The sequence below is a fragment of the Stomoxys calcitrans genome, chromosome 2 (assembly GCF_963082655.1).
Source record: "Stomoxys calcitrans chromosome 2, idStoCalc2.1, whole genome shotgun sequence".
In the NCBI taxonomy this organism is placed as follows: domain Eukaryota; kingdom Metazoa; phylum Arthropoda; class Insecta; order Diptera; family Muscidae; genus Stomoxys; species Stomoxys calcitrans.
In genome coordinates, this window is record NC_081553.1 from 132,012,295 (window position 1) to 132,084,383 (window position 72,089).

At 37.7% G+C, this 72,089-nt stretch overlaps 1 protein-coding gene and 2 non-coding genes across 3 annotated transcripts; 1 reads left to right on the top strand and 2 right to left on the bottom strand.

Annotated features, from left to right (window-relative positions):
* Window positions 1–1,681: 1,681 nt before the first annotated feature.
* Window positions 1,682–54,925, bottom strand: LOC106087921 (carbonic anhydrase 2). The gene is made up of 7 exons (XM_013253140.2): window positions 54,654–54,925; window positions 18,924–19,036; window positions 18,775–18,865; window positions 18,321–18,592; window positions 7,110–7,260; window positions 2,166–2,245; window positions 1,682–2,097 (listed from the first exon to the last, which is right to left on the bottom strand). Exons 1-7 carry the CDS (start codon window positions 54,703–54,705, stop codon window positions 1,921–1,923), a joined length of 936 nt encoding a protein of 311 aa, XP_013108594.2. The 5' UTR covers window positions 54,706–54,925; the 3' UTR covers window positions 1,682–1,920.
* Trnac-gca (transfer RNA cysteine (anticodon GCA)) lies at window positions 26,447–26,518 on the top strand. Its single transcript has one exon. It is a non-coding gene; the product is annotated as a tRNA-Cys (tRNA).
* Trnac-gca (transfer RNA cysteine (anticodon GCA)) lies at window positions 27,095–27,166 on the bottom strand. Its single transcript has one exon. It is a non-coding gene; the product is annotated as a tRNA-Cys (tRNA).
* Window positions 54,926–72,089: the final 17,164 nt, after the last annotated feature.

Below are 72,089 nucleotides of genomic sequence, written 5' to 3' on the forward strand. Positions count from 1 at the left end.
AAACTACCAAAAAAAAAGGTACGAAATAGGTGAACTTTGCATAGGGCGAACGGATGGAGCTAGAACTACGAAATTTGGCTTAACTGATTGTTGTTGCGAAATAAAGGGGGTAGATAGAAAAAATGTGAAAAACGTACAAAGTGGTACTTTATTTGAAGACTGAGCTACATCTGCGAAATTAGGGATACAGGTACATCTTGGAAGTATGTAACGGATTACTACAAGATTGTTTTGAAATTTGTACATCTAGGTACTAAAACGTAAAAAATGGTTCTTTATTTACGGATTGAGCTAAAGATCTCAAAGATACCATATAAAGGGTGATTTTTTTGAGGTTAGGATTTTCATGCATTAGTATTTGACAGATCACGTGGGATTTCAGACATGGTGTCAAAGAGAAAGATGCTCAGTATGCTTTGACATTTCATCATGAATAGACTTACTAACGAGCAACGCTTGCAAATCATTGAATTTTATTACCAAAATCAGTGTTCGGTTCGAAATGTGTTCAAATTTTGACAAATTTTGTTCAGCGATGAGGCTCATTTCTGGTTGAATGGCTACGTAAATAAGCAAAATTGCCGCATTTGGAGTGAAGAGCAACCAGAAGCCGTTCAAGAACTGCCCATGCATCCCGAAAAATGCACTGTTTGGTGTGGTTTGTACGCTGGTGAAATCATTGGACCGTATTTTTTCAAAGATGCTGTTGGACGCAACGTTACGGTGAATGAACACATTTCGAACCGAACACTGATTTTGGTAATGAAATTCAATGATTTGCAAGCGTTGCTCGTTAGTAAGTCTATTCATGATGAAATGTCAAAGCATACTGAGCATCTTTCTCTTTGACACCATGTCTGAAATCCCACGTGATCTGTCAAATACTAATGCATGAAAATCCTAACCTCAAAAAAATCACCCTTTAGTTACACCTTGAGAGTATTTATCGGCCTACAAGAGATTTGTTTTTTAAATTCGGTACCTTTAGGCTCTAAAACCTTCAAAATTTTCTTTCTTTACGGATAGGCTAAAGCTTTTAAAATTTCAATACAGTTACACCTTGACATTGGGTGTACCAGCGAGGGCAGTAAAGTGACCGGGCATATGCTAGTATATTCATAATTTAGAGAACTTATATTGACGAAGCAAATTTTTTTGAAAAAAGCCCCCGGCTGTATCTCCTAATATAGCCCGATCTTGATCATATTCAGGACAAATTTCGGAAGCCTTAATACAACTCAATGTCATAAATTTCAGTGAAATCGGGTAATAAATGCGCTTGTTATGGACGTAAGACCTTAAATAGAAATATCGCTCTATAAGGCAGCAATATGTAAATATGGCCTGATATGGACGATCAATGGGCCTAATAAAGCTTAATGTTACGAAATAGGATAATAAATGCGCCTGTTGCGGGCTTAAGACCATAAATCGGCATATCGGTCTATATGGCAGCTATTTGTAAATTTGGTCCGATATACACAATTCTTTGCAAATCAGCTGGTTCATTCAAAAAAATAGCAAAATAGATAAACACTTTTCTTACTCTCCTGCAAAATTTTACTGAAAAAGTACGCGAACAAACCTAGCATCTATAATAACGCTCTGTTACCTATTATTAAAAGACAGCAACTTCTTCGGCATCCATGGACAGTACAATTTTAATAAGCAGGAGATGGTATATTGTATAGTAGAAACAGGAATGATTTTATTTATTTCAAAAAAATTGAAATTTCGTTTCAGAGTAAACACAAGTGCATCCACAGTATACATGTCAATTATAAATGTTATAAATAAATGCATTACATACTAAAGATTGCTATATTAATATTCTAATGAACCATAAAGGCAACAGAATTTAGGGCCAATTATTCGTTGCATTATCCGAATTTTTAAGAATTTTGCAGCGCATGCAAAGACTCAGTTGAACCAATCCCATTTATTATAATCAACCTCTGATGTCAATGCACTTATCGGCGTATGATGACTGTTGCCCACACGCCAGAAAATACGACGATTTCCCAGCGGCTGCAGCTGACGATAATTGTCCACTAAAGCACCATCCTGAACATCAGCCAATTGACGGAAGCGTGAAATCTGAAATTTGCAAAACGAAAAAAAAATTAAACAAAGTTCAATAATCTTTAATTGACAGTCAAGCTGACCTGTTTTGGTGAGATGGGTATAGGATCGGGATATAAAACCCATGTTATGGCCTCGGAACATGGTGGCGTTGTTAGAGAACCTTAAAATAAATTACATCAATTTATAAGTTCGCATTATGTGTATCATTTAAAGATATAATGATTTATTAAAACAAAAAATTTTAAGATCTAATTATGATAAGGTAAAAAAACAATGCATGTTCTTTTTTAAAGGAAAGAGTATACACAACATTAGTATATGCTTTTATCGGTATTACTCGATTTCAAGGCCTAAAACGGAACAGTTATCAATCATAACATGAAAAAACCCCATCGAACGTCACTCAATAAATTAAGTCATTGTAAATGCCGTAGCATTTGCTCTAAATATATTACTCGATAACTAAAAAACATTGCTTGACCAGAACGAAACTGGTATACCAACCACTATGGATTATGCTACAAATGTTCACAAACTAACTCAGTCGGCTATTTTGAAGATATCATATTGAACAAGTAAAAAGGCGTTAAATTCGGCCGGGCCGAACTTTGGATACCCACCACCTAGGGTATATACGTAAACCACCTATCATCAAAATCCGGTGAATATTGCATACCTTATGTCCCATATATGACACGAATGTCGAAAATCCTAATATATGTCACTGTGCCGAATTTCAGTGAAATCGGATTATAAATGTGCCTTTTATGGGGTCACGACTTTAAATCGAGATATCGGTCTATCCAAATCTGGACCAATTTGGGCCAAGTTGCAGAAAAATGTCGAAGGGCTAACACAACTAACTGTCTAAAAGTTCGGCGAAATCGGACAATAAATGCGCCTTTTATGGAGCCAAAACCTTAAATCGAGAGATCGGTCAATATGGCAGCTATATTCAAATTTGGACCGATCTTGGCCAAATTGAAGAAGGGCGTCAAAGACCCTAACACAACTCACTGTCTCAAATTTTAGCGACATCGGACAATAAATGCGCCTTTTATGGGCCCAAAACCTACATCCGATCGGTCTATATGGCAGCCATATCCAAATTTGCACTGATATGTGCCATATTACAGAAGTATGTCAAGGGGCTTAACTGAACACACTGTCCCAAATTTCGGCGACATCGGACAATAAATGCGCCTTATCTTTACGAATTGAACTCTGAATATAGATCGCTACCTATTTATGGATCTAGGTTAGGTTTTAGTGGCAGTCTGCAATCAGGCTCACTTTGACATTTTCGTCCATTGTAATACCACAGGAACAGAGCATATTTGGCATCAGTGTCGCAGGCCGAAAGAGTGTATAATTCTACCAAATCGGATAAAACCAAACACGTATACGACCTACAGACTGAAGGGCGGGATTTGTATGCCCCCATTCTTTGGTGGTGGTAATAAAAACACAAACCAGTCAAGAATGTTGTTGTTGGTGTAGCAGTGTATTGTACACTAAGGCGGCAGCCCTTGCCGATGAAGTACTTCATCGGGTCAAACCGCTACGTACAACCGCTTGCAACCGCTTGTAAAAATACTTTACGTTCACCCGTGCTTTATTTTATGTACCCTTCACCAAAAATAGACAAATCAAAGCCTGCATGCTTCCATAACCAAATAAGAGCCCCAATAAGCCGACTCAAGCATTTATGGATTTGATTTCTTTAAAATATTTTGCAAATAATTCTTATATAAAGTAGTACACAAGAGTCAATGCACACCACTCAAAAACCCGTTTTATAAATTGAATTTTGTGAACGAAAATATTTTTCTGCCAAATATCTATTTTTGCTAAAATTATTAGCATGGTTCCCAGCATTATAATTAGATTACATTTTTGGGATAAGATCTTATCTGCACTACGTTACTGCCAGTTTACGTAATTGCTATTTTTGAAAAGGTATGTAGACATATCGGAGCCACTGTAGGATAGTGATGATTGTAAATGAATCAAATAGGGCAATGTTCAGATAAAGCTCCCATTTCAACCAACCTTTCAATTTGACTTCTGGGACCTCTAGAATACGCAATTCTTCCCTAATTTGGTTGAAATTTTACACGATAAGTATTTTTATGACATACAAACCAATCTCTTATCCGAATTGATTAAAATTTTGCATGAGGTATTTCATTTTGATTTCCAACAACTGTGTCAAGTATGGTCTTAATTGGTTGAGCACCTATAGGGCGCAATTCTTATCCGCACAACGGCATCTATTATGGTCTCCAACATCAAAATATGTATGGTCCGGATCAGTCCAAAACCGGATATAGCTCATGGTGGAGGGTATATAAGATTTGACCCAGCCGAACTTAGCACGCTTTTACTTGTTACTTCTATTTAACCACACTTTTTAGTTTAATTTGAAATATTAGAAACTTCTCCTCTAACTAGATTCTCCTCAATGACAATGTTTATAGTAGGGCAATGACTTGCGATGAAAGTACGATTTGACACTGCACGGAAGCTAGACATTGCAACTGCAAACACAACAGATGGCAACGGCATACTCCACTCGAACTATCCAACTGCTTGATGAAAGCACTCCTTGTTCCGATAATATAATGGCGAACTATTGCCCACTCCATGGAAAATGCCGCGTAATTCGTACTTAGGTACCGGAAGCCTCCTCCAAGAAACCCATGATTCGACCAAGAGTGTCGAGATGCTACAGAAGGCAAGAATGCGGCATATAGAGCAACCCTGCAATCAGTAGCAACGCGCCAGATGAAGGAGATGTATCGGGAGAAAAGGAGTGAGAACGTCTATTCCACAAAAAGGGAAAGGAAATGGAAAGACATGAGTTTGAGCGAATTGAGGTAAACTGGAGTCAGAATGAAGTCCGGAAATTGTACAAAAGAATTAAACATCAAAACGATGGCTTTGGTGCAGGTACATCCTCCTGCAGAGGCAAAGAAGGAAATCTGGTATATGACACAGATAGCATGCTGAGGATATGGAAAGAACATTTCACCCAACTGCTAGAGTCCGACGTTGGCGCGAAGAGGACACCGCTGAACCAATCCCTGATGATGGTATAGATAGTTTACCTCCTAGTCAGAATGAGGTCCAAGTGGTAGTGACCCGACTAAAGAACATTTAGGCAGCAGGAGACGACGGGTTACCCGCTGAACTAATTAAGACCGGAGGCGACAGGCTGATAAGGCGTATGTATCAGCTTATATGCGCAATCTGGCTAGAAGAACGCATACCCAAAGATTGAAATCTCAGCATACTATGTCCCGTACACAAGAAAGGAGACAAGACGGAATGTGCCAACTATAGAGGAATAAGTCTCGCATACAAGGTACTCTCGAGCTTACTGTGTGAAAGATTAAAATCACAAGTCAATGAGATAATTGGGCCCTATCAATGTGCCTTTAGACCTGGTAAATCCACCCTGGACCAGATATTCACACTGCGCCAAATCCTGGTAAAGACCCGAGAAGGACAAATCAACACCTACCATCTCTTTGTTGACTACAAAGCCGCCATCGATACTCCTTACGTTCAAAGGTATTTCAAGCAATGTCTGAGTTTGGTATCCCTGCAAAATTAATAATACTCTGCAAAATGACACTTGTACGTGTACACTAATATGTGTTCCACAATAGGAAAGAATCTCTCCGAACCATTTAATACCAAACGAGGTTTCAGACAAGGAGACAGCCTATCCTGTGATCTCTTTAATATCCTACTGGTGAAGATTATACGAGAAGCAGATGTGAATAGATATGACACACTACTCACAAGAAAACACATGCTACTCGCCTATGCCGTCGACATCGACATCATAGGTCGGTCATCGGAAGTAGTAACTGAAGCCTTTGAAAGAATCGAAAGAGAGTCAGTGAAAATCAGTAAATGGAGATAAGACGAAATGGATGGTTTCATCTCCCAAAACGCCTTGTACAACCGAGCAGATAAAGAAAATGGAGGAAGTTAAGACCACAACTTTTTCTACCTCGGCACCGCAGTAACCGAAACGAATGACACCAGTTTTGAGATTAAGCGAAGAATAATACTGACAAACAGATGCTACTTTGGACTAAGTAAGCAGTTTAAGATTTACACTATACAAGACACTGATACTACCCGTGTCGTTATATGGTTCTGAGGCATCGGTACTTGTGAAAGCAGATGAGGCAGTGCTTGGAGTATTTGAGAGAAAGATACTTCGTAAAATATATGGACCAGTTTGCGTTAATGGAGAATATAGGCGATGTATGAACCACGAGCTGTATGACGACGATAGCATAGTTACACGTATCAAAATACAACTGCTGCGTTGGCTAGGTCATAGTGTCAGAATGGATGAAGAAGCTCCAGCAAAGAAGTCTTTTAAAGGCAAACACGGTAGTACACGAAAACCGAGAAGACCAAAACCCCGATGGAAAGATCAAGTGGTGGTGTCAGAGATTTAAGAATGAGCGCAGAAGACCGAGGCGTTTGGAACGCTTTTCTACGTTCCTCTAGTGCAACAAATGTTATGTCATAGCCAATTAAAGTAAAGTAAGTCTTTAGAAGGCAAAAGTTCATTCATTTGTGCAATAGGAAATAATTTTTGAGAATAAAACTGAAAAAGTCATTACCCTACTGTAAACATTGTCCTTGCTTACACTTCCCTTACTACACGGAAAGTCAATTTGGGACCTTGTTCATTAGAGCGATGATTTTTTGTTTTTCTCAAAAATTATTTCTTTGTCTATTAAACACTAACATAACACTTATTCCATTAAAAATATTAAAAAAGGTCACGCACAAACCACTTTCAAATAACATTTTTGGACATATTTTAAATCATTTTGGGCGCGATGCTTCTTTTGCAAATCACCTTATATGTAAAATTTAATCTGATCTTAAATAAAAGCTCATCAAAATATGGTACAGAGATATGAGGTTGTCTTAACTCTACCGTGAAATGTCCTCCCTGGAATAGGCATTTAGTTAGGATATTCACTTACCTTTGTATGTGTAGAATTTATCAATATCGACACTATGGATAAGTGAGCCTAGTGAAAATGTCACATTCAAGGCAATCTCATTATTAGCATCCGGAATCAAATGCAAATGACGGGCTATTGTTAACAAGCCATTGTCATCATCTTCGTCCAACTGTTGATGAGGTCATGGAAAAAAAAATTAAATCTATTACAAAAAGGAACAGCAGTATTTTTTTTTTTTGTTGGTATATATGTATGTAACAACTGAATTTGTAGAATTTATCCAAAAATACATTGGACCTTGTGGCATATATTCACAAAACTTACTGCAGCTTTAAAGTAGGTTTATTTGACAGATTTCCTGTATAGAACTGTCAAATAAACCTGCTTTAAAGCTGGATTCAATTTTGTGAATCCCGCTATGAGTCTTTAAATTGTTTGCTTTTTAATAGGGAATGCCCCATTTAAAAAGGAATGCCCCATATATGGACCAGATTGCTATCAGAATATTTCGTCAATTGATCAGATCAGTACAAACTGTGCTGGATATATGTATAGGAGCAAAAAGGATTTCAGCAAAAAGTTGTTATTAGCCCGTATCTCTTATACAGGGTGTCAAAGTTGGCTATCATTCACCTGTTTACGTTACGTCCACAAAAGGACGTAATTAATTTTAAACTTCCGAACAGATTCACATAATTTTTATTTATTTTTTTAATAGAAAGTGCTTAGCGTTATCTAATGAAAATATGATCACTTGTGCTATTTGCCAAGCAAAAAGCTATGAAGGGTCACAAGTGAAAAAATCAAATGTATAATTTGGCAAAATCGGACAATAACTGAGCCTTTTATGGCGCAAGACCTTAAATCGAGAGATCGGTCTATATGGCAGCTATATCCAAATCCGGACCGATCTGAGCCCAATTAAAGAAGAATGTCGAAGGGCCCAACACAACTCACTGTCCCAAATTTCGGCTACATCGGACAATAAATTCGCTTTTTATGGGCCCACTCCCTTAAATCAAGAGATCGGTTTATATGGCAGCTATATCCAAATCTGGACCTATCTGGGCAAAATTGAAGAAGTGTTTCGAAGGGTCTAACACAACTCACTGTCCCAAAGTTTGGCAAAATCGGACAATAACTGCGCCTTTTATGGGCGCAAGACCTTAAATCGGTATGGGGGCTATATCTTTGAATCTAACCTGATTAAGGACAAAAAAAAAAAGAATCTGTGCAAAGTTTGAGCTCAATATCTCTATTTTTAAAGACTGTAGCGTGATTGCAACAGACAGATGGACAGACAGACGGACATGTCTAGATCGTCTTAGATTTTTACGCGGATCAAGAATATACATGCTTTATAAGGTTGGAAATGGACATTTCGATGTGTTGCAAACGAAATGACAAGATAAATATACCCCCATCCTTCAGTGGTGGGTATAAAAACTTAACACAACAGTTTGTGCTTAAAAGAATTTTTGAATTTTCCCATAAAAGACCCATCCTTTTCGAATAGTGGCGAGGACTTCCGAAAAATTTTTCAGCAGTTATCCACTCCTAAATCAAAAATCCAAAACCTGTCCGTTTACACTGCGGTTTTTGGGATTTAAGTGACATACACAAGCGTACAAAAATAAATATTAATCATCGAAAATCGGTTTATTGTTTTCCAAAATATTCCCCATTAAGATCTATACACTTTTGCATGCGTGTGAACCAATTGTCGAAGCACTTTTGCCACTCTGATTGCGGTATCTCCAAAACATGCATTCTGCTTCTTCAGTTGTCGAAATACGTCGACCTCTAATTTTATTTTTTACGTACGGGAATAAAAATAAGTCATTCGGTGCCAAGTCAGGACTATACAACGGATGACTTAACAAATGTTTTTAGTGCTCAAAATGCAGTTGTTTGAGCCGATGTGTGAGAGCTCGCATTGGCATGGTGAAGAGTGATCTGTTTTCGGCGGTTGGTTTTTCTGATTTCTTGGAAGCCAACTGGCAAACAAATTGTTGTGCACCACTCGGAATTGACTGTTCTACGTTGTTCTAGTGGTACAATTGGAAAATGTACAGTGTTTCCGAAAAAACAGGCGATAATTTGCTTGGAAGTGTTTCGTTCGCGAGCAACGTTTGTGGAATTTGGCTCATCTTGAAACACCCATACAGTCGACTGCTATTTACTTTCGGGTTCGTCGCGATGTCATAGACGTATTTTTTGAGCATATTTTCGACCAATTGACACGAGCCTTTTTTGAGCGATTGACAAATTGTGTGGGAACCAACGCGAACAAATTTTTCTGACGGTCTAATGGTCATTCAATATTGAATGTATGCTGGTTCCACTAATGCCTACGGCTGTCTCAATCTCATGATAGGACACATGACGATCTTGCAATATCAGTTGGCGCACAGCATCAATGATTTTTGGATCGACAACGGATTTTGGACAACCTTCACAAAATTCGTCTTGGGGTGAACTACGACCTCGATTGAATTCACCATGCCATCGATAAACACTGATCCCTGATGGAGCTTAATCGCCAAAAATTAAATTAAGTTCATCGATGCACTTAAACCGTACGTGCTTTCATAAGTATTTAGTATGCTTATCGTCAATAATTTATTATACCCTCCCCCATAGGATGAGGGTATACTAATTTCGTCATTCTGTTTGTAACCCTTCGAAATACGCGTCTGAGACCCCATAAAATATATATATTCTTGATCGTCATGTTATTTTAAATCGATCTAGCCATGTCCGTCCGTCCCTCTGTCTGTCGAAAGCACGCTTACTTTCGAAGAAGTAAAGCTAGCCGCTTGAAACTTTGCACAAATACTTTTTATCAATGTAGGTCGGTTGGGATTTTAAATGGATCAAATCGGCCCATATTTTGATATAGCCGCAATATAAACCGATCTTGGGTTTTGATTTCATGAGCCTCTAGAGGGCGCAATTCTCCTCCGATTTAACACAAATTTTGTACAACGGCCTGAATCGATCTATAACTTGATACAGCTCCCATATAAACCGATCTCCCCATTTTGCTTCTTGAGGGGCCCGATTCTTATCCGAATGGACTGAAATATTACACAATTACTACAATGTTCAGCATTCAATTCATTTATGATCTGAATCGGACTATAACTTGATATAGCTCCAATAGCATAACAGTCCTTATTCATTATTCTTTGTTTGCCTTAAAAGAGACACTGCGTCCGGCCGAACTTAACACTCTCTTACTTGTTTAATTTTGGTTTTTTTATACCCTCCACCATAAGATGGGGGGTATACTAATTTCGTCATTCTGTTTGTAACTACTCGAAATATTCGTCTGAGACCCTATAAAGTATATATATTCTTGATCGTCGTGAAATTTTATGTCGATCTAGCCATGTCCGTCCGTCTGTCCGTCCGTCCGTCCGTCCGTCCGTCCGTCCGTCCGTCCGTCCGTCCGTCTGTCTGTCGAAAGCACGCTAACTTCCGAAGGAGTAAAGCCAGCCGCTTGAAATTTTGCACAAATACTTCTTATTGGTGTAGGTCGGTTGGTATTGTAAATGGGCCATATCGGTCCATGTTTTGATATAGCTGCCATATAAACCGATCTTGGGTTTTGACTTCTTGAGCCTCTAGAGGGCGCTATTCTTATCCGATTGGAATGAAATTTTGCACGACGTGTTTTGTTATGACATTCAACAACTGTGCCGAGTATGGTTCAAATCGGTCCATAACCTGATATAGCTGCCATATAAACCGATCTTGGGTCTTGACTTCTTGAGCCTCTAGAGTGCGCAATTCTTATCCGATTGGAATGAAATTTTGCACGACGTGTTTTGTTATGATATCCAACAACTGTGCCAAGTATAGTTCAAATCGGTACATAACCTGATATACCTGCCATATAAACCGATCTTGGGTCTTGACTTCCTGAGCCTCTAGAGTGCGCAATTCTTATCCGATTGGAATGAAATTTTGCACGACGTGTTTCGTTACTATATCCAACAACTGTGCCAAGTATGGTTCAAATCGGTCCATAACCTGATATAGCTGTCATATAAACCGATCTTGGGTCTTGACTTCTTGAGCCTCTAGCGTGCGCAATTCTTATCCGATTTGAATGAAATTTTGCACGACGTGTTATGCTTCGTTATCCAATAACTGTGCCAAGTATGGTTCACATCGGTTCATAACCTGATATAGCTGCAATATAAACCGATCTTGGGTCTTGACTTCTTGAGCCTCTAGAGTGCGCAATTCTTATCCGATTGGAATGAAATTTTGCATTACGTGTTTTGTTATGATATCCAATAACTGTGCCAAGTGTGGTTCAAATCGGTCTATAACCTGATATAGCTGTCATATAAACCGATATTGGGTCTTGACTTCTTGAGCCTCTAGAGGGCGCAATTCTCATCCGACTAGACTCAAATTTTGCAAATAGTGTTTTAGTATCACTTCTAACAACTGTGCTAAGTATGGTTCAATTCGGGCCATTACCTGGTATAGCTGTCATATAAACCGATCTTGGGTCTTGACTTCTTAAGGCTCTAGAGTGCGCAATTCTTATCCGATTAGAATGAAATTTTGCACCACGTGTTTTGTCCATAACCTGATGTAGCTGCCATATAAACCTATATTGGGTCTTGACTTCTTGGGCCTCTAGAGAGCGAAATTCTGATGATTTGCCTGAAATTTTGTACGACGGATCCTCTCATGACCATCAACATACGTGTTTATTATGGTCTGAATCGGTCTATAGCCCGATACAGCTCCCATATAAATCGATCTCTCTATTTTACTTTTTGAGCCCCCAAAGGGCGCAATTCTTATTCGAATTGGCTGACATTTTACACAGGTCTCCAACATATAATTTAATTGTGGTCTAAACCGGATCATATCTTGATATCGCTCTAATAGCAGGTTTTTTCTTTCTTTCTTTTCTTATATCATTTTTTGCCTAAGAAGAGATGCCGGGAAAAGAACTGACAAATGCGCTCCATGGTGGAGGGTATATAAGATTCGGCCCGGCCGAACTTAGCACGCTTTTACTTGTTCAATTTAAGCTTGGGATCTTTCTATTTCTATACCCTCCACCTAGTTTCATCATTCCGTTTGTAACACCTCGAAATATTCGTCCAAGACCATAAATAAAGTATATAGGTTGCCCAAAAAGTAATTGCGGATTTTTCGGTCGGCCAAATGAAGTTGATGATGACCAAATCAAAGCATTAATCGAATTGGATCGTCATGTAACTGAGCGTGAGATAGGAGAGAAGTTAAATATACCAAAATCAACCGTTCATTATCACATAAAAAGTCTTGGACTGGTGAAAAAGCTTAATATTTGGGTACCACATGTATTGAAAGAAATTCATTTAACAAACCGAATCAATGCTTGTGATATGCACCTTAAACGCAATGAATTCGATCCGTTTTTAAAACGAATCATAACTGGAGATGAAAAATTGATTGTTTACAACAACGTTAGTCGAAAACGATCATGGTCCAAGCATGGTGAACCAACTCAAACCACTTCAAAGGCTGATATCCACCAAAAGAAAGTTATGCTGTCTGTTTGGTGGGATTGGAAGGGTGTGGTATATTTTGAGCTGCTTCCAAGGAACCAAACGATTAATTCGGATGTTTACTGTCAACAATTGGACAAATTGAATACAGCCATCAAGGAGAAGCGACCAGAATTGGTCAATCGTAAAGGTGTCATATTCCACCAGGACAACGCTAGACCGCACACATCTTTGGTCACTCGCCAAAAACTGAGTGCGCTTGGCTGGGAACTTTTGATGCATCTACCATATAGCCCTGACCTTGCACCATCAGACTACCATTTATTTCGATATTTGCAGAACTCCTTAAATGGAAAACTTTCGGCAATGATGACGCTTTAAAATCGCACTTTGTTCAGTTTTTTGCAGATAAAGGCCAGAAGTTATCGAACAAAATGGCAATTATATATTTGATTAAAGTTCATTCTAAGTTTTATTAAAAATGCATTTACTTTCATTTAAAAAATCCGCAATTACTTTTTGGGCAACCATACATTCTTTATCGTCATGACATTTTAAGCCGATCTAGACATGTCCGCCCGTCTGTCGAAAGCACGCAAACTTTAGAAGAAGTAAAGGCAGGCGCTTGAATTTTTGCACAAAATTATGTTCATAACCTGATATAGCTGCCATATAAACCGATCTGGGGTCTTGACTACTTTAATCTCTAGAGCACAGAATTTTTATCAGATCTGGCTGAAATTTTAAATAAAGTGCTCCGTTTTGTCTCTCAAACAACTATGCTAATTAAGGTATAAATCGGTTTATAACCTGATATAGCTCCCATATAAACCGATTTCCGATTATACTTCTTAAGCCTATAGAAGGCGCAGTTCTTATCCGATTTTGAACAAAGACTTCTACTATGGCCTTCAAAATCCAAACAAAGTATGGTCCGAACCAGTCTATAGCCTGATATGGCTCCAATAGCATGGCAGTTTTTATCCATTATCCTTTGTTTACCTATAAAGAGATACCGGTCAAAAGCTTGACAAATGCGATCAATGGTGGAGGATATATAAGACTCAGTCCTACCGAATTCAGCATGCTTTTACTAGCTTTATTTAATTTACTTATCAATGGATTGCATTTTCAAGTTATGATGTATCCAAATGAAAAACAAAACATGATTTTCATGCACGAAATATCAATAAATAATTTAAATGAAAAACAAAAGACTACGAGCTTGAATTTAAAAACTGCAAAATTGAATACATCAGTCTACTATAAAACTAACATTTCGTTTTTTTATTTAAAAAAATTTTTAAAATTTAGTTTTGGTTTTAAAACATTTTTTGCTACTTTGTTCCGGACAAATGATAATATTTTCGACTCCGACTCCGGACAGAATGGCTCAGATCCGCCTCATAACAAAAGTATTTGATCAAAATTTTCACTAGATCGGGAAAATTGCATCATTAAGAAGCATTTGTTTATAACGTCGATCAGCTACACGCAAAAAAAATAATTCGTTTCACATAAAGAATATTTTCGATAAGTAAACTTCTTATGTGAAAAACGTTGGACTTTGTTTTCGATTTAAGTACATGGTTTGTTTGGTTGAATTCTTGCAAGAATTTGTGATTTCAAAATAGATTGTGCATATTGAAGAGGATGCCAAGTTTAATTTAATGTTGCAAAATAATTCAAACTCAAATTTTTACAAATCATAAGCAGATCTCAAATCTTTCAGAGTTTATTCAGATTTATTTCGATGTTATAATTCCCAATTATATTAAGAGCCTTCCAATTTCACAATACTCCATTTTGGTTTTGTTATAATCTGCTCTATTCGTTACGCTATAAATAAAACAAACAAATACATTTGGTAGTTTCTGTTGTCGCACATTTAAATACCTAATTTGGGATGGATATTCCAAAAATGAATGTGGCTTATTGTTGTGTTTTCTTGTACCTGTCGACATTTGTCTGTTGCTCTAATGATTATTGTCATTGGACATACCAACATTTTTATGTCTAGGGCGTATTATAAAAATTGTCAATTTCCGAGTTCACCATTCGCACTCGACCGAGAGGTTGTAATAAAGAAAAAACAAGTAAAAAGGCGTTAAGTTCGGCCGGGCCGAACTTTGGATACCCACCACCTCGGGTATATATGTAAACCACCTTTCATCAAAATTCGGTGAAAATTTCATACCTTATACTCATATACCTCATACCGATCTGAACTATATAGGACACGGATGTCGAAAAGCCGAACATAAGTCACTGTGTCAAATTTCAGTGAAATCGGATTATAAATGCGCCTTTTATGGGGCCAAGACTTTAAATCGAGATATCGGTCTACATGGCAGCTATATCCAAATCTGGACCGATTTGGGCCAAGTTGCAGAAACATGTCGAAGAGCCTAACGCTAAGCACTGTCCCAAATTTCGGCGAAATCGGACAATAAATGCCTCTTTTATGGGCCCTAAACCTTAAATCCAGAGATCGGTCTATATGGCAGCTATATTCAAATCTGGACCGATCTGCGCAAAATTGAAGAAGGACGTCGAAGAGCCTAACCAAACTCACTGTCTCAAATTTCAGCGACATCGGACAATAAATGCGTCTTTAATGGCCCCAAAACCTAAAACCTAGATATCGGTCTATATGGCAGCTATATCCAATTTTGGACCGATCTGTGCGATATTGCAGAAGTATGTCAAGGGGCTTAACTTAACTCACTGATCCAAATTTCGGGGACATCGGACAATAAATGAGCATTTTATGGGCCCAAAACCATAAATCAAGAAATCGGTCTATATGGCAGCTATATCCAAATTTGAACCGATCTGGACCAAATTGAAGAAATATGTCAAAGGGCCTAACACATCTCACTGTCCCAAATTTCAGCAAAATCGGATAATGAATGTGGCTATTATGGGCCTTACACCATAAATCGGAGGATCGATCTATATGGCAGCTATATCCAAATCTGGACCGATCTGAGCCAAATTAACGAAGGATGTCGATGGGCCTTACACAATTCACTGCCCCGAATTTCATCAAAATCGGATAATAAATGTGGCTTTTGTGGGCCTAAAACCATAAACCGGAGGATCGGTCTATATGGCAGCTATATCCAAATCTGAACCGATCTGGACCAAATTAAAGAAACATGTCAATGGGCCAACTCACTGTCCCAAATTTCAGCGAAATCGGACCATAAATGTGGCTTTTATGGGCCTTAGACCCTTAACCTGAGGATCGGTCTATATGGCAGCTATATCCAAATCTGGACCGATCTGAGCCAAATTGACAAAGGATGTTGAAGGGCCTAACACAACTCACTGTCCCAAATTTCAACAAAAACGGATAATAAATGTGGCTTTTATGGGCCTAAGACCCTAAATCGACGGATCGGTCTATATGGGGGCTATATCAAGATATAGTCCGATATAGCCCATCTTCAAACTTAACCTGCTTATGGACAAAAAAAGAATCTGTGCAAAATTTCAGCTCAATATCTCTATTTTTGAAGACTGTAGCGTGATTTCAACAGACAGACGGACAGACGGACAGACGGACGGACATGGCTAGATCGTCTTAGATTTTTACGCTGATCAAGAATATATATACTTTATAGGGTCGGAAATGGATATTTCGATGTGTTGCAAATGGAATGACAAATTGAATATACCCCCATCCTTCGGTGGTGGGTATAAAAATGAGTGAGAATGTGTCTATATCAGCGAAGAGCACGCAAATGAGATTGTGTGTAAGCCCATACAATTGCTTGTGATTATTTTCTTGCATACGTATACCGTAATATGGAATAGTGTGAGTATTTTTGCCCATCACTGGTCTATACGCTCAGTTTCAATAAAAGAAAAACTTCGTAGTATAAGTATTTTATTTATCGTAAAAATCCCCCAGACGTTTTATTTTTTGCGTGTAGCATCACACGGTAAAAAGTAAGAATGATTTCTACAGACAGATGGATCTAGACGGACTTGCTCCACTTTAAATATGATTTGCACTCTACTGTGTCTAACACCAGTATTAGAGCACCCCTTTTCATGCTAGAGCGTTTAAAAATAAGATAACCAGATTACCCCTCTGTATAAGTAAACAATAAACAGATGTAGTTATAATTCAAACACAATAACTTTGAGTCTTAAATGCCTTTCCAAAAATGTTTCTTCGAACTTCACATAAAATCCTAAAGTCCAAGTGACGAGATTGAATCTTCACTATTGTTTATTTTTTCTTACTATTGTTTATTTTTGCAACCGAAATTTCACAGTGAAGTATAATTTTTTTGTTAAGTTACATATAAACGGTGATTTTTTAGCGATTATCTTTTTGCCAAACCTGGTTTAAACAGATTACGCACATTTCGTATTTGGTTTCACTGTCAAACATCTTCAGTTTGGTCTATAATTTAAACATGAATCGTCTTACAAACGAAAACGCTTGCAAATTTTTGAATTTCATTATCAAAATTAGTGCCCCATTCAGAAAGTTCATCGCGCGCTTCTTCCATTTTACGGCGAAGATCATTTTTGGCTCAATGGGTACGTAAGTAAGCAAAAGTTTCGATTTTGGAGTGAAGATGAGCCAGAAGCATTGCAAGAGCTACCAATGCATCCAGAAAAGTCACAGTTTCGGGTGGTTTAATGGCTGGTGGCATCATTGGACTGTACTTCTTCAAAGAAGATGCGAATCGTAACTTAACTGTGAATGGTGAGCGCTATCGTGAGATGATATTAAACTTTTTATTGCCCAAAATTATTGACTTGCAGCACATGTGGTTTCAAAAAGACGGCGGCACATGCCACACAGCACGCGTAACATGTACTTATAGAGAGGCAAGTTAGGTGAACATTTTATTTCACGTTCGGGACCGGCCAATTGACCACCTAGATCTTGCGATTTAACGCTTTTAGACTATTTTCAATTATTCTTATCCGATTTGGAAGAAATTTTGTACAAAGGCTTCTCTCATAACCTTCAACATACGTGTCTTATATGGTCTGAATCGATCAATAGCTTTATACAGCTACCACATAAACCTATCTCCCGATTTTGCTTCTTGAGCCCCTACAAGGCGCAATTCTTATCAGAATAAACTGAAATATTACACGATGACTTCTACAATGTTCAGCATTCATTTATAGTCCGAATCGGACTATAACTTGATATATGGTTCCAATAGCATAACAGTTCTAATTCAATATTCTTTGCTTGCTTAAAAAGAGATACCGCGCATAAAACTCGACAAATGCGGGTATATAAGATTTGGCCCGGCCGAACTTAGCACGCTCTTACTTGTTTCCTGTTCTTGTGTACCAATGTACAGGTTAAAGTTCTTCGGCGTATAAAAGACATAATTTTATTAGACCAACCTTTATTATTTCCTTTTCTACGAATGTAAGGTAAATTTGTACCTTACATGAAAAGTTGTTGGACTTATTTCCACTTTTGTGCATGTGCAGTTATTTCTTATAGCTAAGAAAAGTTCGCCAAATCTGCGAAAAGGCCTTAAACAAACGAATTGTTATTGTTAATTCCCACAAACTCATTGGACCGACCACCTGAATTCCAAGGCCAACAACGGTTACGAAGGATATCTCGTTAAATCTTATCAAACTCATGCATATGCAACACTCCTACCATTACTCATCATATCCTTTTTCCTATGATCAAAATTGCACTTACATTGAAAAAGAAACCCAGAACGGCCCCTCCATCTGCATAGTCCAAGGCTTCGGCCAAAGTTTTGTACTTCTTGTTGCGATGCACAATGTGCATCTCCATGGTGTAACGAATATCATTGACGACATGCTCTGCGCCACGATTGTTCTTATCGCCCCAGTGGAAATGTATGCTCTCCACCTCAAATTCGCCCGGTAGCTTGGCTCCACGTATGTAGGGCATAAATTCACCGTTTTCCTTTGCCGCATCATCCAATTTGGGAATGGAAATTGATACTACAGGGATTAGATAAGAAGTCAAACATAAGAATACAGCACTACAATGCAAAGTAGGAACTGACAATCACTGAACATCTTAAACTTTTAATGCAGTTCCATACAATTCTAATTTGAGATGTAAGCAAAGCAGATCTTAAAGTATGTTTTTTTGATTTTACATTAAGCAATTGTTTACCTACCCGTGTGTCCATTATTTACCATAGTCAGAGGATAAGGTAACAAATTGTGATAGCCAATCATATCGACAGCAGGCATATGCAAAGGTATTGTCTGTCAAAAGGAAACATCAAAAGTGGTATCAGATTTTTCCCATTCCAAACATATTTACCTTTGAAATGTGGAGTGCAATTGGTGATTGCGTTTTGCCAGCACAATGCCCATGGCGCCTGGCCCAACGTCTTTGGTTTGGTTCAGAGTATCCAAAACGATTGCCGAATGAAACTGAAATCAGAATAGAAGAAACAGTGTTTAAGCAGAACATTGCAAAAATAAATATTTCCCATGAAGGAGCTCATATCACTGAGGTCATTATCATCATACAGTCATAGAAAAAAGTTTGCTGAACATAGCAAACACTGCCTGCTGAATATTAGTAGTTAATTCTGCTGCTATTGTAGCAGTAGTTATGATATTACAGCAGTACTTCTGCAATTTCAGAGCAGCAGTCTTACCGCTGAAAAGTCTGCCGTTTGCTGAAAATTACTGCTGCCTCATTATGAAGGGAATGTGTGAAGAAAAAATTAAATACAAAAGTAAATGTGTGTCTCAGTGGATCTTTATAATCACCACTTTCCACATTCTTTTTTTTTTAATTTAGATACAAAAGCCCATGCCCATGTCATATACACATAAGTAGAGCAATAACAAAAAATGCGAGCGAGCTCATCCACATTTCGAAATGTATACCAATGGATGGTTCAGGTAGCTTCTTTACAGTAATATTCCATAAATTAAAATAATTTTTCCAACAAAAATTTTAAAAAAATATAATACAAAAAAATAATAAAAAGGCGTTAAGTTCACCCGTGCCGAACTTTGGACACCCACCACCTCGGGTATATATGTAAACCACCTTTCGGCATAATCCGGTAAAAAATGCTTAATTTATGCCCAGATAGCAGCTATGTATATCGAAATATGGTCCGATTTGGACCAAATTCGACATTGATATTTAGTGGTCTAATAAGTACAAGTCTTTGTTCTATTTTGTAGAACAAAATATTGGTCTTTTTGGTAGCCTTATCGAAATATAGACCGATCTGAACAATATACGAAACAGATGTCGAAAAGCCCAACATAAGTCACTGTCCCAAATTTCGGCGACATGGGACAATAAATGCGCCTTTTATGGGTCCAAACTCTTAAATCGAGAGATCGGTCTATATGGCAGCTATATCCAAATCCGAACCCATCTGGGCCAAATTGAAGAAGGATGTCGAAGGGCCTAACATAACTCACTCTACCAAATTTTGACAAAATCAAACAATCAATCCGCCTTTTATGGTCTAAACTTTAGCAAAATCGAATAATAAATGTGACTTTTATGGGCCTAAGATCCTAAATCGGCGGATCGATCTATATGGGGGCTATATCAAGATATAGTCCTTTATAGCCCATCTTCGAACTTAACCTGCTTATGGACAAAAAAGAATCTGTGCAAAGTTTCAGCTCAATATCTCTATTTTTAAAGACTGTAGCGTGATTTCAACAGACAGACGGACGGACATGGATAGATTGTCTTAGATTTTTACGGTGTTGCAAACGGAATGACAACATGAATATACCGCCATCCTTCGGTGGTGGGTATAAAAATACCCAAAGTAATCAAAAAAAAGTAACAGAAAAACATAAAATATAGCATAACATTTTTTTCATCAGATTTTTGTACTTTAAACAGCAGATTTTGTTTGCTGATTAAGCTCACCGAAATGTTTGCTAATACAGCAGCCCTATGTTTGCTGAAACAGCAGCAATGTCTGCTTTCCCATTTTCAACAGACAAAAACTGCTGTTTTAGCAAACATTTTTGCTGTTTTGAATAACAAATTTGGTTGAGTGTAGCTTAATCCACCGTAGCTTTTTGTACGTTAGTTTTTACATCCAGAGAAATAAATTTGCAGACACCAGCAAACTTAATCCATAAAACTTAAAATTACATTTGTTAGCGGTTGAAAGAAATAGTTTCAAACTTTTAAACGCCCAAGCGAGATTAGAGCATTTGCTGAAAGAATAAAACGTTGTTTTGAAAGCATAGATATAATTTTAGTAAATATATAAAGGGTAATCTTTTAGCTATAATATTTTTGGCAACACTGGTTTAAACAGCTTTTGCACGTTTCATGTTTTATTTCACAGTAAAACATCTTCAGTTTGGTCTATAAGTTAACCTTGAATCGTCTTACAAACGAACAACGCTTGCAAATTATTGAATTTTATTATCAAAATGCGTGCTCTGTTAAGAAAGTTCATCGCGCGTTCATTGTGTTCAGCGACGAAGCTTATTTTTGGATCAATGGGTACGTTATTTTGGAGCGAAGATCAGCCAGAAGCATTGCAAGAGCTACCAATGCATCCAGATGAGTCACAGTTTGGTGTGGCTTGTGGGCTGGCGGTATCATTGGACCGTACTTCTTCAAAGATAATGCGAATTGTAACGTAACTGTGAATGGTAAGCGCTATCGTGAGATGATATCCAAATTATCTTTGCCTCAAATGCAAGAGCTTGACTTGCATGACATGTTGTTTCAACAAGACGGTGCCACATATCACACAACACGGGTAACAATGGAACTATTGAGAGGCGAGTTCGGTGAACATTTTATTTCTCGTTCGGGACCGGTCAATTGGTCGCCTAGATAGTGCGATTTAACGCCTTTAGACAATTTTTTGCAGGGCCCGCTGCAACTGACGCATTGGAAGACAACATTGAAGCATTTATTCGCGAGATACCGGCCGAAATGTTGGAAAGAGTATCCCAAAATTGAACTAAGCGGATGGACCATTTGAGGCGCAGTCACGGTCACATTTGCATGAAATAGTCTTCAAACATTAAATTATATGGACCGTACGATTGATTCCAATAAAGATTTCGTGCTTTTCTGAATTTTATGTGTTTATTTTTGTTCTTTGAAAAACTCTCCAATAGCTCTTAAAAAATCACACTTTGCATATACAATTATATTAAGCGAAATATGTAATGATGCAGCGACTTGTAACTGTTATTTTGCTTTTAAGAGCGGCACCTACCTCAAACGAAATTCTCGTTGTCATCAGAAATGTATTGTCATATCCTAAGCGAAATTTTGGGTTTGCTTTGTGTAACACGGTGACATGCAAAGCATCCGATATTTTTTTCTGCTTCATTGAAAGAAAACAAATGTTTGACAATTTTTAATACCCACCACCATAGGATAGGGGGTATATTCATTTAGTTATTCCGTTTGCAACACATTGAAATATCAATTTCCGATCGTCGTAAAATTCGGATCGTCGTAAAATTTTAAGACGATTTAACGATGTTCGTTTGTATGTCCGTCCGTTTGTTGTAATCACTCTGAAGCCCATAAAAGCTTTATTTATTAGCTAATTTCGCTGAAATTTGAAACAATGAGTTTTTCTGAGCCTCACGATATCCGACCTTAATATGAATTAGATCGGTTTATAATTGGATATATCTGCCAAAAAGACCAATATTTTGTTCTACAAAATCGAATAGTGACATATATATTAGACCACTCAATGTCCGTGCCGAATTTGTGTGCTTAAGTTATCCAATTTTCACCGGATTGTGACGAAATGGAGTTTACATATATACCCGAGGTGGTGGGTATCCAAAGTTCCCGGCCGAACTTAATGTCTTTTTACTTTTTTTTTTATTTAACGGATTTTGTTCATATTAATGCCTAATTTTGATAAATGCGTATCAGCAAAAAAATGTGGCAGATTGGCCAAACCATGTGGTTGCTACTGGAAATTTCGCTTTGGGTTCATACCGGGCCTTAGAACACAGTACCATATACAAGGAATATTGCCGCAATCTCGTCGTCACCTTTTTTTTATAGTGCGTTTTAAGAATTGATTTGATAGTGCGATATGTCGGACTCAGTACTAGGCTTATGAGCGGTACGCTGCTGTAACGAAAGTTTTGGTTTGGTAGGTGTTACAGGGTGATAATGTAAGCATATGAGATTTTTTCGGCTTTGTTGAAAGTAAACTTAGGCTTTGATCACTTTTTGCAACAAGCAATGGATTTACTTGTACATAATACTGCTTCATTTGAATAAATATGCGCTTTACCGCGGCAGATTAGCCAAACGAATATATCGTTTATCGTCACCATGTGTTTGCTATAGAATTGACAAACCGTCGAAATTCGTTCAAATCGATAGTTTCTATATTTTTCCTTTTAACTATCGATAGTATCAACAAATTTGTTAAATATATTATGAAATTCGCATGTTTCAAAGAAACCCGTAAAGAAGAGCAAATTCGACCGGGCCGAGCTTTAAATACCCACTACATAGCTGGAATCTGTACAACAACCAATAAGCTATACTCGAGCTTTATTTGAGAGATTGGTAAACCCGCACTGCAAATGTTTGGTCTGAGAACTCATAATCCTTTTTTGTGATTTGCTCTTCCCACCTAAAACCAAGTTTACACTCGGGCCCATCTCCACTTGATTCGACCGAATGTCCCAAACGCGTTTACACTATGTTGGAAGTTATTTGGATTTCGAATTTTCGAACTAAAAGTGGGGTGATCAGGGGGTGGTCCTGAAAGAGGGTATGAATTTCGTGCTCCACTCCCTAATGCCTTTCATTTCAGTCCCATATTTCCATGATCGGTAAATACGCATGTCCGATTTAGTGGTTTTTTTGGAGGTGAGGTTTTCCCCCAGACACTTAGCCCTGAAAAAAATATCAGCATCGTGCTATACTCTAATATACCATTTATTTAAACCCCATATTTCCATTGGTTTAAGGGAAGTTTAGGGGATGAGGCGTCACCCCCAACACTTGGCCCCAAAATTGGTTATTAAATTCCTTTTCGAATCTCAAATACCTTTCATTTGAGCCACATGTTGCCATGGTCGGTAAATGGGGCGGTGCCCCAAATACGTGCTCCACATTTAGATATCAAATTCGAATTCTACTCCCAAATAACTTTATTTAAGCCCCATAATTCGATGGTAAGCAAATAATTGCTGTTTGTTTTGAAAAAGGGGCAGACCGCCAGAAAAGTGGTCGCGGAAGTGGGTATCAATTTTAATGATCTACTTCCCAACACCTTTCACACCTTAACACCTTAAATATGTCCGATTTAGGTGTGTTTTGGGGAGTGTAGGTATTCCCTCAAAAACTTAACCCTGAAAATAAATCAGCATCGTGCTCTACTCTCAAATATCACTTTTTATTTTAACCCCATTTTGCCATTGGCTTCGAAATTGGATATCAAATTTGTTTTCTAATCTCAAAAACGTTTCATTTAAACTTCTTATCGCTAAAGTCAGCAAATATGTCCGCTTTGGGGTATGGGCCCTAAAACTATCATTCTCTTTAAGACCAAATTCCTCATCCTATTTGGGGGTTGTTATGGGTGTGGGTGGGACGTCCGCTAGGCAGTTGGTCCCGAATGTTGACTTCAAATTCGTGGTCTACTCCCAATTACCTTTCATTTGAGGCCATATTTCCATAGACGGCAAACATGTTCGGTTTGGGGGTATTTTGGCGGATGGGGCGGCCACTCAGTGACTTGGCTCTGAAAATATCTATCAGTTTCGTGTTCTACTCTAAAATGCCTCTTATTTGAGCCCCATATTGCTATTGTCACCAAATTTTAGTTGGTGTTATGGGGTGGGGTGGCCCCATAGACACTTTTCCCAAATAATGATATCAGATTCGTGCTTTACTTCCAAAGACCTTTCATTTGAAAGCTATATAGCTATGGTCGTACATTCGGCCTGTTTGGGGGTGTTTTCGAGATACTTAATTCGTATTCTACAATCAAATACCTTTTATTTGAGACCCATATTGCCATGGTCAGTAAATAGGTCCTATTTGGAGGGTTTTTGGGAAGGGATGGACCCCCAGAAACTTGGTCCCACATTTGAATATCAGATTCGTATTTTAATCGCAAATACCTTACATTTGAGTTCCATATTGCCATGGTCGGTAAATATGTCCGATTTAGGGGTGTTTTGGGGATTGGGATGGTCCCCCTAACACTTGGTCCGACAATTGGACATCAGATAAGTTTTCCGATCTTAAATACATTTCATTTGAGTTACATATTGTCGGATTGGTCTTTTTATGTATTTGGTAGGTTTGGGGGGTGGGGCGATCCCCCTAGGTAGCCCCTCCGAAATTTAGATACCAAATTTTTGTTTTTAGGTTACTATTGTATAAGAGGTTACACAAATTTCGCTTAAATCGCTCCACCCATCTCCGAGATCTGGCGTTTTTGAAAATAAGGGTAATGGGAGGGTCCGCCCCCTTCAGATATCAAAAAATCACCACGAAATCATTATTCACCATCTGTTAAAATTCAAGAAAATCGGTTCAGCCGTTTTTGAGTCTAGACGGAACAGACAAACAAACACAAATTCATTTGTATACCCTCCACCATAGGATAGTAGTATACTAATTTCATCCTTCTGTTTGTAATTCGATTTGACTGAAATTTTGCACGTAGTGTTTTGGTATCAATTCAAACAGTTGCCAAGTATGATTCATATCGGTTCATAATCTGGTATAGCTGTCATATAAACCGATCTTGACTCTTTGAGCCAATAGAGCGCGCAATTCTCATACGATTTGTCAGAAATTTTGCATGAGGTGTTTTGTTATGACTTGCAATAACTGTGCTAAGTATGGCGCAAATCGGTACATAACCTGATATAGCTGCCATATAAACCGATGTGGGATCTTGACTTCTTGAGCCTCTAGAGGCCGCAATTCTCATCCGTTTTGGCAGCAATTTTGTACAACGGCTTCTCCCATGCCGTTCACTATTGATCGATTCTAATATGGGCCGAATCGATCAATAGCTTGATACAGCTCCGATATAATCCTATCTCCCGGTTTTGCTTCTTGAGCCCCTACAAGGCGCAATTCTTATACGAATGAACTGAAATATTACACAATGACTTCTACAATGTTCAGCATTCATTTATGGTCCGAATCGGACTATAGCTTGATATAGCTCCAATAGCATAACCGTTCTGATTCAATATTCTTTGTTTGCCTAAAAAATGATACCGCTGATAGAACTAGACAAATGCGATCCATAGTGGAGGGTATAATTGTGGAACTAAGGCGATTTCTTCAAACCAATGAAGCTTCCCATTTCCCATAATAAATCTAAATTGTTATAATTTGAATACTTACAGGTATGTAAAATTAATCCGTTAACAAATATTGTGATATATCAGCATATATACTTAAACGTCAAACAATTAATCGTTTCGGAAACTTTATTGCCATAATTTTATTAAACCAAATTTTTCAAAACACTTGTCATTGGCTATAACGGACCAAAATATTTGAAGTTGTTCCCTTATTTGAAAGGACATGTGTAGTATTCATATTTATAACGGTGACATAATTACATCCCATGCATATTGTGCTTATTAAAGCTCACATAAATTGTTTTTATTTTTGTCAGGAACCAAAGAAAGCTTTTTCTCATGAGTTCATGTCATTAATTGTTTTCATCATCAACCAGATTTGAGGGTGAGATTCCCAGTATTTCTCTAAGCGCATGCGTCAACATGACATGTGCAAAGCTACCTCTCGTGTGATAGTATTCAACATTAGTAATATTTAACCGTTTTAGCCAGCATCGACAATATGGGGATATAGCTCAGTGGTAGAGCATTCGACTGCAGATCGAGAGGTCCCCGGTTCAAACCCGGGTGTCCCCTGTACGGATTTTTTATTGCTCTTGTTAAGTGATGAAATAAAATATTTGAAGCAAAAAAATTTGCTTAAAATGTACAAAAACAACTCGATTGTTCATCATTTTACACCCAGAGAAATAAGTTTACTGGCACTGCCTGCTGATTCTAAATTTAAATTTTCTATCTTTTAAAGATAACCGTTTTAAATTTGTAAACTTCTAAACTATATTTAAAGCATTTTCTTTATATGCATTAATATAAATTTTTTTCTAATTTTGTAGATAATTGTGTGAAAATGTAGAAATTGGAAAATTATGTGAGTACTTTTTATGCAACTTAAAACATTTTATTATTGAAAACAGATCAAAATGTTATGTAAAATGAAATGCTTTCTTATATTCAAAAGATTTTTATTGTTAAAATTTTTCCTGTTTTACTAACAAGTTTCATTGGATGTATATGAAAACGTTCACAAAAGTTTCGTTTCGTGAACGCTTTCACTGCCTTGAATTACTCACAAAAGATTTTTTTTATTTGATAAAACAACTATCTCTACCACCCAATGCTTAAAAACTACTATTAATAAAAAAGAAAGAAATTAGGGGACACCCGGGTTTGAACCGGGGACCTCTCGATCTGCAGTCGAATGCTCTACCACTGAGCTATATCCCCACGTGCTCCGTCGTGGCAAAATTCCAAAACCAACATTGTGACGTCTGCCACCATTAGCGATAAAAATAGACCCGCGCACAACATTGATAACAAAAAACATTACCCATTGAAACAAAAAAAAAAACACCCGCAAAAGATAGAATCTTCTCATCATAACAAGGCAACAGCAGCACAATGAAGAGCAAAAAAAAATATACCAACGCAACATTTAAAGGCAAAACAAAACGACTTCAAATTGTGTTTTCCAATAGTTATGAAAATAGAGAAAAAACTTTGCCCAAAACAACCAATTTTTTGGATGTTCCAACGCTAATGGTTCATTGGTAACCCTGTTTTGTGTTAAATACCACTCTCGCTTGTGTCTCGTAAATGTTCTCTAAAGACAATATTTTAACCGAAATTTGTACTACAATTTTTTGTCTTTGAATATATTAATTCAACAATTTTCCCTAGAGATTAGGGAAAGAAAGAAGAGATGCAGCGTTGCCACTACAAAAAAAATGTTACAAAGAAACCTACCAAATTCCCCCCAGCCGACCTGAATTGTAAACTAGATCCAAATACGCGCAATTTCAATTTTGTGAACAAAAAACGATTTTTTCGGGATATTGGCCTCTATGCGGTTAGGATGCTGAGGAAACCACTATTCTACATTTTGTCAGTTTCGGGAAAAAGGCTTTTATGAGTCTATGGCCTTACTAGGGTATAATACAACACAATATATATATCCAATTGATCTTGGCCATATTCGGCACAAGTATCGAGGGGTCTAATGCAACTCACTGTACCAAATTTCAGCAAATTTCGGGTAAAAACTGCGACTTCTGTAGACTCAAAACCTTAAATCAGCAGATCGGTTTATATGACAGGCTTATTTTATTGTAGTCCGATATTGACCATATTCGGTCCAAATATCTTGGGGCATATTGCAACTCATTGTTCCGAGTTTCAGCGAAACCGGGAAATAAAAGCGGCTGTTATGAGCTTAAGACCCTAAATCGACGGATCGGCTTGCATGACAGCTACATATATCCAAATATAGTCCGATATGGGCCGTCCATCCTACCAAAACCTTAAAGTTGCAAATAAATACTACCAAATTTGGTAGAAAAAGCCCAAAACGGCAACCCTGGAGAGATGGGCGATAGAAATCTATAAATAAATATTTCGTATGAAAAGAATGTTAATTGAATTTTTATCTTTATATGAAAAAAATTTTATACAAATTTGCTTTAAAAAAATTTACCGAATTTTTGTCATTTCAGAAAAAATTTTCATAAAAATCTTGTCTTTTGAGAAAATTGGCCTAAAGAGAAAATTTTAACCAAATTTTGTATTAAGAAAAAATTTTAACCACAAAGTTACAAATTTGGGGTTTGAGAAAATTTCTTTAAATGTTTTCCCCAAGTCACTGACCAATAGATAACATCTGTGGACATTTAACAAAGCAACCTATCTTGAAATATAGCAATTTTCAAGGATTTTTGTTACAAATGTATCTTTTGAGACGCACTCAATGATCGGAGATTTTTCTTTGCAAATGGAAAAGAAAAGTCAGAGATCGCACACACACCAACCACTAGGTCGGTGGTGACTGCCCTGCACGAGGTTGTGCATAAAATAGAAGAATCCTTCGATGCCAAAACGTACACACAATGGAGGCGGATCGACACTCTGATCAAATACTTAGACCAATACCGGTCCTTTGAGACTGTTAAGGAACAGGTGGATAAATTGTGTGTCTCATGGCATAAATATAAGGGGGAAAGTCGCACAGGGCACGCCATAGAGGGGCATTTTATCGCCATTCCTATGGTGACCACCATAAATGAACTATTACGGATGCTGACTATGGAGGATTTGAATCCGTCTGCTACGCAGACGTTGTTATAATACTACTAAGGGGTAAGGATCCGAACGAGCTATGCAGAAGGGCCGAAAGGGTCTTACATATGGCATATGACTGGGCTAGACCCAGAGGTCTCAATGTTTACCCAGAGAAGAATGAAATATGCCTGTTCACGAGGAAAAGGAAGGTGGGCCAATTTAACGCACCACGTTTCCTCAATAAGACGATTACGATATCGATATAGACCAACACTTACCTACGCCTCAGTAGTTTCATGGACTGCTATGGAGAAAAAGTGCAACATAAGGACCATACAACAGGTTCAGAAAACATGTTGTCTTGGCATAGGCGGAACGATGAGGACCACGCCCACTAGGGCACTGGAGACTATTCTAGATATCCGACCCATTGACATACAGATTAAGTGTTAGGCAGCCACTGCGGCTATGAGACTAAAGGCGATGGGAGAATGAATTGAGGATGGGAGCAGCTCATACCATCACGGTATAATCGCGGCGACGATAGAAAACCTGGAAGGAAGGGAAGAGGTTTCCGATCGGATACCAGAGATGAACCTTGAAGTCGAGCCGGAGGCACTGCTACCATCGGCACAGTCTTGTATTGACGGAATCGTAGTATTACTATCTGGAAGGTCATGTCACACGGATGGATCAAAGCTGGAGGACAGAGTGGGCCTGGGGGTTTACATTGAGAACACAGGGACTGAGATCTGTTTTGACTGCCTGACCATAATACGGTCCTGCAGATGTCGAATGTGAACATGCTTACCGACAGTAAAATTGGCGAAAGTCCTATGGGGGGTTCCAGATCGTGGAAATACGAGGCTATTACTGAAAGGAAGCAAGAAGGAGGTCAGTATAGCTATTGGTATCATAACGGGACACATAGGACTACGGTCCTATGCGATACGGCAAAGTGATAGCATTTGCCGGGCATGCCGGGAAGATGATAAGACGTTGGAGCATTTCCTTTGTCATTGCCCGGTTTTCGCGTCTAACAGAAACCGGCACTTAGGCGGAGACACAATACTAGACAACTCCCCAAACTTAGGGGAGTGGTATTGAAAACAATTAAGAATTTTGTAAGTAGCACGGAAACTTAAAATTTTCATTTTAGAGGTTACTTTATAGTTTTTAGAGCGCACAACAAGCCGATTGCTGGCTTGGGTGTATGTCCATAGTGGGATGGGGCGGATTAATATGTGCACCCTTTTTGCAACCTAACACCTCGACAACCCTATACTTTTCCCAATGCATGCGTTTTTGTGTAATGGCAAATTTTTTGTCTGCACAATTTACACTAGTCCCATGGTATACACATGATTCTGTGTTCATGGGTATACCATGAGAGTAGTGGAGTTCGCATATCGAAGAGTTGATAAAGTAGACAAAAATCTGAAAGTCAGTCCATTGTATGGGAAAATTATAGGAATTAAAGATTGAGTTAAAAAAAGGCTAATTTTTTCAGTTCTCAATGGATATAGCCGTCAGGTAAGCCAGCCCATTGATTAAGTATAAACAAAATTTCCATGCCGTTTTTATTTGGTTTTGTTAATATCATATCATATTAGCACTTATGATCCATTTGGCCAATTTAGTCAAATTTCAAACAGAAACAAACTTAAAGTAGAATAAAAACTTGCAAATAAACCTTCTCCACGGAGCCGTAGCAGTGAAATGATAAGAAACCGGTAAATGTGCTAACAAAGTGGCCACGTCGGGAACAGCAGAGCCCTGTCATAACATACACGTGACTTAATGTGTAGACTTAAGTTGTTAATGATTTCGTTTTTCGTCGTTATTTGCTTTTGCATTTAATTTTAACTTTTGATCGATTTGAATAAACATTTCATTCGTATTTGTTTGCTTAGTGGTCAAGTTCATACTTCGAATGTGATACCGAAAGACTGCTATCAGCTGCAAATAAGATAAAATACTACACACCGCTAGACGCATTCTGAGGAGTAGACAGTGACAATGCAGGTGGAAACAGGTTAATTAAGTTATTCTCTGCAGCGTGTTGTCTGATAAGTGCAGATACCACTTGTATACTTATTTTAATAATTTATATTGTTTTTTTTGTAGCTACTACAAACATTAATCTACACAGAAAACATGAAATCTTGATATAATTAAGAAAATTGTATGCACAATTAAAAATTTTGCTTAAATTCGTATTATTAATAATGATAAGCGTATAAAACCAATTTATTAAAAATTGTTTACTCTTTCAAAAACACATTTAACTGACCTAATTAAAGTAGGTAATAGATATTATTCCCAAAAATAGACCATTTTGATTAATTGTGAATACCAAAAATATTTTATCTGTTTATTAAACACAAAAAAAAAACGAATTATTTTTACAAGTGGAGAGGCTCTTAATGCTAAAACTACAGTATATAACGGATATAAACACATCGTGTATAAGAAAAAGGCGTTTAAACAAAATTTTTTCGAAACACCATGTTTTTCCTCAGATCCCTTATTGTAAAATTATTTGATATAAGAAACAACTCTTATAGGAAAGAAACGTATACGAGAAATAATTTTAAAGCACCAAAGCTAAAAACTCTACTTCGAAAATTTTTCTATATAAACATTTTAATTTAGAGAAATCGGTATGAATGCGTCCGGGCACATGGTTTTGACAACAACTTCATATACAAAATTGTGGATATCCGAAGAGCAGTGAAGGAACTTTCACACGTTTGCACATTACTTCGTACAGTGCGGGATTATGTTGTGTACGAAGAAATATGAACACTACTCATATAAGAAAAAAAAAAATCTTACATGTGGATGTATCTGCATAAGAAACTATTTTCTTATATGCAACAGTTCTGTATGGGAAAAAACGCATATAATAAAAAAAGTTGGAATTTTTTATCCTTTCTCTACTGCATATAAATCTCATTGTCAAACAAGATAATTTAGTTAATGCGCTGTTGCGTGGGCAATATGTTAGATCAGGTTAGGTTGAAAGGGGGTGCGGATATTAATGGGCTTGTTGTGCGCCCTAAATACTAAAAAGTTACCTCGAAAAAGAAAATCTAGGAAGAATACCGCGCTACTTACAAAATCCTAAATTGTTTCCATAACACGCCCTTGAGTTGGTTCATGTCCGGTATTGCGTATCCACCTAAGTGCCGGTGTCTTTTAGCCGCGAAAGCCGGTCAATGACCGGAAATGCTCCAACGCCTCAACATCTAACCCACATCCCCTACACATGTTATCACTTCCCGCAATGATTTTGCATAAGTGAGCTCGTAGTCCTATGTGTCCCGTTATGATACCAAAAGCTACACTGACCTCCTTCTTAATAACTTCCTTTCAGTAATTGCCTCGTCTTCTCACGATCCGGATCGTCGTCGTCCTACCGACCGTTTCGAGTTAATCACCTTCTTACGCTCCCAGGCTGTACCGTCCTGGTTGTTATTGCCCTGACGGCCAGTCCTTTGAGTTGTTCACACTCGAAGCCCTCTAGTCTCCACCTAAGTGCCGGTATCTGTTAGACGCGAAAGCCTGGCAATGACAAAGGAAATGCTGCAACGTCTCACCATCTTCGCCGCATGCTCTACACATGCTATCACTTGCCGCACCGATTTTACATAAGTGAGCTCGTAGTCCTATGTGTCCCGTTATGATACCAATAGCTATACGACCTCGTAATAGCCTCGTCTTCTCACGATCTGGATCTCCCATAGGATTTTCGCCGTCCTACCGACCGTTTCGCTGTTCCACAATGTTACATGCGCATTCGTCGCTCACTCCCTTAACTCGGACTGCGTTGACCTGAAAGGCTTCGGGTTAACCAAGTTTATTGACGGCAGTCCTCTGGCCTTCACCGCCAAATCGTCTGCCCTTTTATTTCCCCTTACTCCGTTATAGCACCCAAACGATGCGGATTTTGCCGTCCTCTGAGAAGGCGTTAATCTCCTTACCGTCCTAGTTGTTATTGCCCTTATGGCAATTTTACTGTCGGTAAAGATGTTCACACTCGACGTTAGCACCACACCACCTCACGTATTCCGTGAGCGCACGGATCTCTGGCTGCTGGATTGTATTATGGTCAGGCAGTCGAAAACAGATCTCAGTCCCTGGGCTCCCAATATAAACCCCCAGGCCCACTTCGTCCTCATCTTTGATCCATCTGTATAGCATTATCTCCCAGATGGCAATATTAGAGTTCTGTTATCCAAATTATTGTAGCTCCAATAAGTTCCATCAAGAATTGTGATATAGTACCTTTTATCAAAAAGCGGCTCAGGCAATGTGTTATCCGCACTACCTGGAACATCGAATATTTTATCAAAAATAACATTAGGTGGAGGCCACCGTTGCGCAGAGCATATAATGCCCGCCTGTGACGCTGAACACCAGGCTTCCAATGCTGGCGAGAACATCATAAAACATTTTCAGTTATCCCAAAGGGGATAACCACCGGACTTGGTTATAAAAAGGAGGCCCCTTATCGTTGAGCTTAAAACAAGAATCGGAAGACACTCATTGATATGTGAGAAGTTTGCCCTGTTCCTTAATACATTGTTCACGGGCAAATTTACAATTAAATTTAATGCATCAGATGGTGTCGTTTTAGTGTGGCTGTGATGCATAAACAAGCCACGGCTAAGTATTGAGAAGTAGATGGACTTTTGAAGCGCCTTCCGTCAGACCACAACAACATAAAGTATTATAGGTCTGACAACTGCAGTATATCCCCAGCGCATAACACGCGGTTTAATCCCCCAACTGTTGTCATTGGCTCTCTTGCTGATGTAGAGCGAAAGAGTTTCCTTTCTCTTTTCCTCTAAAGCAAAACACCCAGGTATTTGGCGCTTTATAATTATAGTGTATAATAGACGCGGTAGTAGTTGAAGTTCATAACTGTTAATAACAGCCAGCGAAATGAGTACAACAGTGTGAGCGAAATGAGTACAGGAGTCGGAATGAAGTCCTGAAATTCTACCAAAGAATTAAACATCAAACCGATGGCTTTGGTGCAAGCACATCTTCCTGCAGAGACAAAGAAGGAAATCTGGTAACTGACACAATCTGAGATCCAATCAATGATGATGGTATAGAATGTTTACCTCCTAGTCAGAATGAGGTCCAAGTAGCAGTGACCCGACTAAAGAACAACAAGGCAGCAAGAGACGACGGGTTACCCGCTGAACTATTTAAGACCGGAGGCGACATGCTGATAAGGGGTATCTGCACAATCTGGCAAGAAGAACTCATATCCGATGATTGGAACCTCAGCATACTATGTCCCGTACACAAGAAAGGAGACAAGCCGGAATGTGCCAACTACAGAGGAATAAGTCTCCTCCCCATCGCATACAAAATACTCTCGAGCGTACTGTGTGAAAGATTAAAACCTAAAGTCAATGAGGTAATTGGACCCTATCAATGTGGCTTTAGACCTGGTAAATCCACCCTAGACCAGATATTCACACTGCGCCAAATCCTGGAAAAGACCCGAGAAGGACATATCAACACCTACCATCTCTATGTTGACTACAAAGCCGCCCTCGATACTCCTTTACGTTCAAAGGTATTTCAAGACATGTCTGAGTTTGGTATCCCTGCAAAATTAATAAGACTCTGCAGGATGAAACTTGCTGATACGCGTTCCTCAGTAAGAAAAGGAAAGAATCTCTCCGAACCATTTAATACCAAACGAGGTTTCAGACAAGGAGACAGCCTATCGTGTGTTCTTTTTAATATCCTATTGGAGAAGATTACACGAGATGGAGATGTGAATAGATATGGCACACTAATCACAAGAGAACACATGCTACTCGCCTATGCCGGAAGTAGTAACTGCTGTCTTTGAAAGAATAGAAAGAGAGTCAGTGAAAATGGGTCTGGCAGTAAATGGAGATAAGACGAAATGGATGTCTTCAACTCCCAAAAGACCTTGTACAACCGAACAGATAAAGAAAATGGAGAAAGTTGGAAACCACAACTTTGAGATAGTCAGCAACTTTATCTACTTCGGCACCGCCGTAACCGAAACGAATGACACCAGTTTTGAGATTAAGCGAAGAATAATACTGGCAAACAGATGCTACTTTGGACTAAGTAAGCAGATTAGAAACAAGGCCACCTCTCGACAGACGAAGATTACGCTATACAAGACACTGATACTACCCGTGTTGTTATATGGTTCTGATACATGGGTACTTGTGAAAGCAGATGAGGCAGTGCTTGGAGTATTTGAGAGAAAGATTCTTCTTAAAATATATGGACCAGTTTGCGATAATAGAGAATATAGGCGACGTATGAACCACGGGCTGTATGACGACGATAGCATAGTTACACGCATCAAAATACAACGGCTGCGTTGGCTAGTTAATGTTGTCAGAATGGATGAAGAAGCTCCAGCAAAGAAGTCTTTTGAAGGCAAACACGGTGTTACACGCAAACCGAGAAGACCAAATCCCCGATGGAAAGATCAAGTGGTGGAAGACACCTCTAAACTTGTTGTCAGAGATTTTGGAATGAGCGCAGAAGATCGAGGTGCTTGGAACGCTATTCTACGTTCGGCTATTGGAACAAACATTCTGTCATAGCCAATTAAAGTAAAGTAAAGTAGTATACTCATATCAATTATGAAGAATTAGGAATTCATACAGTCAATTATAACACTCTGATGCTGTTGCGTGGTTAACGAATAAAATAAATAAAGAGACATCCTGTTGAACGGTAATGGATTTTGAAACGGTAGAGCGTGGTGTTTTACTGTCCGTCTAGAAACCCGTTACAAACTTATTCCTCCGCCCTTATTAACAAAGAACATCTTGCCCAGTTCAATTTTTGTTTCCGACTTCTGGGCGTAATACACTTTACTTTTTTAGTATTATTAATCATTAATCTTCTTATCTACATCTCGACGAAGGATGCGAACAGAACGCCAAAACTTACGAAATTTCTCCGATTTGCTGGCCATCAGTATGACCCTCTAAAAGCCACTTATGCCACGTAATTGTAAGTGATGCGAATGGGACCAGCGAAAAGGATATGGAGTTAAAGTCGTGAGAAATGCGGAAAACGAAGGTAAATGGATTGAAGAAAAAATTTTCGTATTTTAAATATAACGTTTTTAAACGCAAAAGGATTGATGTAGAATTTTCATTTGATCGGCGTTTTGACCTTTATGTAAAGACCGCCGTCTTGTTATTTTCATTTGCTACTGATTGTAATTTTCATTGGAACATCTGTTGCCTTTTCGATATACACTCAATAAACAATATCGCTCTAGATTGGCTTTTTGATAACCCACTTATTCAACCCACCTTTCAAACTTCAAATGCAAAAGGATTGATGTAGAATTTTCATTTGATCGGCGTTTTGACCTGTATGTAAAGACCGCAGTCTTGTTATTTTCATTTGCTACTGATTGTAATTTTCATTGGAACATCTGTTGCCTTTTCGATATACACTCAATAAACAATATCGCTCTAGATTGGCTTTTTGATAACCCACTTATTCAAACGATAAGGCAGGAGAAAAACGTGTTAAACGTTAAATAAAAAGGGCATTAAAATTCGATCTTCAGTTTTTCGTCTTTATCAACAATTTTATTTAAATTTTTTCCTATTCCCAACCGCGGAATCTGTTCTGTCTCAGATGCTGGAAAAAGGAGTATACAGGTCGACTCTTAACTGTCTTTATTTTGATATTAGCGACTGTTTTAACATTGAGAATGATGGGATTTTAGAGACATATGTTCGGTCTCCATAAGACCAAACTAGAAATCTACAATTATTGACATATTGCAAACTCAAGGCTAATTGTTATGCGATAAAATTCGAAAAAAAATGTCCACTCGTAATAAACAAATATAAAGGCTCATTAAAATGTTTATTAATTTATTGCCATTATTAGGCTGGGTAATTTGTTAAGCATGTCATGGCAATGATTGAATGGTCTTTTATTATTTGCAAATCGAAAACTTTGCTTTTTCTTTCTTGGAAATTGTGCACGTTTTGATATTTTTTAATGACGAAATTTTAAAAACTGAATCATAGAACTTTTGTTTTTATGTTCATTTATTAAGGGTGTACAAACCTTTCAAACTTCATAAGATCTTTATTTCACGCCTCGCTCTGAGAAATTTCTTATTAAGAATGATAAAACAAGTGACCTATCTAGGACTTGCTTTTTGAACTATTCGACTTCGTGGGACATACTGTAGTTAATGGTAAAATAAGCTTTAAGATGGCTGATTTTGCCCAAGTTTGCAAGGGGCATTTCCCTTGGTGAACAATGTTACCAGTTAGGGTATGGAAAACACACCACACCATGCCACTATCGACATACACCTAAGCCAACAATGCCATCTTTGTGTGCTCTAAACGCCGAAGAGTGAAATAAAACTGTAAGGAATTCCATGTTGCTCACAAAAACATATAGACCGATCTCTCTATTTAAGGTTATGGGGGCATTTATTGTCCGATTTTGCCAAGATTTCGGACAGTGAATCGAGTTAGCTCCTTCGACATAGCGGTCCAGATTTGGATATAGCTGCCATATAGACCGATCTCTCGATTTAGTGTTTTGAGCCCATAAAAGGTGCATTTATTGTCTGATGTCGTCGAAATTTGGGACAGTGAGTTGTGTTAGGACCTTCGACATCCTTCTTCAATTTGGTTCAGATCGGTCCAGACTTTAATATATCTGCCATAAAGACCGATCTCTCGGTTTAAGGTTTTGGGCCCATAAAGGCGCATTTATTTACTAAAAATATTAATATTTTATTATACACAATTGAACAATGACTTATACTTATTAGAATTTGGTACAAATCGGAACATATTTCGATATAGCTGTTATGGGACATAAGATATGCATTTCACACCGGATTTTGACGAAAGGTGGTTTACATATATAGCCGAGATGGTGGGTATCCAAAGTTCGGCCCGGCTGAACTTAACGCCTTTTCACTTGTTTTCTTTTTACATTCATTCTTTGTGTACGTTTTCTCCTATATGATGACATTTTCAATCCGCAGATGGGACCTAACCTTCTAAAGGGTGATTTTTAGCTATTATATTTTTGGCAACACTGGTTTAAACAACTCACGCACTTTTTGTGTTTTGTTTGACTGTCAAACGTCTTTAGTTTGGTCTATAATTAAACCATGGATCGTCTTGTAAACGAACAACGCTTGAAAATTATTGAATTTTATTATCAAAATGCGTGCTCTGTTAAGTAAGTCCATCCCGCGCTCATTTTTGTTCTCATTTTTGGCTCAATGTGTACGTAAATAAGTAGAATTGTCGATTTTGGAGTGAAGATCAGTCAGAAGAATTGCAAGAGCTACCAATGCATTCAGAAAAAGTCACAGTTTGATGCGGTTTATGAGCTGGTGGCATCATTGGACCGTATTTCTTCAAAAATGTTGCTTATCGTAACGTAACTGTGAGTGGTGAGTGCTACCGTGAGATGATATCCAACTTTTTTTTACCAAAATGCAAGAGCTTGACTAGCATGACATGTGGTTTCAACATAGCTCTTAAAAAATTACCCTTTATTGGTGAATCCTGATATTAAGGAAAAGTGTTGTCAATACCAATTTATTCATAAAAAACTTTTGTGGAATATTTTTTCATATTGCATTCGTATCCTAAATGTTTTAAGAGAAATCAAGAGAAAAATACTCAAAAGCCACTGTAAATAACTATTTTTATTTCTCTATTCTCAAATATTTTTTTCTAGTCATTAAAGTAAACACAGTAATAAATTTAGTAAACGATTTTCAATTCGTGGCTGTATAATAAATAAAAGGTTAATGTGGAAATGAAAATGAACGTAAAAAAGAAACTATAGCAAGTATTGTAAAAAATTCAGTGAATCCTGTTTTATTTAGTAAATCCTTTTTTCTGTTTTTTGTAACAGGGTGACATTGAAAGCATTGGATATATTTTTTTGTAGTTTCATTGCAAGAAATCTATTTTTGCACCACGCAATGAATTTATTTCTACAAAATAAAGCTTCATTTTGATAAATGAGTATTTTATCAGCAAAAAAGTTTGGCAGATTGGCCAAACGAATTTATAGTTTTTTTGTCACCATTTGTTTGCTACCCAAAATTTCGCCACAGATTTTTCCTATTTTAACAACTGTGTCTCATCGTTATTATAAAGGGTAATTTTTTTAAGAGCTGCAGGCAAGTTTTTCAAAAAAAAAAACAAAAACACAGAAAATTCAGAAAAATTCATGAAATCTGCATTTGAATCGATAGTACGTTCCATTTGAAGATTGTTTCATGCAAATGTTGACCGTGACTGCGTGTCTCAAATGGCCCATCCACTTAGTACAATTTTGGCATACTCTTTCCAACATTTCGGCCGGTATCACACGAATAAATGTTATCTTCCAATGCGTCAAAAAGACACAAAATATATTTATTTACAGGTAGTGGCAGTTGCCCAACAATAAAATTTTGAGTGCACTATCTGTCAAAATCAGTGATTAGTGCAACTCTGATTTTGAGTATGTAACTAATTCGCGCCCTTTTTCGTTGTTTTTGTGTGTCATGGTTCTTAACTATTCTACTCACACACAGCCAAAACTCGTTGACAGATAATGGACTTCGCGAGAAAAAATTGTACTCAGCTGTTGACGGTGCGCTACCTGGTAATTATGTCATATATAGACATGAGCTTCAACATAGCCCCCAAAAAATAGTCTAAAGGCCTTATATCGCACGATCTAGGTGGCCAATTGACCGGTCCCGAATGTGAAATAAAATGTTCACCGAACTCGCTGTGCTGTGAGGCATGTGGCACCGTCTTGTTGAAATAACAACTAATGCAGATCAAGCTCTTGCATTTTGGGCAAAAAAAATTGGATATCATCTCACGATAACGCTCACCAGTCACAGTTACGTTACGATTCGCACCATCTTTGAAGAAGTACGGTCCAATAATGCCACCAGCACTTAAACCGCACCAAACTGTGACAGTAGATAGCTCTTGCAATGCTTCTGGCTGATCTTCACTCCAAAATCGACAATTGAACAAAAAATGAGCTTCGTCAATGGAATGGAAGAAGCGCGCAATGAACTTTCTTAACAGAGCTAGCATTTAATACAATTATTTGCAAGCGTTACTTAGCGGGATAGGAAAAAAAAAATAAGTGGAAATAAGTCTGCCATTTTGGAACTAATATCTTCTTGAAATTTTACATGGTTATAGCTGAATTTCAGGCCCCTAGAAGTCCCAGGGGCCCATTGGAGGGCCTTCAAAGTTGATCAACTCGGCCCTATAAAATTTTGTTCGGGCCGTCAAAAGCGCAATTATGGTCCGAACTTCAATGATGAATTTTTAATGAAAACACCCAAAATCCCCACAGTGGGGAAAGATGTTTGCAAAATTGGAATTTTTTAGTAAAATGTCCGAAGAGATCTCAATCCTTGGATGGCCCAAAAAATTTTTTACATGCAATTAGTTATTACTTTTTATAAAGTTGGGGATCTCAGCTTTGCGTTTTGAGAACTCGAAGGGTTTTCCCAGTTTCTTGGTATTAGAGTTAACACAATTTATAAATATTACACTTAAAACGCATCTACATTAAGTCTTCTTTACAGCACAGTAAGCTATATTGATAGTGCTGGGCCAAGTTTTCAGTATAGAGACGAAACAATGAAATTAATTTTTTTTTAAGAAAAAATGCCAAAAATTTACTTTTTCACATTTTTTGATTTGTAACTTGCATAACTTTTGACTGAAGTATCGGAGCTTGGTAGATATCATGACAAAGAAATAGTAAATTTTTGGTTCAGAAGTGCTTTCTCAAGTAACAAAATAAGAGACCAGCTTCTGCGAAAATTTAAAAAAAAAAATTGTTAGTCAAATTTTTTGGAAACTATTAAAGATATCCCGCGCATTTAGGCCTGTTTTTGTAGGGCTTTGTAAGCACTTCCAAGCAAAAAAAAAAATTGAAAATCGGACCATAAATGCATCTGTTCCAAAATGACAGACTTATTTCCACTTATTTTTTTCCCCATCCCATTGTGCGTTGTTCGTTTGTAAGACGATTCATGGTTAAATTATAGACCAAACTGAAGAGGTTTGACAGTGAAACAAAACCCGAAACGTGCGGGAGCTGCTTAAATCAGTGTTGCCAAAAAGATAATAGCTAAAAAATCAACCTTTAAAACTTTCATTTGAGGTAAGACATAACGCTTTATCCAAAAAGTAATTAATTTTGTTGTTTTGGTATGAAACAATTACTCGATGTTCCCATTTAAATTAATGCTATTAAAGTCGTGACTACTTTCACAAGTTCTTTATAAATTAAAATCTTTGCATTTGCAAATATAATAATTTATAATCCATTAGAACCCCAAAATATACAAAGCGAGAAACACACATGAAAGCGAGAAACACACACACTCTTGCATACACTCAAAAAATTCTGAAGAACAACTAATATTCATACATATATATGTGTATTAAGTATTTATAGGGCCAGTTCCGATTTTCACGGAAGTTTGCGATTACCAATCGTAATAAATTCGTGCGATGCATAGGTTGATTCGTGCGATTTTCATTTATTTAAACATTACATTTCGTTGGCAACACTTAGCAGAAATGGTCAAATGGTTTGCCTAACTTCATACGCCATATGTATATTTGTGTCAATGACTTTTAATCTTCTTTAGAAGAAACGTTTAAAATTAAAAATTTATTACACTACTAGCTGGACAGGGCCCGCTACGCTGCCAATGTCTGGGAATAAGTCCTGTTTTGGAGTGCTGGTACGGCCTTTCAGATATTTCGCCCCAATGTAGATATCATTTTCCTGCTCTATTCCCAAACACCTTTCATTGAAGCCTTATATTGCTGAGGTCGGCAAATATATCCGGTATGGGAGTATTTTTACCTACCCACCCTAATAAGGATACCAAATTTCTGTTTTTGAGTTATTATAAACAAACTAAGCAGTAGAACTAAATTGCCCCACCCATCTCCGATACCTGGCATTTTAGAATAAAAGGGTAAGGGGAGGGTCCCCCCATCAAAGTTCCTGTAGTCGGTATATATGTGTAGTTTAGGGAGGCCTCACCTCCCTGAAACACTTAGTCATAAACCCGATATCAGATTTGAGTCCCTTTTTGCCATAATCCACAAAAATGTCCAGTGTGGGGGTATATAGGGTGGGGTGGCCACCCACGCACTTAGCCCTTATAAAATATCAGCATCGTCCTCTTCTCTAAAATTTTTTTTATTTGAACCCCAATTGCCATTGGCTTGGAGAGTTTATGGGGTGAGACGACCCCCAAACACTTGGCCTCAAAATTGGATATCAAATTCGTTTTCTACTATCAAATGCCTTTTATTTATTGCCATAGTAGCCAAACATGGCCGGTTCGAAGGGCGTTTAGGGGGTGGACCCTGAAATAATATCGGCATACTGCTAGAACATGGTTTTGTTTGAGACCCATAATGTCAAGCATTGACATGAAAGTGGGCATGCATTTTGTGCTCTACTCCCAAATGCCTTTTACTTGAGTTCCATATTGCCATGATCGGTAAATACGTATGTTTGATTTAGCTGTTTTTTCGAAAGTGAGGTGGTGCCCCAGGCACTTAGCCCTATCCTAATATACCATACCACTTATTAAAGCCCCATATTGACATTGGTTTAAGGGGAGTTTATAGGATGACCCAAAAGTAGGTTATCAAATTCGTTTTCTAATCTCAAATACCTTTCATTTGAGCCACATATTGCCATGGTTGGTAAATTTTTACTGTTTGTGGGGTGTTTCGGGGAAGGTGTGGTGCCCCAAATACATGGTCTCACATTTGGATATCAGATTCACATTGTACTCCCAAAAACGTTTATTTAAGCCACATATTGCAGTGGCAAGTAATTGCTGTTTGTTTTGGGAAAGGGGTAGACCCCCAGAAAATTGATTTCGAAAGTGGGTATTAATTTCATGCTCTACTCCTCAATACCTTTCTTTTGAGCCCCACATTGACCTGGTCGGTAAATATGTCCGATTTAGGTGTGTTTTGGGGAGTGGAGTGGTCCCCCAAAAATTTAGCCCTGAAAATAAATCAGCATCGTGCTTTATTCTCAAATATTATTTATTTGAACCCCATATTGCCATTGGGCTCAAAATTGGATATTAAAATCGTTTTCGAATCTCAAATACCTTTCATTTAAGCCCCTTGTTGCGAAAGTCAGCCAATATCTTCGGTTTGGGATATCGGCCCTAGAAACAATACGTCCTATTAGGTGGTGTTGTGGGGGTGCGGTGGCCTACATAGACACTTTTTCCTGAATATTGATATCAGATTCGTACTTTACTCTCAAAGACCTTTAATTTGAGACCCATATTACTATGGTCGCAAATGTGTACTGTTTGGGTGTTATTTTGGGAGAGAGGCGGCTTCCCAAACATTTGGTTCCACATTTGAATACCAGATTCGTATTCTACACTCAAATACCTTTTATTTAAGCCCCATATTGCCATGGTCAGTAAATAAGTCCTATTTGGCGGTGTTTTGGGGAGGGTGAGGACCCCCAAAAACTTGGTCCCACATTTGGATATCAGATTCGCATTTTACTCGCAAATACCTTTCATTTGAGTTCCATATTGCCATGGTCGGCAAATATGACCGATTTAGGGGTGTTTTGGGGGTTGGAGTAGTCCCCTAAACACTTGGCCGACAATTGGATATCAGATAAGTTTTCTAATCTTAAATACCCTTCATTTGAGTCCCATATTGTCCTGATTGGTCTTTATATATATTCGGCAGGTTTTGGGGGTGGGGTGACCCCTAGGTACCCCATCCAAAATTTGGATACCAAATTTTTGTTTTAAGGTTGCTATAAGACGGCATAGGAAACTTCGCTTAAATCGCACCACCCATCTCCGAGATCGGGCGTTTTTGAAAATTAGGGTAAGGGGGAGGGTACGCCCCCCCCCCCCCCCCCTTCAGATATCAAAAAATGTAGTACCCTATTTTCACTAATATGGTACTCTATATTGTACCATCTGTGAAAATTTCGAGTAAATCGGTACAGCCGTTTTTAAGTTTATACGGAACAGATAAACAAATAAACAAAGCGAAAATTCGTTTTTGGCACACCACCATTTGATACATTGTTGGACACAATTTGGTGCACGTGCTTTTCAAATAACAAAATCACAGGCGCAGATCACAATTTGCAATCCCATGGCAGCCGGTTTTACGTACCAGATTGAGCCGATGAAGTCCTTCATCGGCAAGGGCTGCCTCCTTAGTGTACAGCAACAACAATTGTTGTTTTTTTACAATTGTAAAAGAACGTCCTGCACACAAGCATATGTATGAATGGAATAAAAGCTAAAATATGTTTTAAATTTAATAATAATCTATGTAAAAACAAGTACAGAAATGGACTATTAAGATGTGATTTAATTCTATAGCCATGCAGCAATGCCTTGTATCGCAAATAACAACTTTAAAAAAGTTTTCAAAATTATAGTGAAATCAGTGCATTTATTCTTAATTCGCAGATGCAAGACTGACCGATTTGAAACCGGAAACTTTGCGATTTCCAATTATATATTGGGTTGCCCAAAAAGTAATTGCGGATTTTTTGAAAGAAAATAAATGCATTTTTAGTAAAACTTAGAATGAACTTTAATCAAATATACTTTTTTTACACTTTTTTTCTAAAGCAAGCTAAAAGTAACAGCTGATAACTGACAGAAGAAAGAATGCAATTACAGAGTCACAAGCTGTGAAAAAATTTGTCATCGCCGACTATATGAAAAATCCGCAATTACTTTTAAATATTTTACAAACATTTTTTAATCTTATACTTTAAAAAATCGAAATTCCATTTTATAGCCTTTTTTTAATAATTTTTTTGAGTGTACTTTAGTATCAGTTTTGTTTGTTGGTCATAAACAAACCAGTTGTCCAAATGTTGGTGAGAATAACAAAAGCTAATAAATTTAGTTAAGTTAGAAAAAAATTGTCACAATATATAATCCATTAAATTTCCAGAGTACATAAATATTACTACAAAATAAATATAAACGAATATTTGTATCACATGACAAAGCAAAAAGCAACCTGCGGAATATAGTCCGCGTGAATTATATTTTTGCATTCGCAAGACCTCTATAATAGATGACTGACTAAACAAGCTACCTCGAGACTATAATAGTGGGAAGAGCGTAGTATTTTAGCTTGTCATTAAAATCTAATGACTTTGGTGGAAAGATAAACCATTTTGTCCCACAAACAAAATATTGCTTGTTTTTTACAATTTCAAAGATGTATCTAAGTAAGCTAGATTCAATATTTTTTTACGTAATATCTTCATGATTTTACAAAGTTCGAAAATTTAAACATCATAAAATTGGTTCGGATGAAAGTCGGACATTAAAGAATAAACTATAGTACATGTCACTCCCAAGTAGTTAAAAAGATGTTAGGTTAGGTTTAAAACAGGGTGCGGATATTAATCCGCCCCTTGTCGCTATGGACATATACCTAACCCAGTAATCAACTTCTTGTTCGTTCTGAGTACTTATAAAAGTAACCTCGAAAAAGAAAATCTAAGTTAGGAATTCCATGCTACTTAAAAAATCATTAATTGCTTTCTATGCCATGCCACTAAGTTGGTTCATGCCTGGTATTATGTCCTCACCTAAGTGCCGGTATATGTTAGCCGCGAAAGCCAAGCAATGACATAAGAAATGCTCCAACGCCTCGTCATCTTCCCGGCATGCCCTACACATGCTATCACTTCTCGCACCGATTTTGACCGATGTGAGCTTGTAGTCCTATGTGTCCCGTTATGATACTGAAAGCTATACTGACCTCCTTCTTACTTCCGTTCAGTAATAGTCTCGTCTTCTCACGATCTGAATCTTCCCATAGGATTTTCACCGACCATTTCGCTGTTCCACAGGGATACATGAGCATTTGTTGCCAAAGCCCTTAACTCGAACTGCGTCGACCCGAAATGGTTCCGGTTAACCAAGTTTATTGACGGCAGTCCTCTGGCCTTCACTGCCAAATCGTCTGCCCTTTCATTCCCCCTTGCTCCGTTATGGCAAAGAAGGCATAATCTCCTTCTTACACTGCAAGACTGTTCGTGACCTTACTGGCCTGGTTGTTAATGCCCTTATGGCCATTTTACTTTGCGTAAAGATGTTCATACTCCAAGTCCTCGCGTTAACACCACACCATCTCACGCATTCCGTGATCGGCGGGATCTCTGCCTGCAGGACCGTATTATGGTCAGGCAGTCTAAAACAGATCTCAGTCCTTGTAGAGTTCCGTCAATTCAAGACTGTGCCGCTGGCGCCAGTGCCTCGCACTCGCCACAAGTGTCGTCTCAGATATTCGATATTGAAAACTTCTATTCCTTTCAGGTTTCTTATAGTCGCTTCGATTACACCGCGATGGTATGAGCTGTTCCTATCCTCAATCAATTTTTCCATCACAGCCGTAGTGGCTGCTCACATTTAATCTGTATGTCAATGGGTCGGATATCTAGAATAGTCTCCTTAGTGTGGTCCTTATCGCTCCGCCATGTTCTCTGAAGCTGTTGTATTATCCTTACGTTGCACTTTTTCTCCATCGCAGTCCACCAAACTACTGAGGCGTAAGTAAGTATTGATCTAATCACGCTTCCGTAGAGCCAGTGGAGTATGCTCGGATTCAGGCCCCATTTCGGGCCGTAGGCTTGCCCAACATCTGTGAGCCTTCTCGGTATGCTCCTGAATGTGACGCTTCTAATGCAGTTTACTGTCCGAGATCAAAACTAAATATTTGACCTAAATATTTTCCTTTGACGGAAATCGTGGTATTGAGAAAACGTGGGTGTCAAATTGGTCCACCTTCGTCTTTCTCGTGAACAGGCAGATTTCAGTCAGATTTATCTGGGTTAACATTGACACCCCAAAGTCTAGCCCAATCGTGCGCCATCTGCAAGACCCTTTCGGTCCTTCTGCATAGCTAGTTCGGAACCTTACCCTTTAGAAGTATTATAACATTGCCCTCATAGCAGATCTTTCCACAGTCAGAATATTAAATAATTTTGTCGGATTTATATGTAAATCTGAAGCGATTTTCGCCATGCGTAGCTACAAATCTGGCAATGCTACATAAAAATATGAACGAATTTAATTTTTAATGCAACACTAAGAGAAATTTTACGAAGATCGAGTAATAAATGCTCCATATATAAAAATAGGATGACACATACAGCTATGTTCAAAATAATAAGAGTGCCGCCACCACATATTTTCACCACCACAAGTCAAATTTATTGCTATATTAACATCCAAATCAAGTGATATTCTAAAAGAATATAAGAAGTAACAAGTAAGAGCGTGCTAAGTTCGGCCGGGCCAAATCTTATATACCCTCCACCATGGATCGCATTTGTCGAGTTCTATGCGCAGTATTTCATTTTAGGCAAACAAAGAATATTGAATAAGAACTGTTATGCTATTGGAGCTATATCAAGTTATAGTCCGAGTCGAAGCATAAATGAATGCTGAACATTGTAGAAGTCATTGTGTAATATTTCAGTTCATTCGGATAAGAATTGCGCCTTGTAGGGGCTTAAGAAGCAAAATCGGGAGATCGGTTTATATGGGGGCTGTATCAAGCTATAGATATATTCAGAACACATTGCACTTATATATTGAAGGCCATGGGAGAAGCCGTTGTACAACATTTGTGCTATATCAGTTGAGAATTGCTCTCTCTAGTGGCTCAAGAAGTCAAGATCCAAGATCAGTTTATATGACAGCAATACCAGATTATGAACCGATACTGGGCACAGATGTTGGAAGTGATACCAAAACGCCACGTGCAGGCAAATCGGACGAGAATTGCGTCCTCTAGGGGCTCATGAAGTCAAGACCCAAGATCGGTTTATATGGCAGCTATATCAAAACATAGGCCAATATGGCCCATTTACAGTCCCAACCGACCTACACTAATACTAAGTATTTGTGCAAAATTTCAAGCGCCTAGCTTTACTCCTAAAAAGGTAGCGTACTTTCGACAGACAGACGGACGTACATGGCAATATCGACTTTAAATGACATGACGATCAAGGATATATACTTTATGGGGTCTCAGACGCATATTTCGAGGTGTTACAAACAGAATGACGAAATTAGTGCACCCCCATCCAATGGTGGTATAAAAATTACAAATATAAGCTCATAATAAATATTATATTTTTGGTGGCATAAATTGTTTCCTCGGTGCCATTGTAATGCCAAGTAATGCTAGACTAAGCAAACTGAAAAATGCTTCTGAAACTGGCATTCTAATAAGATAATGACCGGAAACCTGCTAGTAATTTGGTAAGGGATAGTTACAGGTCAATGGGGTACAAGTTAAGCCTTGACCTGCGCAGTCTCCCGACCTCAATCCCAAAGATCATATATGGGGAGACAATGAAGTTATGTTACAGAGAAACGACTGCCAAATGCGAAAGAGATATCGAGCCCAGTGGATATTGCCTGTCAAAAAATCCCTTTACAGCTATCCCAGGATCACCCTATACAGAGATGCCACGTTCTTATTGAGACTCCATATATCATAGGTCTGCCGAAGACGTCAAAATAGGTACAGAAATAATTTAAGTTTTTATTGATTAATTTTTTTCGTTTTTTGTACAATTTGCTTTAAAAGTATTGGGTTATGTTTCAATACTCCAATTATTTTGAATAGTAAATTTCGGGAGAAAAATGTATTGAATGAAATGTTGTATGTTATTGTAGCTTTAATTATATAATTTATTGTTATATAATTTATTGTTATACAAATTAATCTTACGTAAAAAATGTAATAAAAACATTTATTTGTCGCTCTCTTATTTTGATTGTATAAAAGTTGGTCAAGTGTGTATTATTATTCAAAACATGTTCAAAAATCCCAAGAAAAGATTTTAAAGATCAATATAAAAGAGCGCAAACGGACAAACCAAACGAGCCGGCCCTTCGCTGTGCTGTAGCTCAATGCGACTTAAGCACAAAAAGCACTTGTAGTGACATTCAGAGTTTGGCAATTTTAATGTGTTTTTGACTTTTGAAGATGGATTACTACCAGTTGATGCTTAAGTGTGTCGGCTGGACTAAGGTTCAGACTTCGATTTCGGATAAATTAATTAAATCTGTAGGAAATAAGGAAAAGCGTGCTCTACACCGTACTCAATAGTCGTTGGGTATGTAGGGTACCTTAGTTTGACAAAGGTGTTGATGAGGATACATGGCGTATCAGAAATCGCAATCCACCATGCCAATCAAAGTGTTTTGAATAATGAGATACACTTGCCCAACATTTGTAAGTTCTTTGCTATACTATTATTTGAATAGAAAGCATTGAATACGATCACGAGCTAGAATATGTTCGAAAAATCACAAAAAACAAGTAAAAAGGCGTTAAGTTCGGCCGGCCGAACTTTGGATACCCACCATCTCGGGTATATATATAAACCACCTTTTGTCAAAATCCGATGAAAAATGCATACCTTATGCCCAATAGCAGCTATATGGAAATATGTGCTGATTTGGACCAAACACTTATAATTACAAGTCATTTTTCAATTGTGTATAACAAAATATTGGTCTCTTAAGTAGCTATATCTAAAAATAAAGTAATCTGAACCATCAACAACACAGATGTCGAAAAGCCTAACATAAGTCATAGTGTCAAATTTCTGTGAATTCGGATTATAAATGCGCCTTTTATGGGGCCAAGTCTTTAAATCGAGACATCGGTCTATATGGCAGCTATATGCAAATTTGAACCGATTTGAGCCAAGTTTCAAAAAAATGTCAAAGGGCCTATCCCAAAATTTTGGCGAAATCGGTCGATTGTCGAAATTGTCGATTGGTACACTGATCATTGGATGTAATATTAACAACTAGCTGGTCCGATGCGATATTTTGAATCTGTGTCAAGGTTTTCGGGACCATTAGTACTTCTCGGATCCACATATTTATTTTGCCTAAATTGTTGTCTACTTTGTTATTCAAATCAATTTCAAATCAATTTCGTATTTTTGTGGTCAACCCTGTTGATTTTTGTGTTCAACCCTGTTGATAGTTTCTCCCAAATTTTAACATCAAATTCTTACTCTACTCTCAAAGATCGCTTTTTGTTTGCCATATTGTCCCTAGCAACTTTAATGTCCGTTTGGGAATGTTCTGCAGGAGTGAAGTAGTTCGCTTTGCACTTGGCCCAAATTTAGATATCAGATTCGTGTTTTACGCTAAAAAACTTTAAGTTGAGTCCTATACTGTCCCGATCGGCCTATATGTTCTGTGTGTGTGTGTGTGTTTTTTTTTTTTTGCTGAGGCGGCTCCTCGGTTTCATATTCAATGTTCAGATTCATACTATACTACAAGCCCGATTGCAGCCCTCCCAAAATTTTACATCAGATTCGTGCTCTACTACATTGTTCGTTCACATATCCACTTGGTCCCACATATTATTATCAGATTCGACCTCTATTTCCAAAAAACCTGTCAGTTGAGTACTACATTGTTCCGATTGGTCCACATATCCATTTGTTTCGTACTCTGCTCCTAAAATCATTTAATTTTTCACCCATACTGTCCAATTCGGTGTAAATGTCAATTTTTAGGGTTTTGTGGTTGGGTTGTTCCCCTACGATATCTCAAGGTCGTATGCATACCATTTCCGTGTTTTTGGTCCACCGGTCCCCGAGATATAGAGTTTTTCAAAATTGGATTAAAGAAAAGGATTCCGTCTTTGCGGTTACATATGGGTTTAAGCTAAATTCAAGACTTGCAAGATTTCAAATTTATCAGATAAATCCGGTATAGAACTGAATCCAAGAGTGATAAAACTAGAATCAACAACTGCTATAAACATTAACTATGATTCCAAAAGTTCCATTGTTAAAAAAATTTCATTCCTAATAATAGACAAAAATGTTCGCAGAGAAAAAATGTGCCAAATCATTTACATAATAATATAAAATAATATATTTATACCCTGCACCAATACTGTGGTAAAGGGTATTATAACTTAGTGCATTTGTTTGTAACACCCAGAAGGAAGAGAGTTAGACCCATTGATAAGTATACCGATCGAGTCAGAATCACTTACTGATTCGATTTAGCTATGTCAGTCTGTTTGTCCATTTGAATTTGTGTACAAAGTACAGGTCGCAATATTCGTCCGATCGTCTTAAAAACATCAGGCATGTTTTACGGCCTATTGAAATTGGAAAAAATCGGTTCAGAGTTGGATATAGGTCCCAAATTTGGACTAATATTGTAATAACGTAGTCATTTGTTAACCGATTCCTTCTCTCGGCAGGAAGGATTTTCTTTTGACTTCCAAGATTTCTGGTGAATTTCATAGAAATCGGTTCAGATTTAGATATAGCTTTCATATATATATATATATATATATTCACTCTTAGAGCCAGTGCGCGCATTTATTGACCTATCTTGCCACCATAGAGGTTAACATGCCCGCCTATGACCCAGAACGTCTGGGTTCGAAAACTGGCGAGACCATCAGAAAAAATTTTCATCGGGGGTTTTCCCCTCCTAATGCTGGCAACATTTGCGAGGTACTATGCCATGTAAAACTTCTCTCCAAATAGGTGTCGCACTGCGGCACGCCGTTCGGACTCGGCTATAAAAAGGAGCCCCCTTATCATTGAACCTAAACTTGAATCGAACTGCACTCATTGATATGTGAGAAGTTTGCCACTGTTCCTTAGTGGAATGTTCATGGACAAAATTTGCATTTGCCACAAGGGGTGGCTATGAGCACCACACATGCTGGAACTTTGAGCTCCGACTTGTGTGGTGTCCATCGTTACCACGGGAAGCTTAGCTGAAAGCTACCGTCCACAGGGTGCGGATGGTGGAAAGCTCCGTTTTATGCAGAGTAGCTGCAAATGCGGCCGGGCAATCAGCGATTTTCGAGAGGAGAGTCTCAGTGGGGTAATCAGGTGGCACTGGCTCTTAATTAAATACTGAGTGCCAATAATACCCGAGATGTATTCCGCAACGAGGAATACATGTGCAATCCCACAAAACCCACGAGGTTGGCGCTGGGCCAGTAACCCGTCTCCGAAAAACTATGAGAACTACTATGAGAAACAAAGAAATAGTCTCCAGCTTTACTCCAGTGGATGAGAGGCTAGCCACAATCCGCATAAAAGCCAAATTCTTCAACATCAGCCTTATTTGTGCCCATGCCCCGACGGAAGACAAAGACGAGCAGACCAAGCATATTTTCTACGAGCACCTAGAGAGAGAATATGACCGCTGCCCTGCCCATGATATTAAAATCGTTATGGAAGATTTTAATGCGAAGATAGGGAAGGAAGACATTTTTGGTCCAACAGTCAGAAAGTTTAGCCTCCACGAGATAACGCCCAGAAATGGGTTGAGGCTTATAGATTTCGCCGGGGCAAAAAACATGGTAGTTAGTAGCACCCGATTTCAACATACAAATATTCACAAAACAACATAGCTGTCACCCGATCATAACACGAGGAACAAATTGATCACGTTGTGATAGATGGAAGGAATTCATCCAGCTTGTTAGATCGATCCGTGGAGCAAATAAAGATTCGGATCACTACATTGTTGCAGCAAAGGTTCGCACCCGTTTGAACATGGCGAGGAAAGTACGATCTGACACAATTCAGATTTGGATATAACTTCCATATATATGTTCGTCAGATTTGGACTAATGTTGCAATAATGTAATCATTTGTTAACCGATTCTATCGAAATTTTGCAGGAATGATTTTCTCTAGACTCACGACATTACTGGTGAATTTTCTATAATTATATTGGGTTGCCCAAAAAGTAATTGCGGATTTTTTAAAAGAAAGTAAATGCATTTTTAATAAAACTTAGAATGAACTTTAATCAAATATACTTTTTTTACACTTTTTTTCTAAAGCAAGCTAAAAGTAACAGCTGATAACTGACAGAAGAAAGAATGAAATTACAGAGTCACAAGCTGTGAAAAAATTTGTCAACGCCGACTATATGAAAAATCCGCAATTACTTTTTGGGCAACCCAATATATGTTCGTCGGATTTTGAGAATTATTGAAAAAATGGCTCATTTGTTAACCGATTCTCTCGAAATTTGGCCAGTAGGATAACATTATGACTCCTATCATTACTGGGGAAAAATTGAATTGAAATCAGTTCAGATCTAGATATTGCTGCAATATACGTATATCGCCCGATATTGACTTCCTGAGTCACATTAAGTGACCAATCTTGCCAAAATTTTTCACAACGCTTTCCTCCACAAATACCACAATATTCAATAAGTTTGGTCGAAATCGGTTCAAAATTAGATATAGCTCCCATATATATGTTTGTCAGATTTTGGGTAATTTGCAATAATATTGTAATTTATCCGAAGTTATAACAATTTGAACATTTTTGCTTGTAAAGTTATACGTATTGTTTCATTACCTATGTGAAAACATCCGGCGAGGTCCATCAAAATTGGCTCAAAATAAGACCCAATTTTATACTTATAGGGTAGGTGTAGGCTTTTTTACAGTTGACACCGCCTAACTTTAACTTTCCTTACTGGTTTTACACAAATTTTACGACCACCTTGTCAGAGTTGTTTATTAGTTTGTCAAACTTTAATGACAAAAAAAAAAATAAAATCATTTACGAAAATACAATTGACATTGATTTAAATGCATTCTGTTTTAAAACGCTCCTCTATGCGTTAAGCATTGGTTGCTCTTGGAACAAAGTTGGTTTAATTTTTACATCACTTGTAACCAAACATTATTAGCAATTTCGTACTCTGCGTTTAAATCCTTTAATTTTTCATCCAAACTGTCCAATTCAGGGTAAATGTCAATTTGGGGGGTTTTTTGGGTGGGGCGTTCCCCCATGTTATTTGCTTCCAAGGTTGTATGTAAACCCTTTCAGTGTTTTTGGTCCACCGGTCCCCTAGATATATAGTTTTTCATAATTGGATTAAGGAAAAGGATACTGTATTTACGGTTACATATGGGTTCAAGCTTAAATAAAGACTTGTAAGATTTCAGATTTATCAGCTCGATCCTTTATAGAACTGAATCCAAGAGATCCGACAAGACTAGAATCAACAACCGTTATAAACATTAACTTTGATTACAAGAGATCCATTGTTAAGTAAATTCCATTCCTAATAATAGACAAAAATGTTCGCAGAGAAAAAAAATTGCCAAATCATTTACATAGTAATATAAAATAATATATTTTTACACAAATTTTACGACCACCTTGGCAGAGTTGTTTATTAGTTAGTCAAACATTTATGACAAAAAAATAAAATTAATTACGAAAATACAATTAACATTGATTTAAAATGCATTCGTTTTTAAAACACTCCTCCATGCGTTAGGCATTGGTTGCTCTTGGAACAAAGTTGGTTTTAATTTTTACATCACGTACATCTAATAGTTTGAGTCTTTTACATCACGTTCACTCAAAAAGAAAAACAGTTTGTTAGTAGGTATTTGCAATTCACTTATTCATTCATTTTAAAATTATTATTATTTTTTTTGTTGAACTCATTGCAATGTTTTTTTCATTGGTATTCATTTACCTTGACAGCTAACCAGAATTGTACCAAAAATTACTAGAAATTTGGGCAACATTATGGATTTATTACTTTTTTCACAGTTGGGGACACACACTTGCAGTAATCTGCTATATATTATCACTATTTCTTTAATTCCTTTATTGGTGTTTGATCATTTATTTTGCTGCATTGAATTATTTTTTATTTGCTTAAACTGAATCGATAGCAAATCGAGCGTTTTTATAACCGTTTGCACATTCGCCTGCCACTTTCCGGGGTGTTAACCAGACTGAATTTTGCAGAACACTTACGGGAGTATGAAAACCTCTTGGCTCTATGTGAGTTGTAGATGCTTCTTCTTATTCCTCGAACAGTAAATACACTTTCCCGCGAAATCGATGACTAGCCGCAACCCATTCTATGGGCGAGGGGAGTGTAATTTGCTGAAATGTCTTCATTAGCGCAAGGGATTTTCTTTGCTGACACCTGTTTGTTTATCGATTTAAGCCGAATGTGCGAAAACAAAAGCCGATCGATCGATCGGTTGCGTATTCAAATCTCTCATTCTCTCCCCCTCTCTGGTTCTAAGTGTTTTCATCACACCTTTTAGGTGCTGATAAGGTATAGGGGCATAGTGTCTATGCGAACGGTCTCTAAACCTTCAACAAACATTTAAAAGTATGTATTTAATTTTTAGGCGCTTGATTTTATTATTGTGTATTAGATGCACCCTCACATGACGGCTGTTGGCAATGCTCGTCTTGTATTGCAAAATGTTGGTCGTTATAATTTGAATCAGGTTCCCCATATAATTTTGAGCAGTTTAATTATCTCCTTCATAAAGAAATAAAACAACATTGGCCAAAGTGATATGTTATGATCTGGCAAAGCACAGTGGGTTGAAATTTATATAAAGTGATTTTATTTCGGTTACTTTGATGGAATTTAGCATGCAAAAAACATACACCGAAAGAAAAAATGCAAAAATGCAATGCAAAGAAAATCTCCGATCATTGAGCTCGTCTCGAAAGAGGAACAAGCAAAAATTGTGAAATTTAATGATTTTCGCCCTAACAGGCAAACAAAACTTGAAAGTAAAAAAATTCGGCAAAGCCCGGCTGGGCACACGGAGCAACAGCAACTTCCAACAGATGCACGGAATCATGTGCATAATGCGAGTAGTGTAATTGTCGCAGAAAAAAGTCTGTAATTGCACGAAAACACATGCATTGGGAAAAAGTACATCTAATAGACAGGATTGTCGAGTGTGGTTAATGTGGTAATTGTATCATAGAGGCGTTTACGCAATAAATACGATTCAAATACAACATACCAACTCACGACCCTTAAAGCCATCACACCTAATATGGTTGAAAAGTCTTCTAACCAAAGACGAAAGGCGTCCCATAGTGGTTGGTGTGCGTTGCTATCTCTGGCTTTGCTTTTCCATTTGCAAAAAAAATCTCCAATCATTGAGCTCGTCTCGAAAGAGAAAAAAATGTGTTGTCACTACCATACAGTATTAATAGTGAACTAGCGCCTTTCATTCCATTTGGGATCTACGATCCCATAAAGTATATATATTCTTGTAGTTGTTGTTGTAGCCATATTTGCATATGGAGTTGGCGATTCTCACCAAGCTCTTATAGTTGAGCAATCTCGCTCCGGTCCATACGACGATCGCCGCGGAAACATGATGGCCATTGGTTATTTAACCCTATTTAACCCATTGGAATTATTTTTGGCGTTTTATCCTAATGAAATTACTTACTGATTTAAGCAGACTTGGTCTGGCTGGACAACAACATACATTTCCCAAATTCTGGTACTGTCAAAAGACTTAAAACAGTTATTTTTATTTTTTAGCAAAAAACAAAGTTGAGTTAATATGAAATTATTCGTTGAAGCAAATTTTTTATTTTTATTTACTTATGATTTTATACCCACCACCATAGGATGGGGCAAATAATGATAGCGGACGAATAGAGATAACCGCTTGGAATGTTGATGTAGGTCGTAGGGGATTGCCTTATCGTTTCAGATTTGAATTTGGCCCCATAGAAACTGATCTCCCAATTTGACTTTTTGCGCCTCTAGAAGCCGCCATTGTTGTTCTATTTGGCTGAAATTTTGCACGGAATGTTCTTTAAGGACTTCAAATAACCGTGCCAAGTGCGGTTCAAATGGGTCAATAACCTGATATAGCTCCCATATAAAATTATCCCCCGATTTGGTGTCTTAAGTCCCTGAAAGCCGCATTTGTTATCCAATTTGGGTGAAATTTAGCACGGAGTGTATTGATACAACCTCTAACATCCACGATAAGTATTTTCTAAATCGGTCTGTAAGCTGATATATATTGCATATCCCGATTAGTCTACTACGGCCCCTAGAAGTTTTATATATCCATAATTTCGTTTGCTTGGCCTTAATTTTCGCTTTATACTATTAGAATTAAAAAATGAGTTAATATGAAAACATTTTTTGAACCAAAAATAAAATTTTGAAAAATCCATTAACATGTTATCACTTTTTCAATGTGGCCTAGTCGTGGAGTCGATCCACCCATGCCCCTCCGTCCGTTTGTTTGTCGAAATCACGATAGCGGTCGAACGCGTAAAGCTAGCCGCTTGAAATTTTGCACAGATACTTAATATTGATGTATTGTAGGTCGTTGGGCATTGCAAATGGTATATATCGGTTCAGGTTTTGATACAAATCCCATATAAACCCATCTCCCGATTTGACTCCTTAAGGCCCTGGAAGCCACAATTTTCGTCCGATTTGGCTGAAATTTTGCAAATAGTGATCTCTGACTTCGAACAACTGTGTCAAGTACGGTCCGAATCGGTCTATAACCTGGTATAGCTACCATATAGACCGAACTCCCGATTAGACTTCTTGAGTTCTTACAATCCGATTTGGCTGAAATTTTGCATACGGTGCTCTCTTACAACTGTGCCAAATTGCAAATGGTAAATGGGCCATATCGGTCCATGTTTTGATATAGCTGCATTATATAAACCGATCTTGCGTCTTGACATCTTGAGCCTCTAGTGGGCGCAATTCTTATCCGATTGGAATGAAATTTTGCGCGACGTGTTTTCTTATGATATCCAACAACTATAATGAGTACGGTTCAAATCGGTCCATAACCTGATATAGCTGCCATATAAACCGATCTTGGGTCTTGACTTCTTGAGCTTCTAGATGGCGCAATTCTTATTCGATTGGAATAAAATTTTGCACAACATGTTTTGTTTGTATCCAACAATTGTGCCAAGTATAATTGAAATCCGTCTTTAACCTGATATAGCTGTCATATAAATCGATCTTGGGTCTTGACTTCTTGATCCTCTAGAGGGCGCAATTCTTATCCGATTAGAATGAAATTTTGCAAGAAGTATTTTGTTATGATATCCAACAACTGTGCCAAGTCCATAATCGATATAGCTGTCATATAAACCAATCTGGGGACCTGACTTCTTGAGCTTCTATAGGGCGCAATTCCTATCCGATTTGGCTGAAATTTTGCATGACGTATTATGACTTTATTATGACTTTCAACAACTGTGCTAAATAAGGTTAAAATCGGTTCATATCCTGATATAGCTGCCGTATAAACGGATCTGGGATCTTGACTTTTTGAGCATCTAGAGGTCGCAATTATTATCCGATTTGTCTGATTATTATGGCCTGAATCGATCTATAGCCTGATACGGCTCCCATATAAATCGATCTTTCTATTTTACTTCTTGAGCCCCCAAAGGGCGCATTTCTTATTCGAATTGGCTGACATTTTACACAGGTCTCCAACATATAATTTAATTGTGGTCCGAAACGGACCATATCTTGATATCGCTCTAATAGCATAGCAAATCTTTTCTTTAATCCTTTTTTTTGCCTAAGAAGAGATGCCGGTAAAAGAACTCGACAAACGCGATCCATGGTGGAGGGTATATAAGATTCGGCCCGGCCGAACTTAGCACGCTTTTACTTGTTCTTTTTTTATACCCTCTACCATTCGTAACTCCTCGAAATATTCGTCTGAGACCCTATAAAGTATATATATTCTTGATCGCTATGACATTTTAAATCGAACTAGCCATATCCGTCCGTCTGTCTGTCGAAAGAACGCTAACTTTCGAAGGAGTAAGCTAGCCGCTTGAAATGTTGCACAAATACTTCTTATTAGTGTAGGTCGGTTGGGATTGTAAGTGGGTTATATCGGTCCACGTTTTGACATAGTTGCCATCTAAACCGATCTGGGATCTAGACTTCTTGAAATGCTAGAAGGCACAATTCTTATCCGATTTGGCTGAAATTTTGCATGAGGAGTTTTATTATGACTTCCAACAACTGTGCTAAGAATAGTTCAAATCGGTCATTAACCTGATCGGTCACAAACCGATCTGGGATCTTGACTTCTTGAGCCACGAGAGGGCGCTGATTTGGGTGAAATTTTGTACATCGGCTTCTCTTATGACCTTTAACATACGTGTCGAAAATGGCATGAATCGGTTTATAGCCTAATACAGCTCCCCTATAGACCGATCTCTCTATTTTACTTCTTCAGCTCCTGAAGTGCGCAATTCTTACTAGATTTTGCTGAAATTTTACACAATGACCTCTACTATGGTCTCCAATATTTAGTTCAATTATGGTCCAAAATGAACCATAACTTGATATTGTTCCAATAACATAGCAATTGCTTTCTTCTATCCTTTAAAATAGATACCGTGGCAAGAGCTCGACAAATGCGATCCATGGTGGAGGGTATATAAGATTCGGCCCGGCCGAACCTAGCACGCTTTTACTTGTTTAATTTTTTTTGGTTGGGCTGAAGCACACCCCAGGAAAAATGTGTAGCTACGCCAATGTAGTAAATCTAACTGGAAAACTAGTCTATTAATTCAAAAAAAATCACAAAACAACTTCTATCTAGAAACTATGCAAAATGTATAAGACACAGAAATTAATAATAAAAATAAATATTTTGATCATAACATAGATGTTAGACAAACATTTTATCTCACATGAAATCTGGGCACATAAACGATGCTAATCAGGTGCAAATTAGAAACGACTACAACGACTACTATTGTAAAAAACCCCAAAGATGCTAGCAACCAAGAAGTCACCGTGATTTTATTAGAATGGGAGCAAAATAATGTTTATTCCATTTCTTGTTTTAAAACCAACATAATGTATTTTACGAACAGGGACAAACTTCTCACATATCATTGAGTGCTGTTCGAATCAAGTTTAAGCTCAATGATAAGGGACCTCCCTTTTATAGCCGAGTCCGAACGGCGTGCCGCAGAGCGACACCATTTTAGGGAGAAGTTTCTACAATACATTGTACCTTACAAATGTCGCCAACATTAGGAATTTTTTCCTATTTTTTTTTTCTAACGTTTTCGCCAGGATTCGATCATAGACGCTGAACGCCTCTGTGCTAAATGGACTCCCCTTTGCCCCTGTTCCTTAATGGAAAGTTCATGGGCAAATTTACATTTTACAAGTTATTTATGACAAAAAAAATTTAAAAGTGGAGGCACTATCTTCATCATTGTGTTTTAAGCAAAAGTAATCCTTGGTTTCCGTCGCCTCCATTTATGTTGTTTTGGATACCTTAATAATGGCTGGTACTATGTTCGTTTTTCACAATTGAAAACACATACTTTTCGCGATTACTGTTTTGAAAACTCCAAATTCTCAATGGGAATATAACACTTTTTTTTTAATTGTGGGGGAATGTCCTACAGAATAAAATCTGCAAGTTTTTTGCTTCAAAATCTATTATCTAAAAAAAGTAATCACGAAAAATTGTTACGAAAAGCGAGCATACTACCACCCTCAAATAAAAACTACCCATTTTCGAGCTTAAAAAAAGGCGTATTCTTTTACCCAATTTCGCTAAAATTTTAAAAGACATTCTTTGTTTACCTAAAAATAGATACCGCGCATAGAACTCGACAAATGCGATCCATGGTGGAGAGTATGTAAGATTCGGCCCGGCCGAACTTAGCACTCTCTTACTTGTTTTAAATTATGTTGGATTATCAGAATATACAGTATATATATTTTACTATAAACTGGTTCTTGACATAGAATTTAAAAATTAAATTTTTTCAACTTAAACCCCAGTACTAATTTGAACTTTTAACATGAAAATGCGAGCTAAGTTCGCCCCGGCCGAATTTGGGAACCCACCACCACTAAAAATGTATACAAACTAAATTTAGTTGAAGGGATAATTATATTCTACAAACCAAACTTCCGAACAAGCATAATCGAGAGATCGGTATATAGGGAATCTATATCAGGTGTTAGACTGATTGAGACCGTACTTGACAAAGTTGTTGGAAGTTGTAACAGAACACCGCATGCAAAAGGCTTACCAAGTCAAATCGGGACATCGGTTTATAAGGGAGCTCTTTCAGGTTATAAACAGTTGCTGAAAGTCATAATAAAATACTATGTGCAAAAATGTAGCTAAATCGGAGAAAATTGTGGCTTCCAGGAGCTCAAGAAGTCAAATCGGTAGATCGGTTTATATAGGAGCTACACCAGGTTAAAAACCGATTCGAACAGTACCTGGCACAGTTGTTGGAATAAGAGAACACTATGTGAAAAATTTAAACCAAATCGGACAAAAATTGTGGCTTCCAGGGGTTCAAGAATTCAAATCGGAAGATCGGTTTTTATGGGAGCGACTTGGAGGCCACCGCAGCGCAGTGGTTATCGCTGAACGATATAACGCTGAACGCCTGGGTTCGAATACTGGCGAGACCATCAGAAAAAATTTTCAGCGGTGGTTTTCGCCTCCTAATGTGGCGACATTTGTGAGGTACTATGCCATGTAAAACTTCTCTCCAAAGACGTGTCGCACTGAGCTTAAACTTGAATCGGACTGCACTCATTGATATGTGAGAAGTTTGCCCTGTTCCTTAGTGGGATGTTCATGGGCAAAATTTGCAAAAAAAAAATTGATTTGGACCGTACTTGGCACATTTATTGGAAGCCATAACAGAACACCATCTGCAAAATTTCAGCCAAATCGGACAGAAATTGTGGTCAAATCGGAACATCGGTTTATAGGGGAGCTATATCCAAATCTGAACCGATATGGCCCATTTGCAATCTCCAACGTCCTACATCAATAGTAAATATCGGTAAAAAATTCCATGCGGCTAGCTTTACGCGTTCGACCGCTATCGTGATTTCGACGGACGGATCGTACATGGTTGGATCGACTCAGAACATCGAGACGATCCAGAATATATGTAGTTTATGGGGTCGCGGATTAATATTTCGAAGTGTTACAAACGAAGTGACAAGATTAGTTTACCCCCTATGGTTAGATTAGTTTACTATCCTATGGTGGTGGGTATAAAAAAAACGTTTAACGGCCGGGTTGATTTGTATGGATGAAAATAAAATGAAAACCCGTATAGTCAACTATATACAATTCTAAGAAGTTTCTCCGAAGAAACCATCTATCTAAAATAAAAACCTAATCCGCGCCTCTCGGCTTCAAAATTTTTTACCATCCACCATAGGATTGGATTATACTAATTTCGTCATTCTGTTTGTAACACCTCGAAATATGCGTCTGAGATCCCATGAAGTATGTATATTCTTGATCATCATGTCATTTTAAGTCGATCCAGCCACGTCCGTCCGTCTGTCTGTCGAAAGCACGCTTACTTTCGAAGGAGACAATCAAGGCGCTTGAAATTTTGTACAAATACTTTTTATTAGTGTAGGTCGGTTGGGATTGTAAATTGCCAAATCGGTCCTTGTTTTGATATAGCTGCCATATAAACCGATCTTGGGTCTTGACTCTTAAGCCTCTAGAGGGCGCACTTCTCGTCCGATTTGACTGAAATTTTGCATTAAGTGTTTTGGTATTGCTTCCAACAACTGTGTTAAGCTTGATTAAAATCAGTTCATAATCTGGTATAGCTGTCATATAAATCGATCTTGGATTTTGACTTCGTGAGCCAATAGAGCGCGTAATTCTCATCCGATTTGGCTGAAATTTTGCATGAGGTGTTTTGTTATGACTTCCAATAACTGTGCTAGGTTTAGTACATAACCTGATATAGCTGCCATATAAACCGATCTGAGATCTTGACTTCTTGAGCCTCTAGAGTGCGCAATTCTCATCCGACTCGTACAACCGTTTCTCTCCTTTAACATACGTGTTCAATATGGTCTAAATCGATCAATAGTTTGATACAGCTCCCATATAATCCGATCTCCCCATTTTGCTTCTTGAGCCCCTACAAGGCGTAATTCTTATCCGAATGAACTGAAATATTACACAATGACTTCTACAATGTTCAGCATTCATTTATGGTTCGAATCGGACTATAACTTGATATAGCTCCAATAGCATAGCCGCTCTGATTCAATATTCTTTGTTTGCCTAAAAAGAGATACCGCTGATAGAACTCGACAAATGCGATCCATAGTGGAGGGTATATAAGATTCGGCCCGGCCGAACTTAGCACCCTCTTACTTGTTTTTCTTGTTCTTTCGATATTCTTGTAATCAATGTACAGGTCGCATTTGTTTTCCGATTATCGTAAAATTTTGTCAATTTTTTGGTCCAAGGACTAACGCACAATACGTTTTATTTAATGTTCCAACATGTGTGCATAATTTTATCAAAATCGGTTCAGATTTAGATGTAGCTCTCATATATATCCTCCATCCGATATGAAATTTGTAGGCTCTAGTAGCCATACATTTGGTACGAACTTTACAAAATTTTGCACAAAACGTTCTATTTAATGTTCTAACATGTATGCACAGTTTCATCAAAATTGTCTCAGATTTACATACAGCCATATATGTCTTTTTGCCTTTGTAAAACAAAGATCCGACCAAAATTATATCTACTAGAGCCTAAAAATGTCACAACGAAAGAAAGATATATATGGGAGCTATATCTAAGCCAGAACCGATTTTGATAAAATTTTGCACACATGTTGGAACATTAAAAAGAACGTCTTGTGCAAAATTTTGTAGAGATCGGATAAAAAATATGGCTACTAGAGCCTAAAAATTACATATTGGATGAAAAAAATATATATGGGTGTTATATCTATATCTGAACCAATTTTGATCAAATTATGCACACATTTTGGAACATTCAGAAGAACGTCTTGTGCAAAATTTTGTTTAGATCGGACCAAAATTATGGCTACTAGAATCTAAAAATGTCATGCAGGTTGAAAGATATATATGGGAGCTATATCTATATCTAAACCAATTTTGATGAAATTATAAACACATTTTGGAACATTAAATAGAACATCTTATGCAAAAGTTTGTAAAGATCGAATCAAAATTGTAGCTACTACAGTCTTAAAAGCCCATATCAGGTGAAAGATATATATGGGAGCTATATCTAAAGCAGAACCGATTTTGATAAAATTATGCACACATGCTGGAACATTAAATAGAACGTATTATGCAAAATTTTGTAAAAATCGGACCAAAATTGTGGCTGCTAGAGACTTAAGCGGCCATGTCGAATGAAAGATATATATGGGAGCTATATCTAAATCTGAACCGATTTTGTTCTGAAACAACAGCGTTCGTCCTTGGACCAAAAAGTCACTTTGTGCTAAATTTTACGATAATCGAACAAAAAATGCTACGTGCACCTTGATCACAAAAATATCAAGTATCGAAAGAACAGGAAAAACATTTTGCAGTCGAGAGGCGTGGATTAGGATTTTATTTTTGATACATGGTTTCTTCGGAGAAACGTTTTTGCTATACGATTAAAAAAAATCAACTCAGCCTAGCATACAAATGTATATATGTATATGCATGTTCATACACAGATATTAAATAAAAATAGAACGTTAGTCAAATTGCTGTATTTAATCCCATCTCCAAACTATATTCATCTGAAGAATGAATATAATCGAGAACCAGATTTGAAAAGTAATTTTGCAAATATGTTAAACGGTATTCGATATTGAGAGGCTATAAATTTGTCGAAATTCAAATTTAATATGCCACCGATCTAATCAAGTGATGCCTGTTCTACAGGTTCGTTTTCATAGGTAACTGAAAATATTTTATGTCCCAATTTGGAGAATGACACCAATATCTTTATACATCCAAATTATTAAATTCTTTCTTTGGTAAAAAAATCGAAAACCAGAATATTAAACTAGCAAAAGCGAACAAGCTGAATATTATTATATAACCATATTTTGGATTTTTTAAGGCAGAAGCTTAAACCTTGAAAACTTCTTTTAAAGATTCGGAAATAATTGCACTCTGAAGGAGCTCAAAAAATCACTAAAAAGATAAATTTGTGTAAAATTTTGTTGGCCACCGGTTATCATGTCCGGGTTCGAATCTTGGAGAGAACAACCGAGAAATAAATGTTGGTGGTGTTTACCCCCTCCTAATTCTCCAAAAATTTGTGAGTTGCCATTTCAAATATCATGTACTTTTCACCATGTATAGCATTTGTCAAGTTCCTTGGTCAAGTTAAAAGTCATCACAGAATTTGTCATGGTAAATTGTGCACCTTCTAGACAGAGCTGCCAAACGTTTGTTGTAAAACCAAAAACTTATTAATTGCAAAAGCCTTTCGATAGCCACAAATGATTACTCCCTTACCGGACCAATAATTATTCTGTTGCGTCTTTTCTACTAGAGACAAAATGTGAGTATCTAAGCTTATCCAGTGATGGGCAACTACAGTGTACGTGCACAAGAAAATTATCCCAAGCAAGGCCATGACATGCATATAATGCAATGAGTGCACGTCACTGGTTTAGACTCATTGACACACACAACATTTTTATACCCACCACCATAGGATGGGGGTATACTAATCTTGTCATTTCGTTTGTAACACCTCAAAATATTCATCAAAGACCCCATAAACTATATACATTCTTGATCGTCTCGAAGTTCTGAGTCGATCTAGATATGTCCGTCCGACGATCCGTCTGCCGAAATCAGAATAGAGGACGAACGCTAGAAATTTTGCACAGTTACTTAATATCGAGGCAGGTCATTGGTGATTGCAAATGGGCCATATCAGTACAGATTTTGATATAGCTCCCATATAAACCGAACTCCCGATTTGACATCTTGAGCCCCTGGAAGCCGCAATTTTTGTCCGATTTGGCTGAAATTTTGCACATAGTGTTCTGTTATGTGTCAGGTACGGTCCAAATCGGTCAAGAACCTGATATAGCTCCCATATAAACCGATTTCCCGATTTTACTTCTTGATCCCCTGGAAGCCTCTCGATTTGACTTCTCGAACCCCTGGAAGCCGCAATTTTGCACATTGTGTTCTGTTATGACTTACAACGATTGTGCCAAGTACGATCCAAATCTTTCAAGAATCTCACATAGCTCCCATGTAAACCGGTCTCTCTATTTGCTGGTTTGACAGAAGTTTGGTATGTAGAATAAAATTATGCCCTTCAACTAAATGTATTTTGTATAAATTTTTAGCTGAATCCATTGTGATGGGTTTCCAAGATTCGGCCCGGCCGCTTTTATTTGTCAGTATGTTCAGAAGCTCGGTCGAGTGCGAATGGTAAACTCGAAGTGATCATTTTTAAATTTCGTCTTAAGCGATGTATGCTCCTCAAACGAGATGTTCGTTTCCATAAGAAATTTTGGGTTTGCTTTATGTAACAGGGTGATATAAAAAGCATTGGATATTTTTTTTAAACCTTGAAAACTTCTTTTAAAGATTCGGAAATAATTGCACTCTGAAGGAGCTCAAAAAATCACTAAAAAGATAAATTTGTGTAAAATTTTGTTGGCCACCGGTTATCATGTCCGGGTTCGAATCTTGGAGAGAACAACCGAGAAATAAATGTTGGTGGTGTTTACCCCCTCCTAATTCTCCAAAAATTTGTGAGTTGCCATTTCAAATATCATGTACTTTTCACCATGTATAGCATTTGTCAAGTTCCTTGGTCAAGTTAAAAGTCATCACAGAATTTGTCATGGTAAATTGTGCACCTTCTAGACAGAGCTGCCAAACGTTTGTTGTAAAACCAAAAACTCTTTAATTGCAAAAGCCTTTCGATAGCCACAAATGATTACTCCCTTACCGGACCAATAATTATTCTGTTGCGTCTTTTCTACTAGAGACAAAATGTGAGTATCTAAGCTTATCCAGTGATGGGCAACTACAGTGTACGTGCACAAGAAAATTATCCCAAGCAAGGCCATGACATGCATATAATGCAATGAGTGCACGTCACTGGTTTAGACTCATTGACACACACAACATTTTTATACCCACCACCATAGGATGGGGGTATACTAATCTTGTCATTTCGTTTGTAACACCTCAAAATATTCATCAAAGACCCCATAAACTATATACATTCTTGATCGTCTCGAAGTTCTGAGTCGATCTAGATATGTCCGTCCGACGATCCGTCTGCCGAAATCAGAATAGAGGACGAACGCTAGAAATTTTGCACAGTTACTTAATATCGAGGCAGGTCATTGGTGATTGCAAATGGGCCATATCAGTACAGATTTTGATATAGCTCCCATATAAACCGAACTCCCGATTTGACATCTTGAGCCCCTGGAAGCCGCAATTTTTGTCCGATTTGGCTGAAATTTTGCACATAGTGTTCTGTTATGTGTCAGGTACGGTCCAAATCGGTCAAGAACCTGATATAGCTCCCATATAAACCGATTTCCCGATTTTACTTCTTGATCCCCTGGAAGCCTCTCGATTTGACTTCTCGAACCCCTGGAAGCCGCAATTTTGCACATTGTGTTCTGTTATGACTTACAACGATTGTGCCAAGTACGATCCAAATCTTTCAAGAATCTCACATAGCTCCCATGTAAACCGGTCTCTCTATTTGCTGGTTTGACAGAAGTTTGGTATGTAGAATAAAATTATGCCCTTCAACTAAATGTATTTTGTATAAATTTTTAGCTGAATCCATTGTGATGGGTTTCCAAGATTCGGCCCGGCCGCTTTTATTTGTCAGTATGTTCAGAAGCTCGGTCGAGTGCGAACGGTAAACTCGAAGTGATCATTTTTAAATTTCGTCTTAAGCGATGTATGCTCCTCAAACGAGATGTTCGTTTCCATAAGAAATTTTGGGTTTGCTTTATGTAACAGGGTGATATAAAAAGCATTGGATATTTTTTTTTTTTTTTTTTTTTTATTGGAAGAAAACTAAACTCGTTTTTAACACAACGAAATGGATTTATTGGGTACAATTTCACTAAAAAAGTGTTCCAGATTGGCCAGACGAATACATAGTTTTTTGTCACCATGTGTTTGCCAACGAAATTTCGTAAACTGAAAATTTTATACATCCCAAACTTCATTTTGAAATGGAACTTAATAGCAAGGTTAGGTTAGGTTAAAGGGACAGCCTGCCATCAAACCCACTTACACGTTTTCGTCAATTGTGATACCACAGGAACAAAAGAATGAAGATGCCTTCCTAACATTGAACCACCCAGATCGCTTTAAAAAGTCCAACAACTTGCGAAAGTTCACATCCTCTAAATCAGACAAGTTCTCACAGAAATGAGAACCTAAAGTATAACTCCTTCTAACTGCCAGTGCGGGACACACACACAGCAGATGTTCTATAGTCTCTTCTTCCTCGACGTCCTCACAGCTTCGACGAAAGTCGTTACTTGCACCCTTCAGTCTATCAGCATGTTTTCCGATCAGACAGTGGCCTGCAATGACGGACACAATGACTGAGAAGTCTGTTCTAGCCAGTGAATCAAAGTGGTAGATTCTTCAAGTTTAGATTAGGCCACATAATCCTGGAATGCCCACAGCATTCACACAATAATCTGTATTTCGTTGCATTTCGGGCCTGGTCCTGAAAACTTAGAACCTCAGTTCCAGTAGAATGTATAAGACAGTTCCTAGTCTGTGGCCCGGCACCCAGAAGGTGAATTTTAAACTGTTCAGCCATCTCGATGAGAGATCTGTGACAGTTGAGAGTGGTTTTTGTATTCAGAAATACATTCTCCAGCGATTTAATAGCTGCCTGGCCATCTGAGAAGATATTTATGCCATTATATCTTAGCGATTCCACCACTTCCTAAATTGCATGGATCTCCGCTTGATACACACTGCAGTGGTCGGTAGGTAGGGTGTAATCCACACTGCAAAATCGGGTGTTGTATCAAGGATAATACAGTGTTCGTAGCCGCCACATGACCAAAGAGGAAGCTCCCTTAGGCTCACAGCAGTGGTCGAAGCAATTTACCTCGCCACAATGTCCAGAGGCATTAGAAGTAGCATTAAATTCAGTGCATCAGATGGTGTTCTCAGTGCGGCTGTGGTGTCGTCCGCAGTGCGGCACAAACAAGCTATCCTTTGGATCCGTTTGAGTATTGAACAGTAGGTGGACTTTTGAAGCCCCGTGCACCAGACCACAACACCATATCGCATTATAGGTCTGAAAACTGCAGTATATACCCAATGCATGACCCCTGGTCTATACCCCAACTTTTGTTAATGGTTATCTTGCAGGTGTATAGGGCAAGAGTGGCCTTTCTTGCTCTTTCCAAAATGATGGATTTGAAGTTGAATTTCCTGTTCAGCAAAACACCCAGGTATTTTTCGCTTTCTGTATATGGAACATTTTGTCCTCCCAAGGAGACAGGTTCCACTGTAGGCAACTTGTATCTCCTGCTGTAAAGAACTACTTCTGTCTTGCCCGGATTTACGCCTAGACCACTTTTGGTACCCAACTCCGCTGTAGTACGTAAGGCTTTCTAAAGTATATCTCTAAGAGTGCTTGGAAACTTTCCCCTAAACCTCAATAGACTACTTTCACACCTTTTTCTTCCAGAGACAAAAATATATTGTTAATGGCTATGTTTCAAAGTAGAAGAGACAATACAGCTCGTTTTTCGGGATAAAATCAAACAGTTATACTTTTATTATACATTGAGATCTGTTTAAAATTCCCAGCCTTCTTGCTGGGGTTTAGGATGCCACGATGCGCCTAATTATCGCATTTTATGGTTATATTAATTAAAAGCCAAAAAAACTGACGTCAAAACAAACACGATCTGCGATTTTACAAATTTAGCAGCACAATTTTTATTGGAATAAGAATGTCGAGACGATCAAGAATATACATTAGGCCGGATTGGTATGTATGGATAAAAAAATCTAAAAATCGTATAGCAAAAACGTGAACTAAATACAATTCTAAGTAGTATCTCCGAAGAAACCATGAATCTAAATTAAATTCCTAATCCGCGCCTGTCGACTTCACAAGAATATCGAAAAAACAGGAACATATTTTGAAGAGGAGAGGCGCGGATTAGGATTTTATTTTAGATACAAGGTTTCTTCGAAGAAACTTCTTAGATCGGTTTATATGGGAGCTATATCAGGTTATAGACCGATTCAGACCGTACTTGGCACAGTGGGTGGAAGCCCATTTGCAATCCCCAACGACCTACATCAATATTAAGTACCTGTGCAAAATTTCAAGCGGCTAGCTCTACGCGTTCGACCGCTATCGTACTTTATGGGGTCTTAGACGAATATTTCGAGGTGTTACAAACGGAATGACTAAATAAGTATAGCCCCATCCTATGGTCGTGGGTATAAAAATGATATTGACCTAGAAATTCCATCAGAGCATACTCAACTCCAGAGATTAAGATATTACTCACAGTGACGGCATTTGCCAATCACTAGAACATGTAAAACGCCCCTATGTTTAACCGGATCCAACTTTTGTATACCTACGACCATGGACTCTCGTATCGAAAATTATACTGACGCTAAAGATGGGTTTGGTTTGAACCTCTGTAAACCATACTTAGCTTATTCATCGAAATCGAATGGAAGATACCATCGTGAGCACATTAAGTAATTGAGAAATTGATCTATATGGTAGCTAGATAGAAATGTGAGCCTGCAAGGAGGGACTTAAATACAGATTTATCATTAATATATTGAAATTAGATGATAAGTAAAATCTGGATTTTGATCTATTTAGAGACTACGACGAATACCATGTCCCTTTTCGCTTTAGGACTGGAATGAAGTAATGAAGGGTTCAACGAATGAATTTTATCCTTTGGCCAGTCAGTATTTGTTCGACCATTGAGGAGTGAGAGTCTATGTTTGATCACTGAAGAGTTTGTTGAGTTGCACAGAATTCTCATGCAGACTTGTTGTTGTATTAACTACAAGATCAGTTAATTTTTAGACTTAAGAATAAATGAACTAAATATAAACTTAAAATAAGTGTTTCATTATATAGTAAGTTCCCACATGTCTTTTGACGACATTTGTTCAAGTAATGAGTAGAAGCCAAGGACATATGGAGTAAAAAAATAGTAACCTTTGCAAAATTTGAGAAGCACCTCTCGACAGACAAAAAACAACGGAAGCAGATGAGGCAGTATTTTAAGCGGAAAATCCTTCATAAATTTTTTTATATAAATCACGAGCTGACTGAAATACAAAAGCTTTCCTAAGCCTGCTTATTTTCAAAAAAGAATTGGAAAAGGTCCTCTAGCCCGAACGTTATTGGCGCAGAGGTTAGCATGTCCGCCTATGACGCCGTATGCCGAACGGTGGTTTCTTTTTACTAATGCCGGTAATATTTGTGAGGTCTCCTGCCGTGCGGCACGCCATTCGAGTTCGGCAATAGAAAGGAGGCCCCTTATCATGGAGCTTAAACATTAATAGGACTGCACTCATTGATATGAGAGAAGTATCCCCTGTCTCTTAATGGAATGTTCAGGGAAATTTAGTAATCTAGAAGCTTACTCCAATATTTTAATATGGAACAGCTTGTGAGATTCTCTCATATCAATAAGCGATGGCCGAATTAAATGGTTTCATTCCAATGAAATCCAGAAATAAGGCACTTAAAATTATCATTATATAATCTGATCACTAATTCTACTCAACTCATAAAACTATTAAACAATTAATTTAAAACTAAAAACAAACTGTCTTCAATGGATTATTAATGCCGTGCACATTTTAACCATATACATATAAACCTATAATAATATCTTCACTGAGAATTCGTGTGACAATAAAAATAAAAAAACATTCAAATTTGTCTTCATAAAATTTCATATGCCGCAGGTGATTATTAAAATGTTGTTAAAACATTTTATGTCATCAAATGTGTTTTAATGGTCCAACAACAAATCACCATCAATACAAAATAAAAATAATCCGAAAACGGGTGCTTTATAGCCCGCATTCCTTTCGTTGAAAAGAGTTGTACATATATCTTCTTTGATGGACTAAAATTGAATAAAAAGTGAATTCAACACATGTTTTGAATTGTAACAAGTAAAAAGGTGCTAAGTTCGGCCGGACCGAATCTTATATACCCTGCACCATTTGACAAGTTCTTTGAATGACTTCTTCAAATACATAAGACCCATATCTTATAATTGA

Excerpts from the sequence above, each read along its gene's own strand:
- LOC106087921 (XM_013253140.2), bottom strand. The coding sequence starts at position 54,705 with ATGTTGCCCAAATTTCTAGTAATTTTTGGTACAATTCTGGTTAGCTGT. Across the intron at positions 18,593-18,774 it reads GGTAAATAATGGACACACGG|TATCAATTTCCATTCCCAAA; the intron begins GTAGGTAAACAA and ends TAATCCCTGTAG. Across the intron at positions 2,098-2,165 it reads TACCCATCTCACCAAAACAG|ATTTCACGCTTCCGTCAATT; the intron begins GTCAGCTTGACT and ends TGCAAATTTCAG.